The following is a 60,948-nucleotide window of genomic DNA, read 5'->3' as shown; positions in this document are numbered from 1 at the left end:
GATGTCCCTCAACCGTCCCATTCCATGTTTTTATAGAGTTTTGGGCGTTATTTTGTCGATTTAGGTCTTATTCCATTAAATTTTGGATTTATTCCGAGTTAGATTTTGTTGCTTAGGGGGCTTATTTTGTGTTTCCATCGAACTCTAACTAACATACCGTGTGTTTTCATAATTTACAACACGAAAGGCCTATTTAATTTTTTTCCTTTTTTTTTAAGGCTTGTCTTATTGAGCACATCGAATTTAATAGCAGGGCTGTGGAGTCACAGTCAAATCTGGGACTCGACGTACCGTAGTCAATTTGTATTACTTGAGTCCCGTCCGACGTGCGGAGTACCAATTTGAAAACTGTTAATGCCGCCAACTGCAAATTGAAAAGGCGGAATAGCATATCGTGTATATTTTCGAGCAATGTATTGTGGGTGGATGAGATATATGACGCCCCTATGAGGGGATTGCTGAAAATCCACCTTAATTTAGTTACGTAAATGGGTGAAATAAAGGCTGTAGGGTGGCAGCCGGACTAAGAATTTGACGAAATCGCTCATTTGGCCGGAGTCGGAACCCGACTCCGCAGGCTTCTTTATAGATAATAAAATTAGGAGCCTGATGTAATAAAAACTGCCAGCAAAAAACAAAATATCCAAACAAAGTTTGCAGTCGCCTCGATCGTAAGGTGCGCCGCTAGGTTTTGAAAGGTGTACAAGTGCGCCCTGGGGTCAAAAAGGTTGAGAAACACTGCCCTAACTCGAGCGCACGGTGTTACGTCGCCTGCCATTTTGCTAGGCGACGATGAACTTGTTCTGTCTGCTTTTCTACCACATGCCAGCGAGCGACCGGGGCAACAAATCGAGACAGGCGACAAATTTTTCCCATTTATTATCACATTTATTTATCATCATTTAGCGTTGGCATGATTTTGCTGCAACGTAGCTGCATGTGGCATTAGAGAGCCCATTTATGTGACGTCAGTAGTATTTGTGAGTGCAAATATTTCGCGGGGGCTAATCAGCAAAGTTATAATGCTGCAACGATACATTAATTCTATTGTTCTGTGTTTAAATAACAACTTTTGTCAGCCGAATGTCCAACTATCAATAACTTATACTTAGCAAAACATTTTTGTTGCTTGTTTTCAATATTTAGGTAAAACTGAAATCAATCTGCCAGTTTGAATTTTTCGTTTTTTATCAAAACTCACAAATGTTCAGAAGCAAAATTTCAAGTTACTATTTTTAATAAGCTTTTTGTGCTTTCAATTTATCGCGTGCAAAGCCTTATTTAGCATGCAGAGTGATTTCGCAATAATGCACAGTTTTGCAAAGCGAGAAAACAAAGTCCATTGAGCAATTAGCTGGAGTTGCAATCAATTCACAAACAACAACCTGAAGTACTTTCAGATTCCCCAAGGCTTGGCGAGAAACCGACGATAAGTACGCAATGTTTGCTTGCTTTTTTATAGCTCAACCGTCTGGCCGTCTTGGAGCAATGTTTGCTTGCGTGCTAACGGTGTAACGAGAGGTCGACACTGTGTACGTGCGACAAAGCCCGTACGTTTATTTCCTTAGCACACGGAAGTATTCAAAACTGTTTCCAAATAAGTCGATGTTTTCGCCATCACCAACAGTGGAAAGTTACTGTAAAGGCTCCAATAACTTGTTGTAAGATAAAGACATAGCCCTGTTTAAAATGCAACCACAACAAACACAGAACTATTGTTTTCTTGTTTTTCAAATTTAATGAGTGTAGTGCCATATTGCAACTAGGTCATAGATGTATGCAAGTAGGAATGTTTCGTAATATCGGTTCGGGACCGATATCCAAAGCCAAGTGGTTGTATTGGTGCTCACCCGATACATTATAGGGTCCTATCAGGGTTGATGAGATACTAAATTAGCACACTGTAGACATTTAAGCCATTATTTGTGGCCAAATCATTGTCTACTATGTTTCGAAAACTTAAAATCTGGAGAAAGATACGTTTGCGCGTGCTAATGTCAACAATTTTGCTTGGAAGGCCATAGTAGTACCGTCATTTGTTTTTGAATCTGAACGCCGTAGTTTTCCCACGAAACATCGTTACTTTATCAGAAATAAACGACGTATCGTTATCACAATGAAATACAATTTTTTTGATATTTAAAGATAAAACGACAACCTAAGCTTTAAGAAGTAGTGAAAAAATCTAGTCGCTTATATTTGTATTTTAAATTAATTTAAAACGCAGGTGAATCAATTGTATAACTAGTTGATTCTTACTTATCAACGGTAATCGCATATGCGTTATCATTTAGCGTCGGCATGATTTTGCTACAACGTGGCTGCATGTGGCAGTAGAGAGCCGATTTATGTGACGTCAGTAGTATTTGTGAGTGCAAATATTTCGCAAGCGCTAATCAGCAACGTTTTAATGCTGCAACGATGTATGTATTATATTGTACTGTGTTAAAATCATTACTTACTTCAAATGTAACAAATTTGTAAACCGAATGACTAGCTATGACTAAATTGTACTTAAAACATTTTGTTGCGTTTTTCCTAATATTCTGGTAAAACTGAAACGAATCTGCGAGTTTAAATTTTTCGTGCTTTTTTTAAAGCCATAATTTATCAGAAATGCAGAGTGATCGTGCAATAATGCACAGGTTTGCTGACCTTAATGCGACAAAGCAAAGTTAATCGAGCAGTTAGCTGGAGCTGCAACCATAAACAACAACGTGAAGTACTTGTTCTGACTCCCCAAGGCTTGGCGAGAAACCGACGATCAGTACGCAATGTTTGCTTGCTTCTTCTAATCGCTCCACTGCCTGATCCCCTTACTAAATTAATGTTTGCTTGCGTGCTAACGGTGTCACGAGAGGTCAACACTGTGTACGTGCGACAAAGCCCGTACGTTTATTTCCTTAGCACACGGAAGTTTTCAAAACTGTTTCCAAATAAGGGCATGTTTTCGCCATCACCAAGAGTGGAAAGTTTTTGTAAAGGTTCCAATACCTGGTTGTGAGATAAAGACATGGCCCTGTTTAAAATACAACCACAACGATCTGATCGTAATACTTGTGGAACCCTTACATCAAGCATTAGGTTTTTAGGAGATTTCTACAACACAACTGACGAGGAAACTAGTGCCGCACTATTGTCCAGTAACAGATATAAAACCCGATCCTATTATCGGATAACCCAAATCTTACTACATATCGGTCTCATTTTATGCATTACGTTTAGGTTTGAGCCAAATACCATAAACGATTGGTATAATTCGTCTCGAAAAATGTAAGGTAACATTTTCTATAACATTATGACAAAAAGTTCGTGTGATAAGCTTAGGGTAAAGATAACCCCTTAAGACTTAAATGTGGTTGCCGTGCCTGGCAGTTTGTGCAAAATCATTCTACCATGAGGTTTGGCCAAACTCAGTGTGAGTGTAACGAATGCAAACCCGCCATTATATAAATATATATAATTTAAAGTTGGTGCCTGACTAAAAATCCTGTCTAGGCATATGATTTTAAACATTTTTATTATCGTTTCCCCCGAGAAAAGCATGATGGATTTTACTTACCTTAAATTTAAATCAAAGTTGTCCATCTAGGCCAGCGGGCAGGATCCGGCCCGCCGATGTAATTCATCCGGCCCGCCGCCTCTTTGACAAATTAGACACGAGGCTATTTCACATACTTTTTGACTATTTTAACCAGGGCTGGGGAGCCGGAGCCGGAGCTGGAGCCCGGAGCCCGGAGCTAAGCATTTTTTCTGGAGCCAGAGCCGGAGCCGGAGCCATTGTTATTATTTTTGTGGAGCTGGAGCCGGAGCCGGAGCCATTTTTATTATTTTTGTGGAGCTGGAGCCGGAGCCGGAGCCATTTCTATTATTTTCTGTGGAGCCGGAGCCGGAGCCCTTTTTATTATTTTTGTGGACTGGGGCCATTTTTCAATTTGTGGTGCTAAAGCTAAGAAATTATATTTTTATCTCCAACGTTAGTTAGCCAAAAGCAATTATTAAAACTTTTTTAAATAGCCATTGAATAAGTGACTGGTGGCACTGGAGCCGGAGTTATTGGGTGTGTGTTTGATGGCTCCGGAGCTGGAGCCGGAGCCAAAGGATATGAGTTTTACTACTCCGGAGCTGGAGCCGGAGCCAAAAGATTTAGTTTTACGACTCCGGAGCTGGAGCCGGAGCCATTTAATAATTGCTTGATGGCTCCGGAGCTGGAGCCGGAGCTAATGCTATTTTACGGTGGCTCCCCAGCCCTGATTTTAACTACGTATAGTGGGAAAATTTTCGCGCTTAGCGCGAATGTTTATTATACGTTACGTTTGTTTAACGTTTCGATGCTGTCTTTTCAACTAGATCAGCGATTTTTTACCGTTGCGTCGTGGAAGGCTGCCAAGGGCGTCGCGCAAAATGAGAAAAAGTATTAAAAAATATTGTGTGTATATATATATTCATATATATATATATTAACATTTTTTATTTTCCATTTTCGGCAATGTAAAAAAAACTTGCAAAAAAATTAAAAGAAATACCGGTGAACCAAGAATAAAATCGCGCTCGTTTGGCTCGCCAGGTGCGCCGACTTGAAAGAGTTAACAAACAGTGAGCTAGATTAACTTTAAATATTGTTGCGTTCCCTCAAAGTAATTTTATTGCACTTTTTATTCGCTTTACGTCAACACTTTACTGCCTCTGTAAAGGTAATTAAACACGGTTTTAAGTGCATAAAATTACTGAGGCCTGCCTGATTCACAGTTGTTTTAACATTTTAATAACACGATTTTTGGTTATCATTTTGTACGGCCAGCAGAGACCTTTTTAAGTTTAGTTATGGCCCGCGACTAAAAAAAGGTTGCCGATTCCTGATCTAGGCAGTACAAGTTGTCAAATCTAGGTTTTTAATCCGATAGACATAACATGTAAACGTTTCAACTTATCCTACTTTTTGGTCATAATAATTACGCCGTTGATTAAAGTTTGGGCGTTTATACAATATTTGGCATCGGAATAAAACATTAAACACACCTGGACATTAGTCGCTATTGGTCAGTTGTTTCCAACTTGACGGTTGTCTGCGGGGTCGCTGGGTGGTATAAAGGAAAGACTAAGTAAAAAGAAACAAGTTTAACCAGACGTTTGGAAGTAGAAGGAGAAAAAAATGTTGTGTTTATGGGGCGTTTACTGCAGTGACCTAGTCGTGTTTATGATGTCATGATTACACTTGTCTTCCATAAATGAATAAAGAATAGCTTCAGTCAAATACTGTTATCTCACGAAAATCGTAATGCTAATGAGGCCTAATCCGTAGTTTTAGCTAGTTGTCGTCCCTTTAGCGTAAATGTGAACATTTAGACCATTTTTTCCGTACCGGTAGCAGGATTGCCAGATTAAATTTTTGATTTAAATATATACTTCATGGTTGATTGGTAAAATATAAAACTAAGTAACAAGCTCTCATGAAGATTGAAACAACGTGTACTGTCACCCTATTAGTTACATAGCTTGTCACAACACTCAAAACTGTATATTTTTATCGCAAAATCTAATCTCTATACAGTGGCTCAACCTTTTTTCTTTCGTGGCCCATTTTCGTTGCACAAAAATTCTGTAGCCCAATATATGTTTATGAAAAAAACAACTATGAAATAGGTTTAGAACAAAAAACAGCAGACCTTGTTTCAAAATGGATTATTTCTTTAACTGTGCATTAGTGAGATACTAGCTGCTGAACAATAAATTTACATTCCTTCTAAATTCCATCCCAAGCCATTATTTGTGTAAAATTAAGTGTAGTGACACAAATAAAACTTAATTCTTCATTAAATCTAGCTTTATAAAATTGGTCTGTGGCCCACTCAAAATGTTCCCAAGGCCCACTAGTGAGCCATGGCCCACTGGTTGAGAACCGCTGCTCTAGTAGGTCTACGACAATTAGGGCATCTCAAGCAGGGGCGTGCAACCTGCGGCCCGCAAGCCAAATGCGGCCCGCGGAACCAAAATATGTGGCCCGCGGTGTGCTTTGGTTTTTGGCCCGCACCACTAAATATTCATGTAACTGTTAAAATATTGAAACTTCCAAACTGTTCCTTAGTCTAGGTCGCCTTATATATAGCATGCAATTTTTTAGTTTATTAGAATTAAAATAGAATGTGACCTGCTAACAAAATAAAACTACAAAATGTGTTTTGGATGCTGTTGAGGAAAGTGCACAACTTTGTGTGAAAGTGAATTGCGCTGAGCGCTGCAATTTTTTTGTTTTTGAAATGCTTTAGAAAAGCTACTTGTGGCCATGTAAACAAAGCTTATTAAAAATTTCCGTTTGATCTTTTTCGCTCATTTGAAATGTACTTGTTTTATATTCAGTTTCAACGTTCATGTTAGTTGTAAAAAAAAGAAACAAATTTCTCTCTGCGCAGCTAAGTAGTTTTTTACTGCGAACATCTCGATCTAAATAAGTTTCCACGGCTGAGAAAATTTGTCGCTTTTAAGGTGGCCTTGTTCGGTTCAACGTACGTGTGTGAGCAATTTTTTTGGGGTAGTCACTAACACAGTGTTAGGCCAACTGTGGACCGCGAGTTATTTTTATAGCTTGGTGTTATCATGTACCGTAGTTGTTGGCCGCATGACAGCCGTACATTCATTGCACTTTATTTTAACAATTGGTGTGGCATATAATGTTTTAAATTGGCTCCGATTGGAAAGACCCAGCACGTGCCGAATGTGGTCTTGTGAGCCTGTAAAACTATATTTTTTGCCAACCTTAACTCTATGTAAACGCAAATTGTCATTAAGCGCCGTAGAATATTTTCCTTAAAACCAAATATCCCCCTCTACCCGCCACTGTTTTCGTAGTGGTTTAACGTAGTGGGCCTTTAAGTAGCTCTGAAAAGACTACGACGAGATATGCAAGTGGCCCGTGGTCTAATCTGAATACACGTATTTGGCCCGGAAGTATGAAAGGTTGCACGCCCCTGATCTAAAGGATTGAAAAGTAGGACTTTTAGACATTTAGTCTTGGGCAATGCACCAATTTGACTAAACAAATCTGCATAAGAAGATTAAATGTAATAATACTAAATCCACCTCAAACCAAACGCTAACCAGCACCCCAACCCAAATAATATGGTTGATTTAATAATTAATTATTATGATTTAGGCCGCTATACATCAATGTGTGACGTAACCATCCTAAATACCCCAGGCGATAAATAATAATCTTATGCCCATCCGAGTTTGGGCTTTTTCTCCAGCGTCCAAAAAATGTTAAATCAACACACATTTATTTGGGTTAGGGTTAGCGTTTGGGTTCGGATGGGTCAAGTATTACTGTATCCCATAGTTTTTTGTTGTTTTTTGAGCAAATTTTCCGCCTATATTTTAATTTTATCATTGCCGGGAGTTAACCTAAAGGGTTTAATTGGTGCATTTTTACGGCCTTTAAGGTCTAAAAGTCAGACTTTTTGGTCCTTAGATGCCCTAATTGTCGTAGACCTTTTGGCCTACGTAGGCTAATATATTTAAAAAAAAATGGGCAAAATATCATGTTTTTTATGGGCATGCTTACACTAAAGTGCAATAGAACAAATTTAAACAAACAATGTTTATAAACAATGTCCCATAATAAAATGATTTATTATTCGTATATTTAGACAGGAAAGGTTTCGAAAAAAAGTATGCCATTTAATTAGTTTTTCCAATCCTCTATAAAAATGATAGAAGAAAGCCAAAAGCTGAATAAATTTTGTGACATCAACCACGTTAAAAAAAAGTCAATCTGGCAAGCCATGTACGAATGTCTATATTATTCGATACTTTTCAGGTGTCAGTCTGTGGTTCGTACTTTTTCGTGTAACTATAGAAAAAGTCGTGTGGGGCCTCGTTGAAAAAGGGATCTGAATTCCAATATTATATATAATAAAGTGTAGTCCCTTATATGAGATTGATCGAAACACTTGTCCACATTACAAGATGTTTGAGAATGGCAGTACAAGCTCCAAAATGATTTTAGCCACTCTATTGGCTGGTATAGTGTTATACTTGTTTTCAGTTTGTCAATTCGGTCGTAATGGCTTTGAATTATTAATCTAAACTTAAGTTTAATAAAGTTAATCTAAAGAACGCATTGCATTTTTTACGATTTAAAAACAATTAGTTTATACAGTTAAATTTCATTAATTGTAGTTAATCATTCAAAACGATTAGACGTTAATCCAGCGTTTCTCAACCGGTGCGCCGCGGCGCACTGGTGCGCCATGAAAGGTTGCTACGTGCGCCGCGAGCAAAAGGAAAAACCATGTCGAAATAAGTCCAAAATTAATCGGATTAAGACTTTAATGGACAAAATAACGTTTTTGGTCTCAAGGCTGGAGGCTCTTTTAAGATATGCAACTATAAATCCTGTATAATAAAAACTTGCAGGCAATGTAAGAGAAATACAGGTACACCTCAAAAAATTCGCGCGCGCTTTGCTCGCAAGGTGCGCCGCCGCGTTTCTATACGTCTCTAGGTGCGCCCCAAGTAAAAAAGGTTAAGAAACACTGCGTTAATCGAAAAAGCAAAAAATACTTTTATATTTTACAGACAATTTTATAATTATTAAAACCTGTTAAACCTGAAATCCAACATGGCCGACATTCGTAAGTGAAACGAAGAAGCAAATCAACCAAACGTCAATATGGTGATTGTTAACACAATTTTACTCGTTGTTGATAATTATTTTGTATTATAAAATATAAAGAAAGGGGCTATTCACCTGGACACCAAGTAGTTTAAATTGACATATAATCACTAATGGGTGCAAGCGTAAAAGAGCGATCCGGTTAAATAGCCACTTCCAGATATATATTCATGTGTAACAAACCTTACTATGGCGAAGGGCAAGATTTTAATAAAATATATACGAGGTTCATGCATTACACAAATAATATTTTAAAATACTTTTCCATTAGTTAGTAATTCTCCATGTTCCTTTTAGAATTCATTTTAACAATATTTGACAATATCAGTTTGGTGCTTTGAAATCGAATTGATTCAAATCGAATTTGAACAACAATTTTGTATAAGAATCGACAACAAGAAGTGTGTGAACAAAAACGTAACATTTTTCATAAAACAGGACGAAAATGCACCTCAGCTTCCACCAGCAAACAACCAGCCAATCAATGTCCTGCCTGTAAACATTGGTGACGTTTACGGTCATCAAGGTCCCATACAAAACCTCCATGGCGACGTTCATATATATGGCCAGCTACCGGGACCAGGAGTAGCTTCCGACTCAACAGCGGCCTCATCTGACAACGGTTGGTGATAACTTCGATTTAAAACTAATGACCAAGTGTGGGTTGCACTACAGCAGGGCTGCGGAGTCGGACTCGGGACTCGAGTAAGAACACGCAAAACTACCCGAGTCCTGAGTCGGACGTGCGCATGCGCAGTACCATATTATAAAACTGAAATGGTTACCAACTGTAAATCGTAAAGGTGGAATAGCATATGTTGTATATTTTCCAACCATGTATTGTTGGTGGATGAATTATATGAATCCCTATAAGTGGTTGCAGAATAACCACTGTATATAATTACGTAATGGGTGAAATAAAGTCTGTAGAGTCAGGGATGGACTCGGGACAAAATCTTACATTTGACCGGAGTCGGACTCGGGTTTACTTTAACCGACTCCGCAGCCCGGCACCACAGTAGTGATTTCTTTGCGTGCATTGAACCCAACCCCTTAAACGCGACTGTTTTTGCGAGTTATCACTATGGATTTGAAAAATATTTATTTTGATAGATTTTTGTTGACATTAAAAGCGGCTACAATAGAGCAGTGTGCGTAACCAGGTTATTTGCGTGCATAAACGCGACTGTTTCTTAAGTTGCCTGTGATGAATTCCAAAAACAGTTTTGATCGTTTTTTCTTTACAGTAAAATCGGCTAGAATAGATCGCAGATCAGTGTGCGTAGCCAGGTAATATTTCACCGTGATACGAAATGACGTCACTCGAAAATACTTTTATGACTTATCATGAATACAAATAGATAAAACACATTCATCATATACTAGTAGTATTTAGGCCTAAAATTAGGATTCGCATGTAGCTTTAAATCGCATTAGCAGCTGGACAGAAATGGTTGCGTTGTTTGGAATACAAAAATTTTAAAATAAAATATCAATTTTAAACAATATAATAGTATCCCCAATTTAAACAATATAATGGCATCCCCATTTTAATCTTTTTCCGGACAAAATAAGTGTTTTGTTAACTGATTAGTGTCATTTAAGGGTTTTTGCATTTACCTATAATTAACGGCAAAAAGTAGGTCATGGGTGAGGGGCATGGCTTCGTTCCATTTAAGTTGTTATACGACGGCGTTCAATTAGTCCCATAATGATGGTAATGTCGTTTGCTAGAACGATTTCCAATATTGCTGATCCCAGTATAAGCATTTTGCTTGTTAAAGAGTTCTTAAGTTGGAGATACATCAAAAGTGATTAGCGATTATACAATAAATAAAACAGTGTAGGTAACTTTGTATAGGCCCTAAAGCAAAATCAGTTGCTGACAAAATAACTCACATTAATTTTGGAAATAAAAAAACGTTTATTAATATAACTGAGCAAAGCCAGCCTACGCTTACAGAAGGCATTTCTAGCTTATCGTTTGCTCGCGATTCGCGTTGAAGTAAATTAAACACGAGGCGTTAACCATTTACTAACTGTTCGGTGGCTGGGTTAATCTAAGCGTCCAGACAAAATGTTACGCTACATATTCATATGTGCTAGTTAACTCACATCATAAAACAAAATGTTATATATTCGTTAAAGAATAGTTTTTTTCCAGCAACATCATGGCAAGAAAAGTCTCAGGAAGCAGCAAACAAGGTCATCGGAACTCTAGCAAGCAACCCAGTTCCTCTTGACATCATTCGGGATTCGCAAGCACCTTTGGAGGAGTTTGGTTTAAAAGGATTGAAGCAACTCAGAGGCAACCAGTACAACTCAACCATGCTTAAACTCAACCAACTATTTACTGCTGCAAAACAAGAAGCAATCAATGAAGCTAAAAGAAAGAAATATAGCAATAAAGCTGCAAATGACGATTACGTGGAGAGACATGGCAATGTGGTCGGTATGACTGGAATAGCGGGGATTGGAAAAACTACAGCTAGTTTACAAACATTAAAGGAGATTGTAGATGGATTACCTGCAGATGAAAAAGGATATTGGCTTTTTAAATACTTGAAGACTTTAGATCTTAATAAAGAAATAGGTGTTCTGGAACTCCTGTCATCCAACCCAAACTGGAAACACACAAAAGAAATAGATGATCAAATACTAGAAAGACTTTCCAAATCCAACAAGCTGTTTATCTTCCTGGATAGTTTGGACGAACCTAGGTTCAAGGATCTTGACTTGGATGCTCCAGTGATCGGATTGTACGATCGCGCAACGCCGGTTGTCATTTTGCAAAACCTACTCCGTGGCGACATTCTTCCAAATGCTCACAAGCTGATTACTTCACGACCGGGAGCTTTTCTTAAGCTACATCCAAATTGCAAGCCACATTTTGTTGTCAAGGTAATCGGCTTTAACGAACGCTCTCAAGATTTGTATTTCCGACAAATTTGCCCGAAGCAAGAAGATTATGAGAAGGTCACCAAGTCACTTGGTCAAAACCCACATGCAAAGGCTTTGTGCTTTCTTCCTATATTTGCCAAAACCGTCGCTCCTTACATCATAAGGCATGGCACTGAAGATGGCAGTTTTACGCTCACAGATGTGTTTGCGGCTTTTGTGGCTGATTGTATTCGCTCACCTAAGTTTAAGGAACACCCCAGAATTTTGCGCAAACTTTCAGACCTGGCTTTACACGGAATGCTCAATGACAAGATCACATTCGATGAAGAAGACTTTGATGAAGTCGGACTTGATGCTGAAGGAATGGAGGACTTTCTCAATATGCAAGTTTTCTCCAGCGACCTCAACCTTCGTATACTGGAAGGGGATAAAGTATTCTTCTTTATTCATCTTCTGTGGCAAGAATTTTTTGTATCACTCAAACTGTTGTTCGATACAGACCTGTCCACATTTTCTGGGCAGCTACAAAGCATGGAAAGTAATACGTGGGAAATGGTTCTGCGGTTTCTTTTCGGGTTGCTAAACACGGGACTCCACCGTAAGCTAAAGCCTATTTTTAAAATCTCTTCCGCCGATGTTGCCAGCAAGAAACGTTTGCTGAAACGTCTGATTGATTCGCTTGGATCTCAACTTTTATCAGACGATGACGAAAGCTTTAACACCAAATTGTTTAGGCTTTGCAGTTTGGCGCAGGAATCCAACGATGAAGAAATCACCGCGAAAGTGGCCGATTCCCTCCCTGGAGAGCTTCGTATCAAGTGGGGAACGATCCTTCCCAGTGAAGTGTCAAGTCTCTGTCACGTGCTCCGAGCAACACAAAGAGAGCTGGTCATCCGCATCGGGGAAACTTATGGTTCAGTCACATTTACCGGCAACGGTCTAGAAATGTTGATGGATACAATGGCGAAAACCAAACACAAGGTTTGTGAAGTTTTACTGTTGTTTTAAGTTTTAATTTTTATTCACTATTTTCAAACAAATGCAACAAAGCAGCGGTAAACGCTAAACGAACCCTGCACCGTTTTGAAGCCACACAACATTTAACTTTCTGAAGCAGGAGTCGGTAACCTTTTCTAGTCGCGGACCTGACCCAAATTTAAAAAGGGCTCGGCGAGCCGTAATAAATATAAACTTAAAATTTTCCTAAAATGTTGAGTTTTGAGCGTTTTATTATAATAACTGTTAATCAGTGGCGACCTAGTTTTTTCTTGGTTGTAAATCAGCTTTTATCTAACACTAGACGAAATGCCCGGCGTTGCCCAGGTTAAATAGAATATTTTCCAGTTATTCTTACTGGTTAAAAAATAATTACACCTATACAATAACCATCATAATGTACGAAGTCTACCTAAATTTAATCTGGTTAAACAAAATGAAATAATCCATCATACTTTGGCTCTTTATTACTATTGCACATTACGTTGTACCATGTTAATCTGACAGCCTCATGTTATAGCCTATAATTATGGAATCAGCAAATAACCCGAAAGTTATGTTACGGATAGCGTATAAAGTTCTTAAGAGGCATAAATAATGCAAACATATTTTTGTAATGTCATAACAAATTTGCTTATGCCTAAACGTTTGTACTGCGTGTCACTAAATAGAAAATTCAAATCATGTCATATCGTATGTCTAAAATCAGTTAACCTAATGCTTTTCCACAGTCAGAGTAACACCCCACAGCCTGTGTAAAAGCGGCATTAATAGAATGTCGTGTTTAATTATATGACTTATCTGCGTGGCTCTAAAGATCTAATTCTTTGTCTCCGTAATTTCCCAATACTTTTTTAATTTGTTTAACACAATCTAAAGACTAAAAATTAACGTAGGCCTGTAACCTAAAAAGCAGTATCTAAAATTTTGTGTCTGAAATAGGTCACTAAAGACAAGTCGCGCTGTGGCCGTATAATTACTAATTCACGTGTTACCAGCATAGTATAAGCTTTCTGAAGCCGCAACGAAAACCTGTGAAATTAGACTTTTACGTGGTTAAACAAACTGCAAAAAGCTATAAACGTTTGCACTGCGTGTCACTAAATAGAAATTTAATTATTAGGTCATATCGTGTGTCTAAAATCGGTTAACCTAATGCTTCCCCACAATCAGAGTAACACCCCACAGACTGTGTAAAAGCGGTATTAATGTGAAAGCGGAATGGCGTGTTTAACTTTGTGACATATCTGCGTGGCTTTAAAGATCTAATGCTTTGTTGCCGTAAATTTCCAGTAAATTGTTCATTTGGTTTAAACAGTGTAAAGATGAAAAATTAACTTATAACCGAAAAAGCAGTTTTGTGTCTGAAATAGGTCACAAAAAATCACTAATTCACGTGTTACCAACATTGTATAAGTTGGCTGAAGCCGTATATTATAGCCGATAATTACAAAAAAATTGCGGTATTTACAACAAACAAATTGCAACGTTGTGTGTTTTTTTAAATGGAGCTACTAAACACGACTCGCATATTTTACCTAACGAAAACCCGTGACATATATCGATGGAAAATCGCTCAAAAAGTAGTAGCAGCAATTATCCAAATTGGCGAAATTCAAGCAAATACGTAAAACCCATACTGCATCCAACGAAAGAAAATCCTCTTTTAAAAGTAAATTTGCTTAAAGTTCAAACCGCTACAATAAACGCGATATAAACTTTTCCACATGAAACTTCATTTTTTAAGGCAATTTACTTCACGCAGGTTATTGCCTTTTAAATGTGTGAAAAGGTTTAACCCGTTTCGTCATAAGGTTCTGCAAGTCGCATGCCCGCTCTTTCAAGTTAACATGCAACGAATGTTGTGTGATGTTTTTGAAATGGTATAAAAATTGCTCACCCGTGACCGGTTTGCGACGGCGTTCGCTTGAGATGCGAGACTTTCTCTCATAGAAAGAAACCAATTTTTTTCTGTCTGGGAGCACACGAGTTTTTTTCTATTTTACCGACTTGCTCGGCGACTCGCTTAAGAGGAGCAATAGGAGCCATACGTTGCTCTGTCTGTTTCCCTAATACGCGAACATGCTGACCAACAAACTTTTCCATTTTATATATTAGATTTGAAAAAAGGACGGTAAAGCGTTTGCGCCAAGCGCGAAGAAAAGCTATTGTGCAAATATTTGATGTTCCCCGGGGGTAGCGAAAGGACGTGAGGTTCATCGAGTGTGCTGCCGCCGATAAACATAGTTTAATCATAACCAACAATAAAAGTGAAAAAAAAGATATGCGGAAAATTTAATCGTTAATCTATGATGTAATTTGAATAGGATATGATGTAATTTAAATAGAACCGTTAAAATGTCGATATAGTTTATTTTTATATTTAAACCACACAAGAACTATAGTGTGCAGCACCATAAAATACAATCAGACATACTAAGATAGCGTAACGTTCATTGTTGAAAAAAAAGCGCGAAAAGTGCGCAAAATTTTTAAAATTGTGTAGTTAAAATAGACAACAAATTCTGGCAACGGCCTTTTGCCAAGTTGTAAAAGAGGTGGAGGGCCGGATGAACTATATTAGCGGGGTTGCCGACCCCTGCTCTTAAAAGGTACTTTAAACTTCTATTACCACATGGTGACAGTAGAGTGTCCCCGAGTTTTTTGACATTAGTGGACAACTTTTCACAACGGTTTGATTTCCTGTTGTTCACCGAGAATTGATGGCACACATATTGCTGTATAGTCGGCAAAAAATATTCATGGTCTGATGTTATGACGTTTAAATGGCGTTGTTATGCCGAAAAACAGACCGCCATTGCTCGCCTCTGAGATTAAACCGGTGAAATTAGAACAAATAACCAACGCGGTTTGTACAACTTTGTTGTGTAATAACATGCGCGACTTTAATTGAGTCTATTTAGCTAATAACGCAAAACGCATTTTTTTTTTTTTTACACTAATATTTTTCTGTTATATTTTCTGATATAACCCTCTTAATTGGCGCGACAAATTACGTTTTTCAGTTTGTTATTGGACATTAGTGTTTGGGATGTTATACTACGCACTCCCCAAATTCTTCGTAGTCACTGTCTTCCCTCAAGCGTTAAACGCTTTCACCCCCAGCAAGTATTTAAGTTTTTTAATTCAGAATCCAGATTTTATTATTTCGTTGATGATACTAACTGGAAACGTTTTAACGCGAGTTTCATGTTTAATGAGGGGATAATTAATTTACAAATAAAAAAAGAAGTTTTAAATAAAACAAAGTTCAAGTAAGCGAATTTTAGGATTAATAACTGCAGTTTGAGTTTTAAACTGTTCGCATCTCACGCCTTAACAATGTGCGTACTCTATACAGCCGGGGGGAATTGTTCCTAGTGGAATTGTTTCTAAGTGCATATATATATATATATATATATATATATATATATATATAACATTGTGCATGTATATATAACATTTTAGCTCTACAAATGACTAAATTAAATACAGTTTACAATACAACGTCATATTGACCCGCATTTTTTCTTCTGCGACTTTGCTTACACTTTTTAAACACGTGATGGATTAAAGGTAGCCAACAATGGCGGGCGAGGCAAACTGATCGGCGCATAAGTTTGAGAACCTTATCTATCTGGGACAGCGCACCCACCAATATATCTTGTTGTTATTTTGTAGATGGAGCTTGTAAGTGTGGAGACAACTGGATCACGTGACTTCACTGCCTTGTCCACCTGCGTCCATAAGATAAACCGCCTTGTGTTGACCTATACGAGCGATCTGTCCGGTTTCGAGGTTCTTACTAAAGCAATCGCACTCAGAGAAACACCTGTAAGTTAACTTACGTGCAACAATTGACATGATTATGTCCTAATGGTTATTATTGTGATGGGGAGGGCGCGATTGTCCAATCACACTATCGACAGTCAAGCTGATAGGGAAAGTACCCTGGGTGAAACGGGGACGCATGAAACTGATAAGGGGCATCCCCGTAGGTCAACCATTGCACAGCGGAGAGTCCCACTAAGCATGGGTAGCTGGGTCAAGTGCCTCGGAACCAGGATAGTTTAGTAATTCAAACTTAAATAACTTCTTTAATAAATTGCGCGACAAACTGCGACTTAAACGTATTACACTTTGATAATGCACATTAGTGTTTGGGATGTTATACTCTGCAACCCCCGACCCCTCGCAGTCACTGTATCCCCTAAAATGTTAAACGTTTCCAACCACTTTTAACTTTTTAGCAAGTATCTAATTTTTTTAATTTAGTATCCAGATTTTATTATTTCGTTGATGATACTAACTGAAAACGTTTTAACGCGAGTTTTGTGTTTATAGGAGGATTATTAACAACAAATAAAAAGCAAAGTTTTGAATAAAACAAAGTTCAAACAAGCGAATTTTAGGATCAATAACTACAGTTTGAGTTTTAAACTGTTCGCATCTCACGCCTTAACAATGTGCGTACTCTATAGCTGAGTTAATAGGAAGTTTAGTAAAACTGTTTCTAAGTGCAACATTTTAGCTCTACAAATGACTCAATTAATTACAGTTTACAATAAAACGTCATATTGACCCGCATTTTTTCTGCAGCGACTTTGCTTACACTTTTTAAACCACGTCATTGACTAAAGGTTGCTAACAATGGCGGACGAGGCAAACTTATCGGCGCATAAGTTTGACAACCTCATCTATCTAGGGCAGCGCACAGTCCAACATATCTTGTTGTTATTTTGTAGATGGATGAAGTAAGTGTGAGGACAACTGGATCACGTGACTTCACTGCCTTGTCCACCTGCGTCCATAAGATAAACCGCCTGTGGTTGGACACTACGAGCGGGTCCGGTTTCGAGGTTCTTAATGAAGCAATCGCACGCAGAGAAACACCTGTAAGTCAACTTACGTGCAACAATTTACATTGTTTTGTCACAATGGTCATTATTGCGATGGGGCGGGCGCGATTTTCCAACCACACTATCGACAGTCAAGCTGATAGGGAAAGTACCCTGGGTGAAATGGGGACGCATGAAACTGATAAGGGGCATCCCCGTGGGTCCATTGCACAGGGGAAAGTCCCACCAAGCATGGGTAGCTGGGTCAAGTGCCTCGGAACCAGGCTGGTTTAGTAATTCAAACTTAAATAACTTCTTTAATAAATTGCGCGTCAAATTAAGATGTTTATTACCGTTTTTTATTTTGTTAATGCACATTTGTTTGGGATGTTATACTCCGCAACCCCCGACCCCTTCGTAGTCACTGTCTCCCCTAAAGCGTAAAACGTTTCCACCCACTTTTGGATTTTTTAACAAATGGATAAATTTTTAATTCACTATCCAGATTTATTATTTCGTTGATGATACTAACTGGAAACGTTTAAACGCAAGTTTCGTGTTTAATGAGGGATAATTTTTTGTACCAATAAAAAAGCAATTTTTTATAAATAAAAAAACACAATAGAAGCAAACGAATGTCAGTTACATTAAACCACAGTTCGAGTTTTAAAACTGTAATTAGGAATTTTAGTAATATTGTTTTAAACGCATAAATATATGGAATTTTAACTTTTACAACGACTCAATTAAGTACAGTTTGAAATAAAACGTTATAAGAGCGATCTATCCGGTTTCGAGGTTCTTATTGAAGCAATCGCACGCAAAGAAACCCCTGGAAGTTTTACGTGTAACAAGTGACAATTACATGGTTTGTAATTGCCGCCATTATAATTCGCCTAATTGTTAAGTCTATTGCCTCTCAACTTAATTTCATTAAAAAAATCATTTTGTTTCTCCGTCATTCAGCGAATCTGATGATTTGTGTCCAGTAAGTTTACGAAGCCATGAAAGATACATACACGTTTACTTGTCAATTCAACTGAATAAAAACGACATTTTTGGAAAGACAATTTGTGCCGTTTTATGCAGATTTCACATTCCGTTACATAATACTCGATATTCGAACACGCTTCAAAAATCTGGAAGATCAATTTTGTAAAATGACTGAACTGAATTATGAATATTTTTGGTAAATTTACTAACTCCGACTATAATGATGAAACACGTGTCGTGTACGTTTGATGTGTTTATTTCTTTATAGCAATTGATCGCGCAAATATTTATCGAGTAGAATCTAAAATTAACATTTGCAACTTTTCCGGTTTACAATGAATTTGACCTCTGTCCGTATTTAGCAGTTTGAATAGGTTTTATCAGTAAGTTTAAAACTTTCGTTAACAAACCAAACTATATTTTGTGTAGATGGAAGAATTCATCGTGTGGAGTTTGGAGTCACGTGAGTTGAGTTGCCTGGCAACAAGTGCAACCAACATCAACAAGTTGAAGTTGTGGTTCTGCGACACTGCTGGGTCAAATCTGCAAGATCTAACTGACGCTATCTCACGCAGAAAGCATCCCGTATATGTTTATGTTAGTTGTTATAAGTAAATACGTTCGCATTAACCGCACATGCGTGGGCCTCGACATAAATTAGGGGGATGGGGGCAAAAAATATTTTTTATGGACCGTTTATATTAAACATACCGATACTTGTAGGTTTATCCTAAATACATCAGTGAGAATATAATACACGCTTCCATACAACTCGCCAATTACATATTTTCATAAAAAGTTTGCATGGCTGGAAGTTTGTGTTTCACTTAAAAAACGTCTTTGAAGGATAAAGTCGGCACTTGTTTGCAAAACATTAGCCTCTCTTGATTTTGTCTAGTTAATAATTCCAACTGTTCTAACAGCCTTGTGCATATTGATAGATGTTTAAAAAGGTCTACAAACAAACACTCAAAAATGTCAGCCAAAGAGGGTTTGAGACCCGGGACAAGCACATGGGACATTTACTTGGAAGCAATATGTAAACCACAAATGTTCAAAAAATTGTTTATTCGGATACACACTATTTAGCGGTTCAGTGTTCACAATTAGGCTTATTTGCACCAATATCTGGATATTTTGAGCAAATATTTGTAACACGACAAATAAGAAAAATTCAGTTTCGACAGCGGCTTTTGCTTTCACACAGACAATGCTATATTCATTAAACACATTCGGTAGTGACATGTTTTTCAGGCCAATATGTTGACTTATTTCGGTACTTCAGTATTACGACAATAATACAAATTTTTAGCAAATTATTATTCTACCTAGGAAATTTAATTTGTGTCATAGACACAGCAGTTTCTTGTTTATTCCATAATGCTCCAGATGTTCAGCATGGGCGCCCGCAGGGGGGGCAAGGGGGGGAACTTGCCCCCCCCTGGAATTCAAAATGTGATTATTAGTATTATTTGTAAGTGTAATGTGTATTACTTATGAAGGTTAAAAATAATATACACTATCCATTGCCCCCAGTGGCGTATCCAGAGGTGGCGGGAGTTCTTACCCCCTTTTTGTAAGTGATATTATCGTTTTTGGTTCGTTTTTGTCATGTTTTAACAAACTGTTCGAAGCGGCGTGCTTTTTAAGTAATTGGGTCACGCGTCTTAATCTAATGCGAAGCCAAAATCGAGTGCAAAACGCCGTTTTTCGTCTTTAGTTTGGTCGACCGTAAACGCTGGATAGTTTTTCTCTTTCGTTATTTGTTTAGGTCAGTGGTTCTCAACCTTTTTTCTTTCGTGTCCCATTTACCTTGCAAAAAAATTCTGAGGCCCAGAAAAAAACTTTAAAATAGGTTTAGAACAAAACACAGCAGAATATATTTCAAAACAGATTGTTTAATCAACCGTGCATTAGTGAGATACTTGCGGCTGAACAATAAATTTACATTCCTTTTTAATACCTCCCAAACCATTATTCCTTTAAAATGAAATAAAATGACACAAATGAAACTAAATCTAGCTTTTTAAATTGGTATGTGGCCCACCTCAAATGTTCTTATGGCCCCACTGGTTGAGAAGCGCTGGTTTAGGTTGACTGATCAGCAAGTGTGTATTCGACAATTGACAACGCTAGTCAAACTTTAAATGAAACAGATTCCTAAAAGGAGGTATAATGGTGACTGTCCTGCGCGTTTTAAAGTATAAATTTTTAAGTAATGATAGTTAACGCAAAATTATGCTCTTCAAGCATACTCAAAGACCACGTGCTAAGTGTGCAATGGACACGACTTATTTCCCCTCAACCTCAGCTTGTAATTTAGCTGACTTGGCACACAGCTCGGCGCAGATGTTGCGCCAATCGTGGCATAATAACACCCGGTAAAAACGATCTTCGTTTAGTATTGCACGTGGTGAAAGGATTGCTTGTAATTTAGCGCTAGTTCCGTTCATGGAACTTGAAAACTGCGCTGCTGATAGTCGAATTATGTATGATTCTACCACAATTAAACACACATATTTCACGGTCTTGGTTTGTTTTTTTGCCCGAAGTTAACGATTGTACACCGTGGTTTCGCAGCTGGCGCCTGACAGGATTGTCGACGACGCACATGCTCGCTTTTGCTGGACGTATTTGGCTGTTTCTGGGTTTTTTCTATCACGTCTTGCAATCACCATTCTATGACGTAATACTGTCACAATTTTAATGACGTCATTATTCATTAACATCAGGCGAAAAATAGGGGAATTCCCTAAGTTGAAAATTTAGGACCCCTTTTTTGATTTTCTGGTTACGCCCCTGGTTGCCCCCCCCCTGAAAAATTTTCTGCGGGCGCCCCTGGGCTCGAGAGCTACTGTAATATTTCACTTTTTGTAGTGATTTTAATGGTTTCGTTTCGTGTTTATTCTGTTTTTAAGATGTCCTTTTATTTACATTAAAATTACACGCGTGTAGTTAAGTAACTGAAGATATAATTCATGGATTAGGAAACTTTCTTGAATTTTAGACTAATTGCTACTTTTTACGACCGATTTGGATTATGTTTAGTTACTAACTCTCTTTATTGCCACTTTTAATTAAAACTGCATATTTTCTGCAAATTATCTACAGTTATAGTTTTGACAAAAATTCCCTGTGACTAGCTACCACTGCATGTTTTCTGTCTAACACATATGTATTTTCTGAAATACACATATTATCGAACGATAACGGCCCTATTCAAACAGTTTGGCTGAGTTGCAGATAAACGATAAACGTTATCCTCCTATCCAACAATATTTGTTCATATTTTAATATAATAACACCTTAGTAACAGGGAGACTCCAACTATACTCCATAATGTTTTTTGTATTGTCTGTCGTCACAACTTTTGAAACATGATTAACGCAATGGTTATTTTTTGCGCTGCAGGCGACATTGTTACGTGGTTTCTACGTAGCCTTGTTACTGCTGTGGAGTCAATGCCCTCACAACACAATTGTTAAAATCAGTTTGACAAGTCAATTTTTCGTGCTTCGCGCCACCAACAGTAGATACTTAATTTTTTTGAAATTGTCTCACTGATATGTATTCATAAAGACCGAATAGTTTTTCGTAGGGGGAAGCAAGGCATAAGGGAATGACCAAAAACGCCTTTATATTGTTTAAGTTGCCCAAATTTTTATTTTGGAGTGTGCGATGGGACGCACGACACCTTTGGGCTAAAACAATTTGATCAAAGTGGGCTAAACCTAGAAACATAATTAGATTCGCGCGGAACGCTAAAAAAAGTGCATTTACTTGAGCAAAATATACATTTTGTGGGGGGGAAGGCATAGCAACGTATTATACCTGGCAAAAAATAATTTTGCGTTAAAGACACAACAGTTTCTATCCCATACTATTCCCGATATTGAGGGGGCAAATGCTCCCTATTGCAAGCACTTATGGTCCAGGATTAGCAGAAGACACCTTCGATGTTATGGAAGCTAATAGAGGGGAGATACGTAACAGTTAAAACTTCTTGTCATTGTAGATGGAATTGTTGGGACTGTATGGAAGCAAGCTGGATTCACGTGGTTTGAGTTGCCTGGCAACAACTGTACACAACACAAACCAGCTGGAATTGATTGAATGCGAAATCGCTGGTTCCGATCTGCAACCTCTAACTGACGCCATATCACGAATGAGTCGACCTGTAAGTCTGTGTTGTATCAATGAAGGGTGTGTTGAATATTGATATAACATTATAATGGATAAACCAGGCAACAGCAATGCGTGTAAACTTTGGTAACTGAACCACTGTCTGGTGTACAATCGATTTTTTCGTAAACGGAATTTTTGTGTCACTATTACTAAGTAATTACGGACAGGGGCGATGGCCGGATTTTTGTTTAAAGGGCATGAAAAAATGATGTCACAATGTTACGTCATATCGTGACGTCACAAGTAACGATATAGCGTTACGTCTAAATGTGAATATTTTTTATATTACGGTATAACGACGGAAATCACTCGCGTGCAGCGTGAAAAAATGTCTTTGTAAAGTATAAGTTTCCCAAACTTTAATTTTCGAGGGTGTGATAAGACGCACGGCCCCCATGGATAAACCGGTTTTCAAGGGAGCTAAGACACCCAGAAACATAACTAAGATTTGAGGGTATTCCGAAATACTTTTGCATTCACTTCGTTACAATAGGAATAATACAGATGGGGGGAGTCATGGTCACGTGCACTCTACCATGGATCCACCCCTTAATGGCCTCTAAAAAGAACCTGACCTGGGTATATTTATTGTGATAACGCTTCTTCTCAATGGACCTTTATTAACTAGTCATCGATTTTTGATTGGGTTTACTTATACATTCAATTTACCAACCAAAGCTTTTTACGATTATTAGCTCGATAAACATTTTCCTTATCAGATGATTGCACCCCGAGAAAATATCCTACTTTTGCGCAAAGAATATTTCTGGAATTTGGTAGCGACATTTAGTGTTTTTTTATTTGCTACATCGCTGATCTTGCATAGCTCAGTTGCTTGAGTGACGTTCCCGGTATGGCCGAGGTCATTAGTTCGAATCTCACCGCAGGCAATTTTTACTTGCCTTGCTTGCACGGACATCCTTGCAAGACCAACCGAATACGTTTAGACATTCTCAATAAATAACATTAAGCGGTTGTTGTTTTTATTAACCGGTACTAGGTCGTGGAGATATTAATTTTCGTGCATTCAGTGCAGCATTAGACAGACTGAACTGTACAATTCATTTTTTTGGCTACAATTCAAATTGTTTGCCCAAAATTGATACTATAACTTTTTAAAGTTAGACCGCAATATTATTGTTTGTATTAGATTTGCAATTTTTATTTAATGCCACTTTAATTCGTATAGCTTTAGTCTATCGCCAAGTGAATGGATAAGAAACACGAATAAAGTTAAGCAGGAGGGTTTACGTTAAAATACAAACGCCGGGTTCTTTCTGCGTTTTATTTCCTGTGATTTTGCAAAACCTAGGTAGAAATAATGAACCTGTTGTGCATTTTTTGAAAACTCGTACACGGATGTAATGACCTGGGACCTGGTTTATTTTAGTGATTTAACGAAAAAATAACAATTCATTTAATAATTTTAAGTTGCTAGAGTTTGCTAAAACATCCCATAACATTATTTTGTCCATCATTGCCCCAATAGTTAATATATATCCCAGAGTTGTTACCTGGCCTATTGCTTGAAGGAAAGCGAGTCTTTGTAATTTTACGTATTTGTTACTTGACCTATTATACAACCTTAGTATGCGGCCTGCCAAATTGTTTGTTTTTGCTTGTTGTGGCCCTTGCACCATTTTAATTTGTACAGGCCTGGTTTAAACTCATCTTCCATGTACAATTACACTGTGCACATCAAGTTTCGAGTTTTTTTGATTTGGCATTTTAAACGAATTGCTCTGTAAAAAACAACACAAAGGCTAGATAGTTAGTTATGCGAAAGTTAAGCAGAGCATTTAACACTATAGGTTGTTTAAAGTGAAATATTAATATAGCTCTAATATTTTAAAATAAGTTTACTGCTTCAACCTTAATTTCCGTTAAGTTAAGCTCTCTGAATTTAATTTCTCTTCTACAGTTGATATTTGAAAAAATTACTCTTGATCAAGTGCATTATAGGCGATGGTCAATCCTAGCACACTCAAATATAATTAAATTAATGCGGTTCGAGTCACCAGTTCTATATTCGTAGATGTTGTGTGGGTTTATAGAGTAGGCAAGTCTACCAATTTATAATTGTCACAGTTGGAGATACTGAATCTAAGTAACAACAAGATGGATTCACGTGGTTTGAGTTGCCTGGCAACAAGTGTACACAACATTAACCAGCTGGAATTACCGTATTGCGAAATCGCTGGTTCTGATCTGCAACCTCTAACTGACGCCATATCACGAATGGATCGACCTGTAAGTGTGTGTTGTTGGAATGTAGGGTGTGTTAAATATTGGAATTGCATCGAGGTGGATAAACCAGACAACAGTATTACGTGTAACATTTGGTAACTGAACCACTGTCTGGTATACAAAAGATTTTTTTGAAGATTTTTACAAAAGATTTTTTTGTAAACGGAAGTTTTATGTCACCAAAAGTAAGTAATTACTGGCAGGGGCAAATGCGGGATTTTTGTTTGAGGGGGCATTAAAAAATGCAGGTATGATGTCACAATGTTAAGTCAAATCGTGACGTCACAAAACATAGCATTACGCCAAAACGTGACTAATTTTTTTAAGAGGGAAAAGCACTAACGTGAAAAATACTTTTGTATAGTTAATGTTCCCAAACTTTAACTTTCGAGGGTGTGATAAGACGCATGGCCCCCATGGATAAACCGGTTTTCAAGTGGGCTAACACATACTAGAAACATAACTTTGATACGCGGGTATTCCGAAATACTTTTGCATTCACTTAGTTACATTAGGAATAAATATGGTTTATGGGAGCCATGGCCACGTGCCCTGCCCCATGGATCCACCCCTGATTACTGGCCTCTAAAATGAACCTAAAATGAACCAGTGTTTTTTTACATTTCCTTTAGCGCTGATCTTGCATAGCTCAGTTGCTTGAGTGACTTTCCCGGTATGGCCGAGGTCACTAGTTCGAATCTCACCGCAGGCAATTTTTACTTGCCTTGCTTGCACGAAAACCCTTACAAGACCAACCGAATACGTTTTTTCAGCCGGTAGGCCTAGGCAATGGACTTTGCAGCTTTGACTTTCGTGCATTTCAATTGATTTGCCCAAAATCTATACAATAGCATTTTATAGCAACACCGCAAGATTAGCATTATTAGATTTGCAATTTTGTCTATCGCCGAATGAATAGATAAGAAATACGAATAAATTTCCACAGAGTTTACGTAAAATACGAACGCTCGGTGTAGGCTATTCTGCATGTCATTACGGTGATTTTGAGAAATTATGTAGAAATAATTAAACTGTTGTGGGTCGTTTTTGTGGGTCGTTAAAACGCGTACACGGCTATAGTTCATCAAAACATCCCATAAAATTATTTTGTCCACCGCCCCCATATATATTATATATCCCAATCCAAGTGTTATTACCTGACCTATTACGAATAGCAGTTTTCTTGGTGTAAGTTGCGAATATGCATTGTTCAATTTGCTAGAACCTGTATGCAGCCTAACAACTGCTTGTATCTTACATTATGTTGTGCTCATGTAGATGAGGAAGTTGGACCTGAGCCTCAACTACTTGGGATCGCAAGGACTCGCTTTCCTCCGAACTTGTGCCCACAATGTACAAGAGCTGGAGTTAGAACTATGCGGCATCGGTGAAGCTGATGTGGATTCTCTGCGCAAGGTAGGCACTCAGAACTTGAATATGTTGCTGGATCAGCGTTACAACACTAGTGACGTCAGTGTTTAGACGTGTGGCGTCATGATGCTTTCCGTTGCATCCAATGTACAACTTTAGATGAAAAATTATGAGGATATTTGCAAATACCTATCTCCAGCTTGATGGTAGTTAGTGGCGTTCACACGAGTAATAATTTGTGAAGTAAGGCGCTTGGAGGTCTGACCTTTTTGCGATCGAATGCATTCGCTTGTTTCTCGCTGAGATCAAGTTTGCTTGGATCTGTCCAGGCTCGACTGAACTAAGAAGCAGAACTAAAAGCAGGAAAAGCTAAACACAAAGCTTCGGGTTCAGAACGAAACAACCTGGCTTGACTTGGGCGAGTAACGAGTAGAGCGAGTTGCGCAATTACGAATCCGCGAGTAATCGGTTAATTATATATGACTTTACTTGTATAATGACATTTCATGTATTTTTAAATAGTGGCAATTGCGTGTCAGATAAGCGCATGTTTTAATTTCAAATGTGAATTTATTTTTTTAGTCTGAGTGATGCCTAATGTTGTTACACTGATACGCGTATATCCGCTATACCAAGTTTTGGCTTTTATAGATAACGAAACAAACAATACGAGTCCTCAATGCACCGAGGTGATCACAAAATCTCGCGCATTCCCATGTCCTGCATTTTTGTCGCCGTGAGTAACTCTTAAGTAGTTTAACCAAGCACTTAAACAGAACATAGAATCGTTACATAATCTATTCACGTCTTACAAATCTGTCTCCACAGTTATACCAAGAAAAGCAAGCCACCGATAAAGCGAAATCAAAACCGGAACCAGAAGCAAGTCAAAGCCAAGAAACCTACAGTGAACAAGATGTGGACGATGGGACGGATCATGTAAGAACATTTTAACGTTAAATGACCAATACATGATTCTAACTGGACATAGAAATGTTGTGTGAACACAAGAAACCCCAGTTATAGTGGCAAACAATAGCAAAAATTAAATATACTCAGTGTAACTATCTTTACGTTTTAGTGATCATGTAAATTTGAACTCTTGTGTAAGCCAGTTTGCCGACAAACAATATTCTCTTTTAATAGCATTTTTATACACAAGGTGTGAATCAATTTTTTTAATTTATCAAAAATAGAGTTTTAAACTATTTGGCGGTAAATATTATATTTGTTTATAACTGGCGTGTGTTGTGACAAAATCGTTTCATAAAGACAAAGTAATGACTCCATTCCAGTTCTTACAATCAAATATAAATGGATAACTGACTGAAAATTTATAAACTTCAACAGGGATCAACACAGAGGTCAAAACAAGGATCAACACAAGGATCAACACAGGGGTCATCGCAGAGGTCAAAACAAGGATCAACACAGGGGTCAACACAGGGGTCATCGCAGAGGTCAACACAGGGGTCAGCGCAAAGGACAACAAAGAGGTCAGCAGAGGACTCAAAAGAAGAATGGGAAGAAAAAAAAGCCCGTTACTGATTTGCAAAAATTATTCGAACTCTAAATCCGTTTCACATTAACTGTAACTGAGTTTTTTTAAATCCAATAAAATTATTTCGATTGCAGCTAGGGTATCACCGTTTCAATGCGTCCCTATTTTCTTACACCGGTTTTAATTCAATGACTATTGGAATTTTTGTGAAACAGCGCGTTCAACTTATTTATCGTTCTAAGTCAAGCTTGGAACTTTTCTTTTAAAAACAGTATAACTGTTGTTCTAAAGCCTCCCTCTTCTTTAGATATAGCTTCTGATTTTTACCACTGTTGCTTGCTGTGTATCAAAACTAACTTGTTTATTAAAATTGTTTGCGCCATGGCCGCAAATTCTGTTACCTCGCACATAGATATAAAATAATATTTAGTTGTGCTCACCTCTCTAGCTCCCCTAGTATTTCTGTAGTCAACCTTCATTTAAAGGGCAACTTCGTCTCATTTACATCTAACCGAAACCTACTCAGTCATAACGCCTAATTGACTGTTTAAATCAAAAAACCTAATGCTTAAGCTCAATAGAAACTTACTTTCAGGCGTAAAACGATCGCAATAAACACTGAATAATAATTACATAATATTTTCAACATCAGAATAAAGCATTCCGAATGATAATCTGACAATCGCCACGTTATAAGGCTACATTGCAACACTAATATACACCACTAGTTATTTTACTAATGGGTACCAGAGCACAGATATGAAAGACCTGTTGTTACCGACCATCTCTAGTGCAATGGTTCTTAACCGTCGGTTAACTATGTTTCCCACCAGGTATATCAACTCTGTGAAACCCTACTGCTTGAAAATTGATCATTATTGACTCGCCTAGTTGTCTCAGTAAAGAACTGTGCCTTCGAAATTTTAATTACCGGTCCTTGAAAAGATTTTACTATTTTTAAGTCCTCCAGTTACGATATGAGCCACCATCAGTTAAGGTTAAGAGCCACCACTCTATAGTGCAATGCTTCTCAAACTTTTAAAGTTTGCAAAACACTTCAAATCAAAACCAAACATCGCGGCACACTTTTTACGAAACAACATTGTTATTACTTGACAACCTATTTTCATACACGACAAGACAATAGGTAAATATTAATCAAGACAAAAGGTAAAAACACATAAATTTTCGTCTGCTGCACATTCAATTTGTTAAATTGTTTTGCTTGAAACACGGTGTATCGGTGACCTGACCAATCAGTCCGGGAACTTTGTTTCTAACTTTTTAATTAATAATTGTTTCCACTAACTTTTTAATTAATAATGATCTGTTTAGCTTGTCTTATATGAGTTCTCGCGCGTGCACACATAAAACTATTTTCATTTAATTCATTGCTGCATTTTTAAGTCGTGATTTTTCGATGAAAGGTAATATTTGCTTTTCACGAAGTGATGTTTTATATTTGCATTTTCAGTTATGCCCTCATTGCGTCTTATTAATGATTTTGCTTTTGAACCGACCTCGTCGTTCTTGCTTTTTTAATTATGAAATACAAACATCAAATGTGTTACATTTTTTCCGAGCAAATAAATCGTGGTGGATTGTTTTAATAGTTACGGGCTTTACATGAAAACCCAACCTGAAATGCTGGTTGCTTAGAAAATCTACTCGTTTTGAAATTACGAAATGATGTGGTAGACCTAAGTTAAGCTACTGTCGTCAGCCATTTATGATAATCCACACTAAACGTAGGCCTCTATACTTTACACGTGGTTTTATAGGGAACTAACGTTCTGACTTACGCATAATAAATGCAAAATTTTATGCAAAGCATGTTCAAGAACCACAATTAAAAAGCGAATCTCTGCAATGTTTTTCGTGTCACAAATAACTGCGAACACACAAAAATCATCAGTTTGCCTTGCCACGAGACAAACTTACCCTACTGTATGCACGTTGAACAACTGCTTAAAAGTTGCCAGGCCACAGAACGACAACACTTGCGTATAAAACTTATAAGTACAACATTAGAGCCATAGAACGACAACACTTGCGCATAAAAACCTATATTTCTACAACATTAGAGCCACAGAACGACAACACTTGCGTATAAAAACCTATATTACTACAACATTAGAACCATAGAACGACAACACTTGCGCATAAAAACCTATATTACTACAACATTTTTTTTATACAAGTACAACATTAGAACCATAGAACGACAACACTTGCGTATTTTAGACCGTGGTGTGTTTTCTAGGCATTAAAGAAATATGAACGCATTCACTTAAAATATATATAATAATAAAAAAGCTTTAATACCTTATCAAAGTAGACTTGCAGCTTTTATCCGCAGCAAGTTTATCACAGAGGTCAACTACAACACAACACAGCAAGCTACACTGATGATCAAATGCTTTTCTCGTGTGATTGCTTACGGCTCGTTCTGCACCAAACTGATTGCGTTTGCTTCGGCGCCTTTAATTCGTTTTGCTCAACATAAAATCGGCCAGTTTAAATGGCCGATTTCAAATAGCCGGCTCCTTTTTCATCAAGTCTTGCCGCTTCACATAAGGTACAAAACGCGGCCAAAATAATGGAGCCGGCCGAATTAGAAACGGCCATAAAAAGTGTCCGATTGCTTTGCAAGCCGCGATTACGGAACAACAAGCCAGAGTGCAATAATGTGAGATTTTGTGGGGACAAACTTAAAAACAAAATCATTCTAACATCTGGCGAGCCAAATTGAAAAGCACAGTTGGGCGTAATTTGGTTAATTTACGATTGCAATCTCCGCAAAGTGATTTTGGATTTTATTTTTTCCTTTTTACTACCGTTTACCATAATATTCATAACAGAAGTAAAACAAAATAAAAACTATTTTACGACAGAATAAATTTGTAAAACTTGTCTAGCATTACCCTAATCAATGTTTTTCAATATATTTATAGTTTCTAATACAAAAACTCTTCTGAACAGCTATATTTGGGATTAAAATTTAAACATAGTTCAGTATAATTTAAATAACAGATTCAATCTTATCCATCAATGTATTGATTTATTCTAGTTTTAATAAAAATATTGCTTTGATTGCATTTTTTCGTTCTAATATTATGCCCTAAAAGTATTTTGTTATAGCTTTACGATTATTGCCTGCTTAATGACAATCGGTAACAAAAAGAAAACAATAATATTCAATTTTTATTAAATAGTCCAAAATTTTGGGTGGTGGGCATATATGTCCCCGGGCTTCAAGGTACAGGGGTACCAAGATGAGGCTTACAAATGCCAGAATAAGGCTTTTTTTCTTAAAATACAATATTCTAATAAAATTTGAATTGTTTGCCGTTGTAACATAACGGTTTAGTGACGCAGGAATTTCAGACAAATTGATCAGGTTATTTTGGGTGTGACTCAATACATCAATCACCATAACACGTGACCAGAGACAATAGCCGCAGTTGCCTTGACACTTTGGAAGTAACGACTTCTGTAAGTGCTGGTTGAGATAGAATCTACCCGTTTATTGGTTTTGAGATTAGTTATCACGAGAGATGTTCGCAGTCAACCTCGATCGTAATATTTTCACCTTAAAAACTTTACCAAAAAAAGGGCCATAATTTCGCAACAATTACTATAACAGTCTTGCGTAACCACTAATTTAAAGCGTCAAACGATTTTTCTCTGCATTACGGCTAATCAAATATCAATTTAACAAGCAATAACGCTGGCATAAACTTGTCAACAAACGTTTCAACAAATCATAACTGATCGGCGTAGCTTAAAAATACTTACAAGCGAGAAACTGCGCTAGCAAACCAAATGAATACATACTTTCTATGCAACCTGACAGTATGCATAAAATTTAAATCAGAAGGGTTTAATTGCGTGTTCATATCTCAGTCGGGGTCTCCACTGTATATTTCAACCGGTGAGACATGACCACCGTGCTATCTGAACTCCACTAAATCGAAATTAAAACAAACTGTCATAGCATTTCAAAGTGCATACTGTCAGGTCGCTTATAGATTTATTGTACATGCACATAGTTTAGTATAGCTCGCTTTCAATAAAATGGCTTACAGCGCAGTAAAAACACGTGTTGCCAGTAAGGAGTGCATCGTTGACTGTAGTGTTTTATCCAGCAGTAGCGTGACACTATATAGCACAAGAGCGACTGCGATGGAGATTAGCTGAGTCGAATGTCGGCTATTGCCAGAACGGCCACGAAAGGAAATGAGTATCTAGGTGAAATATTTAACACTTTACCAGGCGAACACGCTATAATTACAAGCACAAACAGACATGCGTCGTTTCTCTACACCGTATAAAGCAAAGTATATTATGTTATTTTAGTAGAAAATGTGATTAAACATGGAGGAGGGAGCGCCAATTTTATAATTTGTCCCCGGGCGCAAAATCCCATGGCTACGCCACTGGGTATAAGCAAGCCCTTATACGTTGTCACTAAAAATCCAGCATTTTTATCCTGATTGTGTTATTTCTGTGTTTCTCAACGAACCTTGCTCAAGTGCTACGTAATATCGTAAATGCCAATGGGAGACCTTTTAAGTTTTATGCGTGAGTTTACAAAAATTACCTTAAATGTAATAATATTGCAATTGCCGGGAGTTGTATCCTCTATCTGCCACAATAACTTGGCCTTTAATATAAAATCGGATGTCACTGGAAGCTAGGTTTTTTAATTTGTTACTTTGGTCTTGTGTTAATTAAGGGATTCCCAACCTTGTTACGATCTCGTACCACTTGGACGCTCTGTACTGTCACGCGTACCACTTTAGCAGAAAAATAATTTAATTGAATCATATTTTTATCTATTTTTAGCTTACAACTAGCATTATTCAACGCTATTTGTAGCTTAAGACTTAAGCTATAAAACAGTAGATGCTATCTATCAAGAGCAATCATTTTTCCACCTGAAAAACGTACGCGTACCACTAGTGGTTCAGGTACCACAGGTTGGGAACCCCTGTGTTAATTGGATCAGAATGGCTTGCTGTGAAACCCGGCGGTACGCAGCAAAACTAAAAGCCACTATGCGATGTACACTGCCGGAAAAACGCACCGGTAAAAAAACGAGACAGTGACTTAAATGTACGCCAAGGCTATCAGGCGTGGACCTAGGATGTTTGTTTGGGGGGCAATGAATTGTTTCGAATGTGACGTCACACAGCTGCACAACTAACCTTAAGAAAACCAAACAGTTGGTTTATTTCCAGGTTGGAGAAGTGGTGCTTTTAATACGAAAGTTACATTACAAAGCTGTAGCACGAAGCGAAAAATTGCCTTTATATCTTTTAAGTTGTCATAAGCATTTATATGGGGTGATGAGAGTAACGATGCCTTTAAGCTAAAGCAACTTAAATAAAGCGGGCCAAGAGATATACAAGAAGCTTAATTTTGAGATTCGCGAATACTTTTGCATTTATAATAGTTCCACTAAAGACAAAACATACAGTTTTTTGTCAAAATACTTTAGCTTTTTTATTCCAGTAAAATATGAAGAATAACTAAACCATAAAACATAGCTACAACAAAACGGCTGTATTTACAAATACGATGCGTTTCTACACAGTATTAAAATCGTTGTGATTTTTACAGTTACCTACATTTGGAAGGCATTGAAATAAAAAAAACAAAGTCTATGTTAACATTAAAGAACAAGTATAAGAGAAGTGTAAGCTTTGAAACAGAACAATAACGAAGAAATCATTACACAGTAAAAATGGAAAAGTTAGCATTTGCACAAATGGATGACAACACTGAAATATTTGTTCTTCCTGTACAACATACCTTCTGCATAGCTGTGTAAGCCCAGAATACAAAGAGATCTATTGTGATGAGATTCGAACCAAACGAAAGCTATCTTTGCACGCGGGGAAATAAAGCCGCTCAATGCTTCTTTGTAAGCCCCGAGAGAATGTCAAGTTTGCCGCGAAACTTTTTGTAATATTGGGAAAGAAATTATTTGTATTACCAATATGCATAGACACAATCGTTTTAGACTTAAATACGCACTATCCATGAAAAATTATTAATATTGAGACATTTAGATACAGTTTGTCGTGGATTTAGGTTTTTGCATGCCATAAGGGTAAAACCCACTTTAGATTTTGCAAGTCGTGGCTTATGTAGAACACAATGAATCGTGTTGCGATAAAATCGAACGCAAAGAGAATATTTGTGAAGTTATAGAAGGGCGAGTGAGTCGCCGATGAACTCTGTGAGTTTCCAGAGCGAACTCGTCAATCCACTTGCAACGGCGAGTCCGCAAACTCCTAAGGCAGCTCCAGAGTAGAAACACTTCTCAACCAAACGCAATCTGAACAAATTAAACACACGGTTAAAACGGGCTCACCCATCCAATCGCATTTTAAGATAAAAGGCATGAATAAACTTTGTTTATTTTAACTTTTTGTGTAATACTTTCTAATAAGACCTCAAAACAAAGCTTAAATGCACACATTTGGGCTCTGATACTACGTCAGTATCGGACCAGTGGCGATACGATAAATCTGATATTATCAGACAGCCAAAAGTAAAAACATAATAAAAACGAATCCAACCATCCAATAGAGATAAAAAGAAAATTCGGTGATGAATCGGCGAAACTAGGATATGAACAAATATGAAGGCAGATTCTAGGGATTTCGATATTTTGGCGAAAAAAGTATGATCTAATGAAACCACTACGAATTCTAGGGCAGTGGTCAGCAAACTTATTTTGTCGCGGCCCAAAGTATTTTTTTCAGAGCTATTGTAGGCCCACTAAAATCACTACGAAGCAGTGACGGATTCTGAATATTTGATTTTTAGGTGAAATATTACACGGCGCCTTTATGCCCAAAACTCTGCCATACCATATTATAAAACATACTACACAACGAAGAATATACGCGCGAAGCGAGAAACATTTTTCAATTACACATAGTTAAAGTTGACAAAAAATATATTTGGACAGGCATTTAGGACCACATTGGGCACGTGGGTCTTTTCAAACTGAGCCAAATTAAAAATTCTATGCCACACCAACATTTACAATAAAGTGCAATGAATGTACGGCTATCACGCGGCCCACAACTACATGATATCACTCAGCTGCTCAAAAGTAACTCGCGGCAGACATCTGGGCCGCGGCCCATAGTTTGCCGACCACTGTTCTGGGGATTTCGATATTTTGGTGGAAAATATGATCTAATGAAGTCACCACGAATCTTCTTTAGAAAAATGCATTGTTTTACGTTTACAGTGTCATGTCACAAATAAACATGAAAGTATTTATAAGATCAAAATTTCTGGCTTTAAACAAAAGTTCCACAAGCATAAAGTTCCTTACTTGGTTAGTTTTTGTTTCGATTGTAGATCGTTGTTCTTCTGCTTTAGAATGAACTGGTTGCAGCCGGCGATGTAAGTTGTGAAGTAATCTTCCCACTGATAAACCCCGCAATCAAGGTTGTAAGCCTGAGAAACAATTAACAAATAGCTTGATAATGAGTTTCAAAGCCAAAAAGGTCGAGTAAATCCACATCATCTTGATTAAGACGTTTCGATTCACACTTGTATCATCGTCAGTTAATCTCATTGTTTTTCAACAGCACTTTCTGAACACATAACTTATACTGAGCATAAAATTAATTCAAAGACTGTTCAAAAAACGTTGAAAAAATAAGGTTCCACAAAATATAGGGCTTCTTTCAGAGACTGATGATGCCAGTTTGGCGAAATATATTTCTCTATTAATAACTAGTCTAGAACTTATAAATGACTGATTTTGACTCTGACAAAAGTCTATAGTAAGTTCCCACCATCCACTTGAAGTCCTTGTCGTCATTAACGTGTATTAGGGCGAGGAGATACTTCTTTTTTACATATTCAGTTTGCGTTCTACAGAGATTTTTCAACGTGCAAATCAATTCAAAAGCATTTAAACGCTTTTAAAGATTCAAATAATTTGTAACAAACGTACAACACACAAATTTAACCCTATGATTAGATGCTCTGAATTAGAAGACCTTGTAATATTTCACCTTTTGATCTTCAGCATTCAGTGAGGAATGCAGCTGGTCGACATTCGTGTTGCTGAACTTAAAGTTCGTCGTAAAAAAGAATTTCATCACTTCCATGGCGCTCATGATCTTTTCATTGAGTCTTGCCATTCTGAAAAAAATAAGAAATATTGTAAGTCATTCTGAATATAAACATTCGATTTTGTAGGATTAGCGTAGCATTGGGTTTAGAATAAAGTATTTTTGTGAACTGGGACCAATAATTTCAAGCTAAATAAAATCCTATATTCTTGCCTAAATGGTGATAGTCATTCAAACAAGTAATCCAATTTTATGTCACATTGAAAAAACAACAGACAATTGTTATAACATAATAAAGGAAGTTTAAATCCTAACAGTTTGAGAGGTGTAAAGACAGGTTGACAAAAAGCTAGATATTAAAAGATAAAATAAAGTTCCATCTAGACTATTACCTTTAATATTAAAAAAAATAATAATAAAAAAACTAGACAGAACATTGCACGATTCAACAAACGAAAATTTCAAGAGAAGCAAAAATTTCAAAACTGTTCAATCCACAATAAAGCATAGGTGGCAAACTAGAGTTTTTAGCCTCTGCTTAGACTTTATTTAAAAGTATAACTCACTTTTGTTTTTTCCTCATAAGAGCCAGACCGGCATCCATCGCATGGGCAGGAATAGTTTGCGAATAAAAGGTGGTGAGATCGTACAGCTTTCTGCATATAAATAAAAAAAATGTTTAAATCCATGAACACGCCTTTGCCGAAAGCGTTGCAATAATGAAAACTATATCTCTTCATGTTAAATAGAGTAATCAGGTGGTAATATATAAAAAAATTGTATTTAATAGCTTTCGCACAAGAAACTCTTTTTTGGAAAACTATATTTAACAATTTTTGATAAAATGTGACAATCACAAAAGCAAAACTAAAGAATCTATTTCACCTGTTATTGGTGCATAACACCCAAGGGGCACGGAATGGGTCGCTTGGATTCTCTGCCACATTGTTGATTGCAAGCGAAACTGGAAACAAAAATAAAAATTGTAAATGATGAATTTAAGCCAGGGTTGTGGAGTCGGGACTCAACAGAGTCGGTTTATTTTGCTGGAGTAGAGAACACGGGGCTTAAGTTAGAAGTTAGACTACCCTTATAGGTTAATAAATTATATGACACACTACGAGTGGTATGTTAAACATACCTACCTAATTTTCGTTAAATAAATGTGTGAAATACAGGCTGTAGAGTCGGATCCGGACTGGGGAATCGCAGAAACAGGACATTTGGTGAAAGTCGGACTCCCGACTCGAGTAAGACTACGCTAAACTAAGACTTAAATTTTCCCTTCGGCAAAACTTTGCCCAACTTAACTGAACAATTTTAGACATGTAAACTGCTGCAGCCTGGAACCCAACAAAATCAACATGGCAACACAATTTTTCCCATTGGTTAAGAAACACTAAAACCTACATTTACTGAATTAACACTTTTAGTTAAAGTTGTCCATTCTTACTCAAGCGGTCCATAGCAAGGCCATTTTTGATGCCAGAGTTGACGTGGTAGACGGGAAGTGATCCCTTGAGCCTTGGAACTCGGTCGCACGTAAAGGAACTGATGCTTTCATTGTCCGAAGATGAATCCCCTGGAAATTCATGTTTAACCGGTTAAGTTTTAAATTAATCAACAATAAATATAGGTGGAATTAGTTCTTCATAGTAGACAACCTAAAAACCTCTTGGTAACATAAAATGGCTACACTAGAGTAAAAATCCAGTTTTGGAACAAATTTTTTATACAGGACTCAAACAAAAAGAACACAACAACAATGAAGTAAAAAAAAATTACATGTTTTTGAACAGGGGTTTATTTATCAAATGAATACAAAATTAGTGGTAATAAATTCAATCACTGGCTAGATACATGCGTTTTTTTCTCAAGCTTAAAATAGTTTTGTACAATTTAAAACGAAGTAAATTGTAGAATGAATATCAAGGAACATGTATATCTAAGTAGCATTTTGTGGAAATTTAAAAAAATTCTTTGTTGATTTTCACATAGTCAGATGACAAAATGCAACCTACTTCTGTATGGGCTTTGATATTCATTCTACATCTAACTACAACAAAAGCGAATATGAACAAAAACGCCAACTTATTGGTAATCTATCTGTATTTACAACCTTGTAAGCCAGTTTCCCCAAGCGATGAAACTGCACTGTCACTCTCGTAGCCGAGCACCTTCTTTCTGCTGAGTCACAAGCGGTCTTCATCGCTGCGCAAATCACGCCGTTCACTACAAAGTCGACCGGTATGAGGTCACAGGTTATGGAGTTGTCGACAATCACAGAACGAAGCACCCCCTTGGCGTACGCTATTATGAAAGCGGTGGGTCCGTACACGTTTGTACACCAACCCTGGAGAAAAACAGAAATTTTTGCTATGAAAGATAATTATGCAGTGAAATTTGGAACACGATTAAGCAGTCCACTGGAAGCCTTTAATAGACTAACCCAGTGGTTCCCAACCGGGGTGCCATTTGGAAGCTTAAAGGTAATTGAAGTTCCTTAAAAACATAATTATCGCTCTTTTTAAAAGCCTATTAATACAACTTTTTGTGTATGATTTGGGTACAGAAATCAAATGATATGTTTCTACATGCAAATAAATTTGATTGCGATGTCCCAGTTCCGTTTTTAGTGACACTACAGAAATCAACTTTCAAGATTCAAGTAGTTGTGCCGCAATCTATTTATTGTTCCTTATGGGTGCCGCAAACCATAAAAGGTGGGAACCACTGGAGTATCAGAATCAGTCGATCAACTAAGAATTTTTGTGCAAGCAAGGCCAGGCTAGAAATGCAACTGCGGTGTGGTTTGCACTCCAAACTGGCCTTGCTTGCATGAAATCCCTAATTGGTTGAATGATTTCATTAGTCTTTATCAGTGATTTAAGTTTCATTACACAGGGCAATTTAAAAAAGCTAGATTTATAATTATTTGTGTCACTTACTTAATTTTACAGGAATAATGCCTTGGGGAGAAATTGATAAGGAAAGTAAAAGAAATGTAAATTCATTGTTCGCAAGTATCTCGCTAATGCACAGCTGAATAAATATCTGTTTCAAAATATGTTATGCTGTTTTTTGTTCTAAACCTATTTCTTAGTTCTTTTTATTTATAACAAAATATTGAGCCACAAAATTTTTATGCAACGAAAATGGGATTTGCTTAAATTGGCAAACCCTTGAATAAAACAGTGCTTTAAACCTAAGTTTCAAAGATTGAATAGGACTGCTTAAAGTTATTTAATCCTTCTAAATGTTTAACATCAATTAAACCACTCAAAAAATTTTAGTATTTTAAACACATTTAACTCTTTTCCGTGTTCTTTCTGCACTGAAAAAATATCCAACTTATAGCAAGTCTAAAAACATACCGGCAGGCGGCAACGGTTCTTTGTAAGCTGGTATTATCATGCTGGGCCTGACGATGCAGATTGGAAGATGAGATCCTTCTCTTGCAACGACGTCCTCAGCAAGCGCTCTCGTCAGCGTGTAAGTGGTCGGTCTGAAACGAAAACGCAACATTTAGCTAAAACTTTAAACCAATAATTATAATACACCTAAAGCCTTCGACAGCGTGTAAGTGTTCGGTCTGAAACGAAAACACAACAGGTTACATTTCAGTCAAGAGAGGTATTTTGATACAAAACTATTCTTTTTTGAAGCATTTATTTTTGAAGCATACTTTTTTCTATAAAATATATATTATACTTTACACAAAAAAAGTGTATGACAATAGCACTTTATAAGGCAATTACAACGTCAAAACAATTTTCTGGCTTTTTAATTAAATATATTTAACCTTATCCTTAAACAAAAATATATCGGTAGGAAAAAGTTTTAAATTACAATTTCTCGCGACAAAATTCCATGGATGGGGGAGAAGTTAAATCGGTAGTTCCTAAACTTTTCAGCTTGCGGCACAGTAAAAAACTAAAACATTTCATGCCACACCATGTACAAAAACAACAAGTTTAACAGATAATTCCTAAAAAAGGTCTATGAAATAAAATGTCTATCTTTGCTCGTTTATTTTTGATACATTGAATTTCGGAATCTTTGTAATTGTTTTTTAAAGTATTGTCAGTAGTGAATGAAATTTATAACTCTATGAGAATTTTTAGCTTGCTACATGATAATTTAATTTTCCACATTTAAAGATAATTTAATAAAGTTATTAAATATTGACAAAAGAATTACACCTGGTCTGCGCTCGTACGTCCCAACAGTTAACCGACCTGCGATGGTCAGGCCCAACAGTTACCCACCCTTCAGGGAAAAAAATGGTAACCCTCGGCCTAGTGTGTGGAATATAGGTATATTTACCCTATAATAGAGTAACCTTAGCACAAATTTACAAAGTTAATCACATAAAGCCTTTGAAAAGAGTGTGATTTTGAAAGCTTTATCATTTAATAAAACAGCAAAATTAAATTTTTTTGTGTAACACTGCTGTAGCATTTAGCCTTCTTTGACGTCACTATACACGTGACCGTTGTTCACTGACGCGTGACCTAACGCCGAATTGTGCGTTTTCAACGTTTCGCATGGATTCTATTTTATACGTCTTACTAATAGCGGCTTGAATCACCGCTCCGTTTATCGTATGTACTGCTGAGATTTGTTAATATACTCAACGGGCAACATACACTGAGTGAAGTGTCTTTGTCTAGAGAGTACAAGAAGTTAAGGACAGGCATTTTAGCGACCTGCTCCTTTGGAGTCAGATTAACAACTTGTAAGAGACTAGGCAGCCGTCGGCTCTCGTCTTCAGAGCCAGCAGCCTTCTTACCCATAACTAAACACCACCGATTCGCCACAACTGCATATTGCTAATACACACCTGTGGAGATGTGAACGAATGCTTGGAGGTTGTTTCGTTCGGGTCAAAATATTTTGAGAAGCCTCCTCACACACTGGACGTTTATCTCGAAGGCCAACCTGTAGAAATTGATAAAGAAACCAGTGGTTAATAAGCTTTTTTAGACGGCAGCAAACTAAACAGACAAAAACAAATTAGGGGTGTACTTTAACACCATCATGTAATTAACACTTAACAAGCATGCGGGGCATTATGAACTATACACATAATTTAATTCAGTAACTGTGAGATTAAAATGTACATACGATTTTATATAAGTAGACATTTATATACAAATCAATATCATTCCATTAGTAACACTTAGTAAAACTGAGTTACTACATCTGAAGCAACAAAATTTAAAACAATAATAATAATCGCATTTTTTTTATTCCAGACTGGGGGTAACCCCTTGGGAGCACCCATGCACACTTAAGAATCAGATGTATGCGCTGGTCTACAATCCTACCACAGCATTCAAACTATTAAAGCAACGCAAAATATTTGCGTTAGGGTGCAGGTTAGTGTGTGGGTGAGGGTGGGTCAAGTATTGATTTTATTAGTATTGCTCAACCTACCCAAACCCAAACGCTAAGCTGCACCGACCCTAACTCAAATAATGTTCGTTGTGGGATCCTAGACCTGCGCCCAGTAGCTTGATTATTTTGAAAGCGTAATACTTTTGCCGAACATATCAAATAACAAAAGTAGATCGTAATTAAATACAAAGTATCGGAAAACCTGAGACGTTGTGTATACTTAAGTGCCCTCACCGGAGGTGTTCGTTGAACTTAAGTGCCCTAACCTGAGGTGTTCGTTGAACTTAAGTGCCCTAACCTGAGGTGTTCGTTGAACTTAAGTGCCCTAACCTGAGGTGTTCGTTGAACTTAAGTGCCCTAACCTGAGGTGTTCGTTGAACTTAAGTGCCTTAACCTGAGGTGTTCATTGAACTTAAGTGCCTTAACCTGAGGTGTTCGTTGAACTTAAGTGCCCTAACCTGAGGTGTTTGTTGAACTTAAGTGCCCTAACCTGAGGTGTTCGTTGAACTTAAGTGCCCTAACCTGAGGTGTTCGTTGAACTTAAGTGCCTTAACCTGAGGTGTTCGTTGAACTTAAGTGGTCCTAACCTGAGGTGTTCGTTGAACTTGAATGTTGCAGCGCAATGGATGAAAACCTGGCATTTCTTCTGTAGAATCTCCCTCGAAGTTTGATCCAAGCCAAGATCTTCAGCGCCAAGGTCGCACGAAACAAATTCAAGCTTCGACGCAAAACCATAGTTGCCATTTTTTTCTCACAGTAATCATCTAGATTTACCAAAAAAATAATCTAAAAACATCTAGATTTTTATGGAGAAATCTAAAAAAATAATCTAAAGATGATTTTTGAAAATATTCAATACTTTTGGACAAAAAATCAACACAAAAGCTTAATCAACGCCTGAGGCTTAATGCCGTATAAAGTTGCATAAAGGGACTTGCTTGATGCTTTAGATTTAAGATTTCTGCTTTATAAAACATTTGGCGCTGGTCTAGAATCCTACCACAATTCTAAAATCAACGCACAAAATTTGAGTTAGGGTGCGGGTTAGCGTTCGGGTGTGGGTGGGTCAAGTATTATTATATTCTTTGTTTAATAATAAAACTTGACCCACCTTAACCCAAACGCTAATCCGCACCCTAACCCAAATGGTGTTTCGTTGTGGTAGGATTCTAGACCAGCGCCAAACATTTTACTGAACATGACGAGTCGAGTTACTGAAATTTCGATTTTATATCTCATCATTTTTTTTTCAGTTTGCAAAAAAAATCTTTTGAAATTACTGAAATATTTATCGTCAATAGCGAATCTGTCACTAATTTAGATTATACAATATTTTTTTATAATAATCTAAAAAAACATCTAACATCTAGATTGTATAATCCTACATCTAGATTCAAACCAAAACATCTAAATCTAGATTAAAATAATCTAGAATGGCAACTATGCGCAAAATTCGGCTGCAGCTCACGAAGAACGTCGAAAGCCTGGAAAAGGAAAAGGTTTAAACGTCAAACGACTCAAAGAGATTTAAACCAATGAGTGGAAAGTTGGGGAAAATGGCGAATTTGTTTGGTCGTCTGTCACGCTCTGGCGCATATGAAGAAACAACAAAGTTTAGAGTAGACTCGTTTACTCGTAGTTCTGTTTGTGCCATCAACAGCCTCTGATTGGTACAGGGTTAAGCACCTTTTTGCCTCGGATCGCCAAAAAAATGGTTGAACAGATTGGCATGGCTTTTCAACTCTGATTTGAGTTCAGGCTAAGTCATTTAGCCGCGGTATATAATACTACCACAACGAACATTATTTGGGTTAGGGTGTGGTGCGGGTTAGCGTTTGGGCTTTGGTAGGTTAATCAGCAATATTGTTAATGAATATAAATAATACTTGATACGCCATCAACCAAACACTAACCAACACCCTGATCAAAATATTGTGCTTTGCTTTAATAACTGTTTTAACGCTGTGGTTGGATTCTAGAACAAAATCGTACCACAACGAAGCGAGCCAAAATTAAAATATTCAAGAAAGAATTCTGTAGTAATCTGTAGTATATTTATGGATTCCTTAAGACTTGCAATTAAAAGCAAGTCCGCTTGTGAGAAGCTGAGGCAATCTGGCTTACTTTGTTTGCCAAGTTCTCGTCTTTTAAATGATTACAGGTCCCATATTAAATTATATATTTTTAGTTTAAGAAAATTATATAAATATTTTATAAACAAAAGCGAAGGTGGTCTAGAATCCTAACCCAGATGTCTATTTCAATGACTAAAAAGGTGAAAGTTGTTAACGTAAAATCCTGGAAGGGTTAAAGTTTTAACTTTAAACGCCAAAATCCTTTAAAGGATAGAGGCTTTAACGTCAAAATCAAGAAAGGGTAATAGTTTAAACGTCAAAATTCTAAAAGGGTAGGCATTTCAACTAATATCAACTCTTGGAGAGATAGATGAAAAAACGTCAAAATTCTGGAAGATTAGGGGTTCATCCCCAGGGTTTAAGTTTTTAACGGCTAAAATGCGACCACGAAAAAACACTGCGACTAAGATATATAAACGTCGAAAACATGAAAAGGGAAAGAGCTAACGTCAAACTCTTGGAAGCGTAAAGGTTTAAACATCAAAAACCTAGAAGCGTAAGGGTCTTACGATTTGTTCGCTTTGAGCTTAAAACAGTTGAGTGAAGAGAAATTAGGTCGCCAAAGCTTCGCTGTTTTACTTATGCCTATAGTATTTGGGTTGCAACCACAAAAAAGGTTTAGAAACACTGTTGATCACAAGAACAACTGTACATTTAACCCAGGGGCTCTTGAACTTTGAAACGCGGACTCATGGGGGTACGTGGACCAATTTTCGAGGTCTAAGCACGCCGAGGTAAAATCGTAGTGTACATTAAAAATAATAGAATAACATTTTTTTTTTTAAGAAAAATTTAGTTACGAAAATTATTCCAAATACGCAACCAATTGTTTTTAGTGGACTGCTTTAAAAAGTTTAAGAACTCCGGTTCTTTACCGAACAGCAACGCAATTAATATGACCGAATCGTAAAAAGTCTCTTTCTAATAATACCACCGACTTGAAAAGTGTAAACCAAAGTCTGATGGACACAACCATAACTCAGGGGTGGCGGTGGGATACATATGTCCCCGGGCGCCAATGTTCAGGGGCGCCGAAACGAGGTTTACAAATGCCAAAGTGAGGCTGCTTCTTCTTTAAATACAATGTTCTTTTAAAATTTGAATTGTTTTGCCGTATAAAGTAAGGTGTATTATGTTAACGTAATGGAAAATGTGATTAAAAATGAAGGAGGGGGCGCCAATTATAAGTTTGCCCCCGGGCGCAAAATACCCTAGCTACCAATCTGCTTATGGAGTTGGAGAATAGAAAACCAGGGATAAAAAACAAGAATGCATAGAGTTACTTTCTTAAGACGAGGTTTTTGGGTAAACGAAATGCGTAAGATGAGGTTAGTTAACCTACTTCCCGCATTTCCTTAACGTAATGCTGGTCCATATGCTATTGCTCATTGCTAAATTTGCAAGAATTCAATAAATTCATTTGGACACTTTTTGAAACTATTGATCGCGTGGGCTCCAGAATACGATTGGTGTTGAAAGTCTGTAAAAACACTTTTACATTTGTAAAAAAGTGCGTTTAGCGGATACAGTGGTGGCAATCAGGTATAACTTAGTTTCTTTAACGTTTTTATTGGATCGAACGAATTTCGTAAGAAGATCCTCGGCATGATTTTAATCAGGGATTTCCAAAATGTTCTCTCTGCAAATAATTTTACTCGAAAACACTTAAGTCTTGACTTAAGGGCACCAGCATCGACCGAACTCGTTGCGCGCTTTGTCGCCACCCGGCGGCACCGCCATAAGAAATTACCTGAAAAAAAGCGGTCACTTGAAGCGTGAGTGAGCGCACGAGGTGCTCGTATCGCGCGACCCGATCAATCGGCGGCCGCCAAAATTATTCAAGTTCTTAAACGGACCGCGTGGTCCAAGCATTGACTTGGGTCATTGCAACATTGGTTATTCATCTTAATTTTGGAAGACAAAACAATTCAATTGCTATATGTTGCGTTTATGTTATTTTTTCCTTAAGATTTTGCTCATATTCGCACGAGTTTACCAGTTTTGTGGTTTAATGTTTACTTTTTAGACAAATAATTATATTCAATTTGACATGCTTTAATCATAACTTGACTGAGAATTGAGTTGCTATTTATTCTAAAAGACTTTATTTAGATAAAAACGTAAAGGTGTAACGGCAGGAAACTAAATAGGACAAAAAGTGAAGAGCAGTGAAGCAAATTGAACAAACAAAAGGAAACTTAAAAAACAAATTTAACTGCATTGTGACGTAATACAAAGTCAGAAATGATCGCGATCTAGTTAAAAGCAACAACATCCTGAAAATATAACTTAGTGCAAACGGGGCATAGGCGTAGCCAGGGTTGATCCTCAGAGGGCATGGCCCTTCCAAAACTTTATAAATATGTTACTCTTGATAATTTGTTATTTTAGCATTTATGACCAGTACAACCTTCAATTGTCATGCTCTGTTACGTCACAAACAATGTAGTAAATATAACGTTTGCTATACGTTAATGCAGTGTTTCTCAACCTTTTTCACCCCAGGGCGCACTTGTAAACCTTTCAAAACCTAGCGGCGCACCTTACGGTCGAGGCGACTGCAAATTTTGTTTGGATGTTGTGTTTTTTGCTGGCAGTTTTTATTACATCAGGCTCCTAATTTTATTATCTATAAAGAAGCCTGCGGAGTCGGTTAAAAAACATAATCCAACTCCCGAGTCCGACTCCGGTCAAATGTGTGATTTCGTCAAATTCCGAGTGCTTCTGCCTCCCTACAGCATTTATTTTTCCCATTTACGTAACTAAATTAAGGTGGATTTTCAACAATCCCCTCATAGGGGTGTCATATATGTCATCCAACCACAATACGTTGCTGGAAAATATCCACCATATGCTATTTCGCCTTTTTAATTTGCATTTGGCGGCATTGTCAGTTTTAAAATTGTTACTGCGCACGTCGGACTCGGGACTCAGGCAGTCCGACTTCAGCAAAACAAATCGACTACGGTACGTCGAGTCCCAAATTTGACTCCCGACTCCACAGCCCTGCTTTAAAATACGATGAGCTCAATAATACATGCCTAAAGAGAAAGAAAATAAATGAAATAGGCCTTTCGTGTTGTAAATTATGAAAACACACGGTATGTTAGTTAAAGTTCGATGGAAACACAGAATAAGCCCCAAGAGCAACAACATCTAACTCGGAATAAATCAAAATGTAACGGAAAAAAACCTAAAAGGACAAAATAACGCCCAAAACTGTAAAAAACACATGGTATGGGACGATTAAAGGACATATTCTTGGCATCGGCCGTTTTGGTGTCGACCTTTGGGTGCCATAGTGTTTTGGCACAGGATTGTTTGCCTCTGTTTGGGGTTAGGCACGAGTAATGGGTAAAATTAGAATTTGGGTTATGGTAAAAATTATTAGGTGAGTTTGTGTTGAAGTTATGGGTGGGGTTTGGGGTTAAGTAATAGGTTGCAAAGGCCTTATTCTTGCCATTTAGGCCTTATTCGGACGAATTTAGGTCTTATTTTGATTTAAACGCTATTACGAGTATTAGGTAGTAGTCCTATTTTGGTCTTACTCCGAACTGTTTTTTATGCCGAAGTTGCTTTTGTTTTAATCTTGGTCTTATGGCGGAAGCCCCGCTAGATTGCAATAGTTTCTCTTTCTTTGTTAGCGAAGAGCCAACATCAACCATTGGGACTTTAATAGGGGCTACGAATCCAGTCATATTGCTCAGTGTTTATTCACAGAAAATAGTGACTAGAGTTTATTCTAAAATTATTCGCAAATTCTACAAATAGGCCTCATACAGAATTTTTGTAACATTTTTTCCCCATTTTCTCGCGGCGCACCTGGCCACCTTCGACGGCGCACCGGTTGAGAAACGCTGCGTTAATGTATAGTTTTACTAATTTTAGAGAGTTTTTGCTCTTTGAACGGATTTTGAATATTGCTTTAACACTCATTCAGTTGTTGCTTAAAACGGTTTGCTAACATTGTTATTTGTGTTCGTTACGGCAGTTAATACAAAGAATTCATACTTTTTGCTCCCCCTCCTCCTAATTTTCGGCTGGCTGCGCCACTGAAACGGGCAACTTGACCAAGTCGAAAGACGAAAAAAAAAGATTTGCTAAAATATACGTCTCACGCAACACCTATTTATTACTAGTGTCAAGTTTTGCGCGAATTTTAGGGAAATAATTCGGCATGCTGCAAGTATAGGGATGTCCGATAATATCGGATCAAAGCCGATACCCGATACCAAATGGTGATATCGTTGATACTCGTCCGATACTAGGGTTGTATCGGTGCCAATCCTAAACCAAATTACGGACATTCCTAAATGCAAGTAAGAAAGTCCAATGGAGTTATTATCATTGCGCCAGTGAAGCAACTAAACTAACTATAGAACAACAAGAATACGCATTTCTATGCAACCGAAATTGAAGCTGGGGATATTTTTACCTTAACAATAGCTCGCGTGATTTCCAGACAGGAAATGAGTGAAGGCGTTGGAGGGCAAACTAAATGGATGGAGCCTTAACGTCATTTCCTTTAGAACAAGGAAATACGTTGGAGTCCGCCTTCAACAAAGAGCTTAGCGTTTGGTTGTTGCTTGCAGCTTGGTTCAATCGCCTTACTGCTGTACTGAGGTAAATGTGTAATGTTGTGTAGGCACATAAACAGGAATGTCAGGTTGGTTTATTAGATCAAAACCTTAAATCAGTGGATCTCAACCTTTTCCTGCCGCACTCCAATCTGTGGTGTTTTTAATGTCACTTCGAGCTACCTGGTTTCAAAAGAAACCATTTTTACTCAAGTTTACTTAGATTTAATAAGCCAAATAAAGAATAAAAAACAATTATTTTCAACTCTAGCCGTAGATTTAAGATTATGGGTCGTCTTGCCGCAATGCACTTGCGTTCATTTCTATAAAACTTCGATTGCAGCCAGAAAGCTGTTCGCGTAAAATTGGTCCGTGTGCTAAAGGTTGACAATCACTATTTTCCAAACATGAAATTGTATGTACGAACAAGATCCAGCAGGCAACGCTGCTATAATTATCGTTTCACGACTTGCTCCCACTGAGCCTGCGTACCTCTGAACCTGGTATAATATTATGTGTATGCCAATCGTTGGTCAGTGTTACTTCAACAGTGCTAGATCACAGATATCACAGTATATACCCAAACTGTCATTTAACTTGGTATCTTGTTCCATTTTACAGACTATATTTGGTAAAAAAAAAACTGTATCAACCAATCAAGCACAAGGAATAACATGGCCGATACTCCAAACCAAAACCAAGTAAGTTTTTGTCGTATAAAATAATAAGAATCTTTGCTGCTTTGGATTTTTAATTCCACGCCAACCTCCTCATAAATCCGTCTAGCACTGGTATTTGTCAAAGTGAAACTTATCTTATTAACTTTATCACAATACACATATTGCATAGTGTCTGAAAAATGGAAAAATTGTTTTTCAACGTGCCTGTATAGCATACGACCTTGTAATGCGTCTGTACTAACTCTTTCGGTTTATTAGTTTGATTTTAAATAATTTTAATGAATATAATACACTATAATGTTAAACCAATTAGGTTAAAAAAATTATACTAAGTTTTATAGTGACCTTTTGGGAGGTTGGTTTATTCTTTAAAATCGGTCATTTTATTCAATTACTAGACGAAATACCCGGCGTTGCCCAAGTTATATATAGGGTACTTACTTGTACCAATAATATGCAGCCTTTTGCTATAAGCGCGATATATTCTGCGCATTCGGGCAATGCCACGATTTTGCGTGGTTATAAAGTGCTGGGTCGAGTAAATACTTTCTCACAATTAAAGTAGGATGCGGCCCTTATGAAAGCAGCAACAGTATTAGGTCTCACTAATCTCGCAACTTTAGCAAAACAGCAGCAATTACCAAACAAACGATATCAAGTTTAAAAGTACGTAACCAAATAGCGATTCTGTCGCAGTGTTTAAACTGTATGGCAATATAAAGCCCGTAGTTCAGCTGCGTGTCTATATATACTGATAAGCAGCAAACATAACTGTCTTTAGTTTTACGGTTGTTACCGAACAGCGATCAACATTAATTTGAAACTTCGTATAATCCGACAAAATTTATTTTACAAAAATCAAGCATTATTAACAAACTGTTTTGAAAATTTGCAAATATTCGCACAGCGGGGTTATTATTTGTAATCTTGCGACTTTGTCAAAACCGCCGGCGCCACATCATTTTCGGGATACTTTAGTAAATAAGCGCTAACCTAATCGGCTCCAACTAAACGATATTTCGTGATGTGCATATCGATCGGAAATCACTAACATACCTAAACCTTATTTTTTTTAGAGAACCCTCACAAATGTAAAACCTTAAGTTGTAGCAGCCAATGTTCGCATTGCGTGGTATACAAGCAAATAAGTAATCCCGGTACCATACTGCGTCCAACGTAAGTAAAATCTCGTCTAAAACTGAAAAGTGGTTACTATTAAACCCACCGCATTAAATGCGATATTTTGCGAACTCTATAAACCTAATTTTTCGCGGTAACATAGTTCAAGGAGTTCTTAATTACAAAATTCGCAAGTTGGAAACATAAAAATTTATTTTTATTAAGCCAATATACTTCATTTGATTTTTATTTCCACGCAGGTAATTGCGCTTGAAAAAAAGTTTTGCACGGTTACGTTAGGACAGGGTTTCTCAACCGTGGCCCTCGGCCACCCTGGGGGGGCACGGAGTGGTAATTAGGGGGGTCACGGTCATAGGCTTAGCCAGTGGAACACAGGGGCTATTTCTCTCAAGGAAATTATGAATATTTTACTCTTAATTATTTGTTTTGTAGCATTTATGAGCAGTACACGACTGTCGATTAAAAGCATGTCACACCTCCATTTGTCAAGTACTGTTACTACACAAACGATTTAGTTATTACGTTTGTTGTATACATTAATGTAGTTTTACTACTTTCAGTCATTTTGTTTTTTTCCTTTGAATGGCTTTTGAGTATTTCGTTAAAACTCAGTCAGTTGCTGCGCGAAACGGTTTGCTAGCATTTTTGTTTGTGTTCGATACGGCAGTTAATACCATGGCCAAAGCAATCAAGTTATAACGAGCCTCGCTGGCGGGAAGCGACTAATGGACTTTTAATCGTAGTGTCATTACTGATTCGTTGTAAATAGTTATTTGTTTATGTTTTATATCAAGTCGATTTATCGCTGTGAGGTAACAATTTTAGTGTCAAGTTATTTAAGTTGATAGTTTGCCTACTCAGGGTGTCTAGTCTTTTTCTGCTTCAAGAAGCGGTGTTTCAAATGAAGTACTCTTACTAGTTCAAGTTCAAAATTTTCGCCCCTCACATATTTCGGCTGCCTAAGCCATTGACCACGGGCACAACTCTCTAGCTAGGTATTGCAAAACCAAAATGTCACCATTTGTTTGCCATTTAACCTAATTTTGTGTTTTTCGTTATGACTGTAAAACTTTTTTGTAACGTTTTGTAACACATTTTTCTAAAATGTTTCTTGACGCGTCAGTAGAGTTGTTTAAAACTAGAAGAGTGAATCCTTTTTATTCGTTTATCGCGGAGAGTTACACCTAATTGTACGTACGTGAGTGGCAAGTTTGGACAAATGCCTGTCGCTGTGACGAAGTAATTACTGTGCTGCTTTATATGTATCCATTCAATATCCATGTAATGAGGCGTCAGGGTTTTACGGGCGGCAGGTCGATTGCTTGCCGATAAATCATTAAGTTTCCTTCAAATGGCATTGGGCGAGAAACCAACGAAGAGATTTCGCAATTCCCTTAAGGGGCGTTAATTTGCAAAAGAAACATTCCATAGTAAAACGCATAAGGTGCGCTGTAAGGTTACTCAAGGTCATTTTAGGCCAATATTCAGCTAGAGTATGTCAAGTAATAGTGTTACGCCAAACTAATCCAGAACTCTACTTAACGGCCTGCCGACTGCCAAGCACTGCAACGCGTGTCTTTTACTTGTATTATAATAAGCGACAGTAAAATACTAAAACACTGAAACAACGAAAAGCGGCCAACGCCTAAAAAGGTGACTTAAACGTTAATTCCCAGGGTTTTCTACAATGCAATGCACTCAAGCTAGACCCCAAACGCGACTGCCCACATTAGATTTCGTGTACCCATTCACTACAACCAGAGAAAAAAGGTGTGCGTGTCAAACGAAGTGCCAACCGAAAACGTGATAAGATAAGAAATAAAGCGTGAAAGGTGAAGTGCAAAAGTGGAAAAGCGATATAATTTATGTGAGTGAGAAAGAAAGGGAAAACGAAAACACGCGTACAAACGATAAAACAGAGAAACAATATCACACATAGAAACTATAAATAATCGGTGCAACACCCCCCCTTCACAATTTCGTTGCCCACCTGGGCAACATTGTTAATGGAAGGTTTCCACGTCGGGGTAAAAGCGTGTCGTTTTCCTTGAACGCCTCGGTCTGGTGGAAGCGCTGGTGCCATCGGGCATCAGGCCAGGGCTTGTGTTGTGTGGTTCACATCACTCGCGAGCTGGTGGTTGGTGAATTGAGTCGTTGGGTGCGGTTGTGCTTCAGGTGAACGGGGCGTTGTAGTCATGGTGAGGCGAAATCCGATGTCGGTGGGGGGCTCCGTTGTTGGTTCTTCGGTGTTGTCTTCTTTGTCTTTTTCTTGATCATATTGCTTGTGATGTCCGCGGCTACGCTTCAAATGGTTTCGATGGACGTTCTGTTGTCGTCCGTTGGCCGCTTCTATTAAATAATTTACCGGTGGTCGCACTTGGATGACCTTGTACGGGCCTGCATAGGGAAAATGAAATTTTCGGTTTGACCCTACAGGGACTACGTTATCCCTTAGTAAAACCGAGTCGCCGACGTTGAATGCGGTGTCATCTGCATTCCTGTTGAAATGCGCCTCCATTCGCTGGCGCTGCTTAACACGGGTAGTCCGAACAACATCTTCGGCACGAACAAGTCGGTCGTGAAGGCTTTTGATGTTGTCGTTAATGAAATGCGACTCTTCGGCTCCTGCTCCGACCAAGTCCGCAGGTAGCCGCAATTGTCGACCTGTTAATAAGAAATGTGGTGAAAATCCCGTACTTTCGTTGGTACTTGCATTGTACGACGCCACAACAGCAGACAGCGTTTCATCCCAGGAGCGTTCATCTTTTTGAACGTAATTTCGCATCATCGAGATTATCGTTCTATTGTTTCGTTCAACACCTCCGTTTCCGGCGGGATGATAACCAGTCGTGCGTGACTTACCGCAACCAATCAGCTGAAGCAACTCCTTAAACATCTTGCTTTCGAAATTCCCGCCACGATCTGAATGGATGATGTCGGGAACTCCGTGAACAGTCATCCAGCGGTTGTACAATACGCTGGCCGTTTCGGTTGCTGTTTGCGTACGCAGGGGCCAAGCTTGGACATATTTAGTAAACACATCACAAGCAACAAGGACATATTGGTACCCGTGGCGTGTTAAAGGTAACGGCCCCATGATGTCCACTTCTACCCTTTCTAAAGGACCTTCTTCGCAAGATGGTACCAAGGGGGCTTTCGGTGTTTTTGAGGGTTTCTTGTTTAACTCGCACTCACGATATTCCATGCAATACCGCTCAGTCTCCTCGCGCCAGCCTGGCCAGAAGTGTCGTTCAGCGACCTTGGCGCATGTTTTACGAATCCCCAGGTGACCACCGCCTAACTTTGCATCATGAAGTAAATCGAAGATTTTGGGTTTTAGTTCACGCGGTGTTACAAGTCCTAAAAGTGTTTTATCCTGGTCATAGAAATGAATGACCCCGTCTCTAAGTTTCAATTGACCAAAGTGACTCCATAAGTGCCTGGTCATACGCGATGTATTTGACACAGCGTTATATGGGGGTCTGTGTCCTAGGCTTAACCATTGGAAAGCTGGAGCTATTTCTTGGTCTTGCTCCTGTGCTTGCGCAATCTCACCCATTGTCAAACCACTAGAGGCACGAACATCGATAGTGGCAACCTTCGGCGCATCGGTCAACTGGTCTTCGCCTATTCGACTAACAGCGTCTGCATTTTTATGTTTGACACCCGGACGATGTATTAGATTAAAGTCGTATTGTGACAGGTGCTCGACCCATCGGGCACACTGGCCATAGAGGTCTTTAGACTGATATAGCCACTTAAGAGAAGTGGGTCAGTGCGCAAAGTGAAAGCTTGGCCTAGGAGGTAGCAGCGAAATAACTTGGTGGCATGAACGACCGCTAATAATTCTTTGCGAGTGGTGGAATAATTTCGTTCTGTTTTGGTTAAAGTCCTGCTGCCATAAGCTATAACGTGTTCTTTTCCCTCGTGCCACTGCGCTAACACGCATCCAATGGCAAAATCAGACGCGTCGGTGTCTAATACGAAAGGCTTCTGGAAATCAGGGTAGCGAAGGACTGGTGATCTTATCAAAGAAGATTTTAGTTTTGGCGAAGCTTGTCTCGACTTTTCTGTTAGACGGTGAAGCGGCGCAGCTATTTTGGCATAATCACGTATGAACTTGCGGTAATACTAAGTTAAACCAACGGACTGTCGTACTTGCTTTGTATTCTTCGGGGCCGACTATAATTTTACTGCAGCAATTTTTCCGGGGTCACATAAAACACCTTCGGCAGAAATAATGTGGACTGAAAACTTCACCTCTTTCTTGAAAAGAGCGCACTTCTTGGGCTTAAGTGTCAGGCCCGCGTCGGCAAGTCGTTGTAGCACGCCCTCCAATAGCTCCAGATGTTCCTGAAAGGTACGCCTATACACAATGATGTCATCCAAATATACGAGTACTCCTTGCCATTCTATGCCATTTAAAACAATACGCATTAGTCGCTTGAAACTAGCAGCGGAATTGCAAAGACCCATTGGCATCACATTGATTTCGAACAGACCCATATGGCTCGCGAAAGCGGTCTTTTCTCGGGAACTCTTATCCATAGGAATTTGCCAATACCCAAATTTTAAATCGAGTGTACTAAAATAGGTGGAGTTAGACAAAAGATCGAGGCTTTCGTCTACTCGTGGTATAGGGTAGCTGTTTTTCTTTGTCACCTTATTAAGGCCCCGATAATCAATGCAAAAACGAGTTTCACCTGACCTTTTCCTAACAAGTACGATCGGGCTTGACCATGGGGATGATGACGGACGTATAAGACCCTGGGTCTTCATCTCGTGGACGATTTCCTCCACTTTCTTCTTTTCGGGTGGTGCCATCCGACGAAAGGTTTGTCGTACTGGGCGAGCATCTCCGGTGTTAATCACATGCTCGGCGAGATCCGTCCGTCCTATTTCTGTTGAGTGGGTCGCGAACGATCTGCGATATTGTTGCAGTAAGGCCTGAACCCGTGCGATCTCGCTTGTTGTAAGACCGCCACCAATTTCAATTGTTTTCTTCAGTTGGGTATACGGAGCTAACGCTCTGTTGGGTAGAACAAGAAAAGTCCACGCATCCCTGGTCATTACAATAACATGTGTGTGTTAACGACTCGACTGTGACACAAGTACCACTTTGAATACATGCGACATCCCCGGATGTTAGAATGGGCGAAAATGTGGCAACGCGAGTGCCTTCAGGCAGCTAGATAACGTCGTCGGTCAAATTCGCTATTCGAGTCTGGACTAAACAGCCTTTAGTTGTCGTTAAATATGACCCAATCATTGCACCATATTTATCCATTATCTCGGGTCTCCATTCAATAAGTACAGATTGGGTAGGTACTGGGCGACGTTTAGAATTATGAATAAAATAAGCTGGAACACAAATCTCTGTGGACGGTGGTTGGATCAGGACTTTATCATCGAGAAAGACGTCTCGGCTTCCAAGCTTGAATGGCATATCGAGCAGAGGTACACTGCTGTTGTCGATTTTCAAGGTCTTGTTGCGGTAACAAACGGCGCACTCCTGCGTTTCTAGGAAATCTATTCCAAGAATGCAATCGAATGAAATAGAGTCACAAACGAAAACATTCATACGTAATTCTTTAGCAGCTACTGTAAGTTGTACTGGAAGTAAACCATCCATATTTAGTTTGTGGCCGTCAGCATTGGCGAATGACAGGGTTTCGGGACACTTCGACAAGTCACGTTTAACTTTAGCCTTTAAACAGTTCCATACTTTTCCCGTAATGATGGTAACTGCTGAACCCGTATCAACAAGGGCGCATACTGGCAGGTTCTCGATCATAATATTTATGAAGGAATGAGGCCTTTGACCAGATGCGATTTGTACGATAGGCTGTTTAGTTAAATCACCAAGGTCAAACCTGCTGACGTCCCTGTCCAGTTGTTGGTATTGGCCGGACCGAAGGTCGGCTACCTCTTGTCGTAGATGGTCGATAGTTTCCATAAAATCACCCATTGGCGTTGGAATTCCATTTGGAAAGCTGCAAACGGAGTCTGCAGCGACACTCTCCGTCTTAGCATTAATGCTAACGTGGCCTACATCCTGTGAGGGCTGGCACGCAATGCTGGCGTGGACAGCCATCTTCGCAGCTTTAGTGAAGTCGCGCTTTATTGACGCGTCCTTACTAATTGCAGTGGCGAGTGTTCTGTCGCTCAAGCCGCGCAGTAGAGCCAGATACATAACCTCATTTTTTATAGGCTTGTCGCCGCCGTCTGGGTAAGCTTGTTCGCCAAGGGTTTGCAAACTATAAACGTATTCCCTTATGCTTTCTTTAACCATTTGACCACTTTCTAGTAACTGGTCACGTTTATCATAGTCACATTTTTTGCCTTTGGCCGCTGAAGCAAGTTCAAATATAGCGCTAGACGATAGTTCGTACAGGCTACTTGCGCCGTCACTAATATCAAACAAAAAATCACGGTCGAGACATGTCAATAATAAATGTCTCTTAACATCTTCACTGGCTGCGATGCTCTTACAATACGATTCAAAAACTAGTAAAATCGATTTAAAATTGTCGCCTGATCTATAAAAAGGCGGTGGCAACGTAAAAGACATGCTGCATGTAGCGCTTCTCCCCTCGGCTGTAGAGTCCTGGCGTGCTCGCCATTTTGTTACGCCAAACTAATCCAGAACTCTACTTAACGGCCTGCCGACTGCCAGGCGCTGCAACGCGTGTCTTTTACTTTTATTAAAATAAGCGACAGTGAAATGCTAAAACACTGAAACAACAAAAAGCGGCCAACGCCTAAAAAGGTGACTTAAACGTTAATTCCCAGGGTTTTCTACAATGCAATGAACTCAAGCTAGACCCCAAACGCGACTGCCCACATTAGATTTCGTGCACCCATTCACTACAACCAGAGAAAAAAGGTGTGCGTGTCAAACGAGGTGCCAACCGAAAACGTGATAAGATAAGAAATAAAGCGTGAAAGGTGAGGTGCAAAAGTGGAAAAGCGATATAATTTATGTGAGTGAGAAAGAAAGAGGAAAACGAAAACACGCGTACAAACGATGAAACAGAGAAACAATAACACACATAGAAACTATAAATAATCGGTGCAACAATAGTAATTCATTCTAACCGAAAAACCATAAATCATTTTGACGAATGTACTAACGTTTGCTTGGCTCAGTACAAAACAAAGCCGAATATAAACAAATACCTTCCCACCATCAAGCTTTGTAATCACTAAATATATTCACATAAATTAAAATAAGTGATATGTTAAATTTTGGAGAAACTAAGTGCATTGATGCGTTGATTAATGGCTGTATTTCTTAATAACGTGGAGAAGTAAAACAAGAAAAACTCGCAGAAACAATGCTAAATATTTTAAAAGCATGGGGGCCACGAGGGTTGGGAGCCTTTTAAAGGGGGCCACGAAGCATAAAAGGTGGAGAACCACTGATCTAAGGTATAACGGCCATATTTAATTGCAATTTTACTAACTTAGAGATATACGATAAAATTCATCCAGCGTTAGATCTATTTTTTAATTATATTTTATATAACAGGCTAGCATCAGGGGGACTCGAACTTTTATCGCGATCGATGTTTTTTTGCAATATTGCCGTTGTATTGTATGTCGTCACATCTTTTGAAACACGATAACGCAATGTTTAATTTTTTCGCTTGACTATTTTATTTGCGCTCGACATCACAGCCTTACAACTGTGGAGTCAATGCCCTCACAACACGTTTGTCAAACTCAGCTCGTGCACGAGCAATTTGTTGTGTGCCCAATGAGAAAAGCCTCCTGAATTTACAGTTTAGCGCCAATTAAACCAATTAAACTCAATTTTTACCGAAACCAATCTTTAATATTTTCAAGTTGTCTCAGTGATATTTCATTATAAAAGGCCGAATTGCGTTTCGTAGGGGGTGCAAGGCATAGGAAAATTACCAAAGGGGAGCGGCTGATAAAAGGTAAAGAACCACTGGTCTATCGCATACAGGTGGTTCTCAGCAGATGCTTTCACTTTTCTTTATTATTCTTTAAATTTAGATAACCATAAGGCAAAATAAGCTATAAACTATAATGCCGAAAAGGAAAACTCTGTTTACTGATGTGTTACTGCTACGCCAGAAGTATCATTGTTTCAGAAAACGACGTATTAATCGAAAGCTGAATGCATTACCTTTGGATGTGGCACGTTTTTCTTCAAAAGTAACACTTCTACTTTCGTTTTACTTGCAGGAAAAAAATGTCCTCTTTTTGGGTGCTGAAAATATGGTAGCCCTATATTTACTGAGCTTGGATTTGTCATAGATTTAGATAAAAACTATACACTTGGGCTCGCTGTGTTGTTAGGTCATATACCACAATTCATCATTAGAAAAGTACAAACTGAAAAGACACAGAGACGCAAGCATTTTAAACACAAAAACAAGTCGAAATCCTTTTTCAAACATCAAACACGACATTTCGCTAAGCAAAAGGAAAAATTTGATCAATTGATGAAGGCATTCTCTTATTAACCTCTGTATGCATTACTGAAAATAGCTCATGTCCTTTTGTCTCAAAGGGAGCCCATTTACTTTGGCAGAAACCGTTGTTAAACCGTGTTTAGAGGTAGCAGCGCAAGAGATTCATGGAAGAGCTAAAGATGTGGCCAAAGTGCAAAAGCTAGCATTGTCCGATAATACGATGCAAAGGAGATGTTCAATGATCGCTGCATCACTAAAAAATTGTTCTAGCCAAGCTTCGTCATGTGCCCTGCTTCGGGCTTCAATTAGATGAAACGACTGATATTACCAGTCAAGCTCAATTGATCGTTTATGTTCGCTTTCCAAACACAGAACGCAAGACATTTTTAGATCACTATATGTTTTGTCTTCCAACTGGCATAAACACTACTACTTTAAGTATATTTTCAAAAGTAAACAATTACTTCTCCGAACATGCAGTAAACTGGTGCGAGTACAAGGCTGTATCCACCGACGGCGCCAGGCTATGGTCAAAGTGCGTAACGGGGTAGTTGCTCTCATAAAGCAAGTCACAACGGAGGTTGTATATATTTCAACAGTGGAGACTTGACGACCGTGCTATCTAAACGCCACTATATCGAAACTAAAACAAACTGTCATTGCATTTCAAAGTGCATACTATCAGAATTTATTGTACGTTCAAATCATTCAGCATAGCTCGCTTTAAATGAAATAGCTTACAGCGCAGTAAAAACACGTGTTGCCAGTAAGGAGTACATCGTTGACTGGATTGCAGTACAATTCGGATACCACTAACGTCCAGGAAAAACGAATGCGTTGAGGACTAAAACTGGCCAGTTAACGAGCAGGATGCAGGGAAAAGAAAATGTGACAGAAATACTTTAGCAGAATTTTAGCACACGCACAACGAACACAGTAAATAACAAATACAGACGCTGGTTCCTCTACAGTTGTATGTATTCACTGCATTTTACACCGTGAAGCATTGATAGCGAAAAAACTTGGCAATGAAGATGAAAACTGCCAACTCGCGATTTCTAATGTCATCAAAATTGTGACCACAATACTAAAAACAAAATCGTATCGCGCTTTTAATGAACTTGTCAGCGAAATGGAAGATGATGGGCGTCTTGTTAATTATTCCAAAGTTAAGTGGCTCTCTCGTGGAAGAGTATTGGAAAGAGTGTGGAAACGGCGAGGGGAACTTGTTGTGTGGTTCAATGGACAAGACGACAATAGAGCTAATTTGTTTCAAGATTTGTTTTGGCTAGCTAGGCTAGCTTATCTTGTTAAAATATTCGATATGCTTAATGAGCTCAATACCACTTTACAAGGAAAATTAATTGATACATTCAAAGCTACCTCCAAATCGCATCATTCAAGCAAAAGTTCAATGTTTGGAAAAATAAATTTCTAGTAACAGCCTGAACAGTTCGAAAACCCTGAAGACCTTCGTGTATGCATGTAAATGAAAAAAATAGAGAATAAGCTGGAGCGACGTATCATCAAGGCGGCGAGCTGTCATTTGCACACACTGCTTGAGAGGTTTGAAGCTTATTTTCCGCTGTGGATTTTAAACCCCTTTGGCGAACAGCAGCCTCCGGGAACTTTAGATCATATTCTTGAAAAAGGCTTACCATATGTTCTCTTTTAGGAGGATTTGTCCTCATTCTTCAAGAAAAGTAAACGGTCCTCCGAGGACGCTCAAAAATGCCCAAATGTCCTCTTTTTTCTCATTTCGAGTTAGTTGCCTATACTTTCAACAGGACGCTTAGGCGAGACGTATTTATTTCCAAAAAATACTGCAGCCATGAAACATGCTAAATTGCTTGTTTAAAAAGGTTATACAACAAATTACCCTACTAGCTCTACCTTCTTAATTGTTATTGCAAACATTGCGCCAAAAGAATTGCAACAGAACCTCACATGTAAAAACAGCTTACTTTTCTTTGCTTTGTTTTTGTAACTTTTGCCTCCAACTACTAAGGAACTGTAAAACATCATCAAAGTCAAAGATAACAATTTTACTTTCGTTTTACTTGTCGTCAAAAACGTCATTTTTGGGTGGTGAAAATCTGGTAGCCCCATCTTCAAAACGATTTCTGTCAACAAGCGTTTTTTAATCGTGAAAAACACTCTGAATGCTTTTGTTCCCAATTGGGCTGAAATTTCCACAAATATTCAGCAGCAAACGAGTCATTAATCACGTACATTAATGACTGCTAATTCTCTTTGTGTATAAATGGTCGTTGTTATTCTTGTCGTTGTTAATTAAGGTAAATCTATTGCAGCATAAGCTATCTATATTTATATCGGTAAAGGCTCACGGTTTCAATACACAAATTATTTCATTGTAATTTTAGAAATAGGGGAAACTAAAGGGTGCAAACTTACTGTGCTTGTTTCGTGCGGATGAAACTTTTCCAAAAATAAAGTGCGGACAGTTCTTTTAAAGATTGAAAAGCGCTACACTAGGAAACAGTCATTCGTTTTCTGGCATGCGATACTGATGAGCCTGTATAGCACAGTTACCTTGGACATAATCTTTGTAGTTTTGCCATCAAAAATTTAAAATAACAACAAAAGAGAACTATTTTCTGCTCTTAAAACCATAAAAAAAATGTTAGATCGCAATTAAATTAAAATTGAACATCAACGTATTTATACAGGATGAAAATGCACCTCAGCTTCCACCGGCAAACAACCAGCCAATCAATGTCCTGCCTGTAAACATTGG

The 60,948-nt window shown here is 38.1% G+C and overlaps 2 protein-coding genes across 2 annotated transcripts; one reads left to right on the top strand and one right to left on the bottom strand.

Annotated features, from left to right (window-relative positions):
* Positions 1-8,617: 8,617 nt before the first annotated feature.
* Positions 8,618-27,750, top strand: LOC146137280 (NACHT, LRR and PYD domains-containing protein 12-like). Its single transcript, XM_083393818.1, has 9 exons — positions 8,618-8,630; positions 10,836-12,553; positions 16,250-16,402; positions 17,314-17,463; positions 18,829-18,984; positions 22,415-22,576; positions 26,110-26,247; positions 27,031-27,141; positions 27,553-27,750. The coding sequence occupies exons 1-9, from the start codon at positions 8,618-8,620 to the stop codon at positions 27,748-27,750; spliced, it is 2,799 nt and encodes a 932-aa protein (XP_083249944.1).
* A 6,166-nt stretch (positions 27,751-33,916) lies between these two features.
* LOC146137279 (fatty acyl-CoA reductase 1-like) lies at positions 33,917-44,724 on the bottom strand. Its single transcript, XM_083393816.1, has 11 exons — positions 44,692-44,724; positions 41,802-41,932; positions 39,189-39,319; positions 38,264-38,316; positions 38,011-38,167; positions 37,268-37,396; positions 36,700-36,778; positions 36,381-36,470; positions 35,755-35,884; positions 35,064-35,188; positions 33,917-34,049 (listed from the first exon to the last, which is right to left on the bottom strand). Exons 1-11 carry the CDS (start codon positions 44,722-44,724, stop codon positions 33,917-33,919), a joined length of 1,191 nt encoding a protein of 396 aa, XP_083249942.1.
* Positions 44,725-60,948: the final 16,224 nt, after the last annotated feature.

Source organism: Ascidiella aspersa, chromosome 7, assembly GCF_963924565.1.
Source record: "Ascidiella aspersa chromosome 7, kaAscAspe10.2, whole genome shotgun sequence".
Taxonomy (NCBI): domain Eukaryota; kingdom Metazoa; phylum Chordata; class Ascidiacea; order Phlebobranchia; family Ascidiidae; genus Ascidiella; species Ascidiella aspersa.
The sequence above is the reverse complement of the archived record's forward strand: the minus strand, read 5'-3'. Positions and strand labels throughout refer to the sequence as shown.

Bases quoted from the DNA above. Each gene is read 5' to 3' on its own strand.
- LOC146137279 (XM_083393816.1), bottom strand. From the start codon at position 44,724: ATGGACCAGCATTACGTTAAGGAAATGCGGGAA. The intron at 37,397-38,010 runs GTGACTCAGCAG...ATGAATTTCCAG, and splicing joins CGCAGCGATGAAGACCGCTT to GGGATTCATCTTCGGACAAT. The intron at 36,471-36,699 runs GTGAAATAGATT...ATTTATATGCAG, and splicing joins GTGTTATGCACCAATAACAG to AAAGCTGTACGATCTCACCA.
- LOC146137280 (XM_083393818.1), top strand. The intron at 17,464-18,828 runs GTAAGTCAACTT...TATTTTGTGTAG, and splicing joins TCGCACGCAGAGAAACACCT to ATGGAAGAATTCATCGTGTG. The intron at 22,577-26,109 runs GTAAGTCTGTGT...GTGCTCATGTAG, and splicing joins TATCACGAATGAGTCGACCT to ATGAGGAAGTTGGACCTGAG.